Source organism: Sorghum bicolor, chromosome 5, assembly GCF_000003195.3.
Source record: "Sorghum bicolor cultivar BTx623 chromosome 5, Sorghum_bicolor_NCBIv3, whole genome shotgun sequence".
NCBI classification, from domain to species: Eukaryota; Viridiplantae; Streptophyta; class Magnoliopsida; order Poales; family Poaceae; genus Sorghum; species Sorghum bicolor.
The window spans coordinates 345951-406898 of record NC_012874.2 but is presented as its reverse complement, the minus strand read 5'-3'; the positions used below and the strand labels follow the sequence as shown (position 1 = coordinate 406898).

The window sequence follows — 60948 nt, the reverse complement described above, 5'->3', positions numbered from 1 at the left end:
GTACAATGGTACCTTACAGCTGTTAACCTCTTACCCAGTCTGGACTAATCTTCTTTTTAATATAATTGGCAGCTCTCGTGCACGGTTTGCTTCAAAAAATATAGCTGTTGACCTAATGCTTGCTGCTCCACATGGTTCCCTATTTCCTGGAAGTCCAAGAAGAGTCAGTACAACTGCTATTTTGCAATACTGCAGGTATGTTCTTGTGATCTTGTCTGAGATATATATAGAGCCATGTGCAAGAGAATAATAAAGTGTGCTTCAGGTAGCTCGTAGCTGCAAAGGCAAGTAGTGGTTGTACACTTCCCGGTAACGAAGAATGAACTCTGATGATATATATAGAGCCATGTGCAAGAGTCAGTAAAATCTGTTAATACTAACTTGCACCCACCTAGCCCAAATTTTGACTGAATTTTACAGATAAGTTCTTCACTTCATTTAATTACAAGTGCTTATACAGAACCTTAAGTATCAACATGCGGGCAACCGCGCAAGGCAATTGTTATCGTAGAACTAATACTGTTGCAGGTACATCAGTCACCACAGTGCAACCACACCTTTGTCAAATCTGTTCACCGCGGACCATCTTCATCAGAACCTTTTACCCATGTGATGGAAGTATGGCCTTGGAACTTCCAGGCAGATTGTTGTAATATCTGAAGGCATAATATGATCTATACATCCAACACTTCCGCATATTGAATGACCAAATTTGCTGCATTCATCTCCTTCCTTGCTTTAGTCTGCAAAATGACAATATTAATATGGCCCATCATAGCTAAATGCAAGGATTTTGCAGGTAACAATGTAACTCCAATGGGAATAATGTGAGATTTTGCATGGTCAAAGGCTAGAGCAGTGTTGTTTCCAAATAAAATCCATTTAGTTTGTAAATTGATTGGTTAAAAGAAAAGATCCTTACATTAGTTAAGAGTACCACAGACCAGTTTAAAACACTATGCAATAGTAGATGATAAAATTTGAACCTTTATGGTTGTATTTCTCAAGGCTTTGTCCATCTCCTCGAACACATCCTTTATGGTGGGGCGCCCTACACTTGAGCTCGCAACACAAAGGACTGCAATTTTCAGTATTAACACGAAATCTTCTATGACAACATCATCTCTAACACGTGGATCTATGAATTCCTCCAGTGGCTTTTTCCCACTCACGACATCCTTGGCCTTCAGATAAAAAAAATGAAAACTTAATATTGTCAAATATTTAATATAAATAGAAAATGTGAGCTGATAATGCAAGGGATCATAATACCGTAAATGAACATAACCGGGCCTTGCTCAGTAAACATGAAAAAAAATAGCTCATGCTTCTGAAGTTGTAGAATCATTGCCACATGCTTGGCGTATATATCATCTGAGAAATATAGGAGATCGTATATTTTTACCTTCTTTGTAAGTGAATCACGCGCAACAATGTCGAGTTCTATGACCTTCCTTCCTGACAGAAGCTGCAGAGCGACAACACCGAAGCTGTATATGTCACTGGCACAAGTGAGCTTGGAGTGTGTGATGTACTCGGGATCCATGTACCCAATGGTTCCCCTCACGTCTGTGAACACCTTGGTCTCCTCCATTTCTAGCATTTTTGCCAGCCCGAAATCGGCCAGCTTCGGCACCTTGTCCTCTGTCAGCAAGATGTTTGTGAGCTGCAACAATGAGATCATATTATTGTAAGATCGAGTTCCATTTCCAATAGCAAGAGATCATGTTGTTATATACACCTGCAAATTTTAACCAGCACTATTCTCACCTTGATGTCTCTATGGACAATGCATCCATCAGGGTGTGTGTGAAGAAACCTCAGGACAGATGCACAGTCCCTCAGGATCTTCACTCTTGTTTCCCATGGTAGCGCAGAGTCACTTCCTACCAATCAAGAACAGAATATTGTTGCATTAGTTTCAGAATCAACCGATCAAGAAGTGCTAGCTACTAGATGATGACCTCAAATAAAGCTGAATTATATCTATTTCCCTTACTCAGTAGGTTCTGGGCAAGGTTTCCATTGGCACAGTACTCATACACCAGGTACTGATCTCCCTCCTCGTCACAGTAGCCGAAGAGGCACACCAGGTTGGGGTGCCTTACCTTGGATAGCTGCTCCACCTCCCTCATAAAGGACCCCGACATCGCCGTCTTGTGGATGTGCTTGATTGCCACAAGCTGCCCACTGGGCAGCACCCCCTGGTACACCTGGCCTGCGCTACCGGAGCCGAGGTAGATCCTGCTGCTCGCATAGTTGATCGCCCTCTCGATCTCCTCCTTGGTGAATTTGTACAAGCCTGACCACTTGCTGCTCACCTCCCCTTTATGTACCCTGTAGTTGCCTTGCGATAATTTCAGTGATGATTCTGTAGTGGTTTTGTTTGCTTTCTTCTTGTTCCTCAGGTATCTGGTTATCCCGATGGCGACGCCGATTGCTAGGAACGCAAAAACTATCAGGACTGCAAATGTGCTACCTGAAATTTAATTTGTTAACACGTAATGTAGAGTTAAGACTTCTTAGTGTACATGAATGTTGATGAGGTACGCAGCGTAGATGCATAAGCATAAAACAAGGGCTTGGACTTACGTCTGACCATGATGTATTCACCATCTGCAAATTTAAGAGAGATTTCAACTCAATGTGCAAGTTTGGGACAGTTGATCACAACTACAAAACATCATTTATTTGATGCCTGAAAGAAGTATTCAAGAGTATTCGATAATTAAGTGAACCGTAGCGAACCTGCCACAAAATCACGATCAGCTTTGCAGCCAAGTACAGCCATAACCAAAACCAGAATCAACCGAGACAACCCTCTCTCCATGCTTCTATTTGAAGCTGCCAAATCGATTAAGCTAGAGAGGTTCAAAGAACTCTCTGCCATGGCCCCTATAGCCAACCTTTTATTTGCCCCTCTTCCTTAGCAAACTTCACCAGATATTCTCCTCAGTATATAGCATCTGACACATCATCACTAGTTTAATGGTGTCTTGTGTGTATCGATCTTGGTGTTTTTGTATTATATTTGATTGATAGTTTGTCGGAGAGAAGAGGAATATGCTAGTATAACAGCTATATATATGTCCCTTTCGGTCACATAGTTTTCATCACCTGTTTCGTCTGTTGTAAGAGGTGAAGAGGCTGTAAGCTTTGTGTTCTCTGTTGTTTAATTGGACTAACTTTTACAGGTTGCAGCAAAAGCTGCCAGATTAGAACATACAGGGAGTTTTGATTGGGTTCTGGCGTTGTCACGCATGCTCAGTTTTTACTGCCCAAGTGCCAGTGACATAGTGTTAACACAAAAAAAAAGAGTGAGCACCCCTAAAACTGATGGTAGATGATGCTGTCAAAGATTTAGACCGACTTCAATATTTTTTGGACAGGAGAGGGATTCTCTATTGTCACAAAGACGTTATGCAATTGATCTGCTCAAGAAAGCGAACATGGAAAAGTGCAAAGCAATTTCTACTCCCATGGTTCAACTGAAAATTATTCACAAAACAAGGAACAGCTCTGTGAGAACAGTTGGAGTAAAGAAGCATTGTCGGTGGCTTTGGAAAGGGAAACAAAAAATAATTAGTGAGAAGAGAGGAGAATGAACTTATGCACGTCTGTGTAAGCTGTTTTTGCATGTACGTGTATGCGCTCCTGGGCTGGCTGTGCCACCGGGGAGCTCTGCCCCAGAGCTGGCCGTGCCGCCAGGGAGCTCTGCCCATGAGCGCAACCTGGAGAGTGGAGATGGATTGGGGAGAGTGGGGGGAAGGAGATGGCAAATGAGGCCCACTTGTAGATGAGATGAAGAGGAGGAAACATTAAGGGCAGTTTTTTGTCCATATGATAGTACTAAGCTATCCATACACCTGCAGTGGGCCCAAAGATGCTACAGGCGTACACGATGGCACACTTAAAACTCTGGGAGAACTGTAATAGCACCAGCACTATCAGATGAGAAGCAGTGATGTTTCTCAAATTCATCGAATTTAGCTAGAAAATATGTTAACCGTGCCAGCCATATTAGTTAGATATATCTGCCATGATGCGTATCTTCACACTAAACATGTTCCAGCACATTGTCATTATTACCATAGCTGCAACAAGTTTTTTGCATGGGCAAGACTTCCATGCTTCTAGACCCTGATCTCTCAAAATCTCAACTAGAAGGTTTCCCAGGTGCCTCTGGAGGCTATCCAGGTTGTTGAAACGAGGTGAAGAGCCTTCTATAGATTCTATGATATCTGCTGTGATCCTTCTTGACATGAACCCAAGGCCTCAGCGGTGTGACTCGGAAGCTCGGAAGATGTCTCCCCCCTCCCACAGCCTGGCGGCCGCCACTCAGGCACCGCCAGCCATCTCCGCCGCCCAGGCACCGCCGGACGCCTCCTCACCAGCCGCCTCGTCGCCGCCGCCCGCAGGTAAGACCCGCGCCGCTTCTCCCCCTCTCTCGCCCGACGCCGAGCCGTTCTTCCCCGCGGAGAGATCCGTTGGTCGGGGAAAGGCGGAGCGCTGGGAGGTCGCCTCCTACGACTCCGACAGCGACTACCGCGAGACCTCGCCAGAGCCCCTCTCCTACTTGGAAGCAGCGACCTGCGGGATGCGCCGCACAGCGTCGGCTTCACCGCCGGCGGCGGCCTCGACGGACGGAGCGCCCCATGACAGCCAAGGCCCGGGAGAGTCCGCGGCCGAGGCGCGTCAGGACGCCCCCACCAAGACCCAGAGTCGGCGGCGGCGCCGTGCACGGGCAGCCGCGCGGCGGGAAGCGGGCAACACCGAGGCCGGACAGCGCGTCCTGGCAAAGCTGCGGATCGGGCAGCAGACGGGGAACCGAACCACCGATCACCAGCGGCTCGGCTCTCAGCGCCGGGCATCCGCGCCGGACAAGGATGGGTGGCAGCTCGTGCTGCACCGCGCCGAGGGCCGTTCGCCGCCGCGACGCCGCCCGCGCCTTGTGTCGCCATCCAGGGGAATCCCGCCGGAGTTCGATGGGCGCTGCCTCAACTGCCTCTCCACCAAGCACCGGATCGCCACCTGTACACGACCCCGTCGATGCGCCCGCTGCATGAGCCCTCGGCACCTCGCCAAGGATTGCAAGCGACCCAGGGAGCACGCCGTCGGAAGGGACCACGAGCCGGACCGCCGCTTCGTCCGGCCGCGGCGTGACGGCGCCGACACGCCGCAGGGGTCGGCTGCCGAGGGGGAAACGCCGCCGCCGCCAACGCGACACCAGCCGGCCCGCCAGCTCGACAACTGTGATGACCCGTGCGCTGAGTTCGCCGATGGAGTACCTCCTGGCCACCCGGCTTTCCGGCCGCGGGAGGCCGAGTGTTACATCCAGCGGGACGCGGCCATGGACGCCGCAGAGGCTGCTATGCAGCTGGCACTGGTGGCGCAGCCGAGTGGAGATCCGGACCACCACAACACGTCCGAGGTACTGATGGCGGTGACAGCCGCGACCGGAGTTGACGCAGATGACATACGTGTCAAGAAGTACTTCCCCGAAAGATTCATCATTTTTTGCAACAATGCGGCAACCAAGGAACGGGTACTAGCGGCCTCGCCGGTGCCGTTCGGAACAACACCGCTGGTCCTGCTGCCATGGTCGAGAGTGGCGCACGCTAACCTGTCCACGCTGCAGTACAAGCTCTCTATCGAGCTAGAGGGGGTGCCGCCGCACGTCTGGCGGGAGGACACGGCGGCCAAGCTCCTCGCCCCCTACTGCTGGATCCAGGAGGTCGAAGCGGTTTCGGCGGCGGCCGACGATCTCGGCGCCTACAAGCTAACGGCTTGGTCCAGGGACCCGAGCACCTTGCCGAAGATCATCTGGCTGAGTGTGGCGGAGCCGCCGCCCGGCGAGGCAGCCGGTGAGGGGGTCCGTTTCTGCGGCGCCCGGCCGTTCCTGACGAAGAAGGACATGCTCCGGTACAAGATCCTTGTCCATCTACGATGTGTCCGTGACTTCGCGCCGCCGCCCAGTGACAGTGACAGCTCCTCCTCCGACGACCCGGCGGACGACCGAAGGACCCGCACTCGCCACCACTCTGCCAAGGGCGGCGGTGTGGGATTCCATCCGTTCGCTTGTCGGCGCGGCGCCCCGAATGGCGCGACTCCGTCCCAGCACGACGGCCATGGCGGCGGCGGACGCCGGCACGCCCATGCCGAGGGACCACGTGCCAGGGTTCCAGCCACCCAAAGGGTGGGGCCCAACGGGAGGGCGAGAATCCCGGCCCAGCAGCGGCTGGGCCCCCGCGTCAGGGTGCCAGCCACGCTCAGAACAGGACCCAACGGTATGGAGAGGGTACCAGTTCACCAAAGGCTGGCCTTGCACAAGCCGGCACGTCACCATGGTCCAAGCAAGGAGGGGAAGCAGGTTTGGCTTCCAAAGCAAGCCTCGCGACAAGACGAACCAACCACCAACCCAGCGCGAGCAGCGCTGCAGCGCGGCAATGCCTACGCAGCGACACACCAGGCGAAGAGGGATGGGCCTGCGGTCTGTCCGGTTCAGGGGCAGCAGGGCAGACACCCCGAGGACCACTCACAGAAGGAGAAGATCGCCTCCGTGATCCGCAAGGACGAGGAAGCGGCACGAGCGCCTAGGGACCCGCCTGCAGCAGGCGCGCGGGCCTCCTCGGTGTTGGCGCTGGCCACGGCCCCCACTGCATGTCCCAATGAGCAGGGCGAAGTGGCCGCGCCGGAACTCACGCGCACGGCATGCCCGGTCTCGGAGGCGTCCTACCAAGATCAGCGTCAGACCGAGGCAGTTGACATGAGGGGCCCCCCAAGCATGGCATGCGAGCCTAGCCTAATATCCGATGGAGGCATTTCACCGCAAGGCCGTCAGGGGCATGAGCAAGGCACCAAAGCCCATCCAGCGGAAAGCGGCCTCCAGCCCAACCAGTCAACCACGCATAAGCAGGCTGGGACAGGCGACGTCCAAGAAGTGTTGACCCAACCAGACTTGGTCGTGTCGGATGGGGAACAGGGAACCCCCGTTAGCCAACGTCGACAGCCGCAAGCGCCACCGCCACCGCAAGACTCCGCATCAGCCCAGCGCCGATTCAAGGTATTCGCGCGAAGGGTCAAGAAACCTTTGGCCACACCATTGCTCAAGAAACCATCGCCGACGAAGACGCCGTCTCCAAGACGCCCGCCGCTGCGCAGCCGCAGGATCGCAGCACAGACCCTGTCCAGGATCCCTACTGCCAAGAGGGGGGAGTACCTCGTGCTAAAGCGACTGGGACACGCGTCGGCCATCACGGAGGCAACAGTCGATAGTAAGTTCGACGCGCTCTTCGGAGGCAAGCCCGAAGACGACGAAGCACTCAGAGAGCTGTTCCCAGAGGGCAGAACGCTGCAAGAGCGCCGGCGACGTAGACGCGCGCCGCGGCAGCAAGCGTGAACACCTCAGGCCTCGCGTCGGTAGCACATCTCCATGGATAATACGACAATAGTGTGCTGGAACGTGCGCGGATTGAACGCCGCAGCGCGTCGTGACAACGTGCGCACGATGATGAACGGCGCGCGCGCCCACATCGTTTGCCTCGTCGAAACCAAGCTTAATGATGTAACTCAGTGGACCGTAGCCTCCATGCTAGGCGCTAATTACAGGGACTTCGCTTATGTACCGTCTGTCAACACCCGTGGGGGAATTTTGGTCGCTGCCCAAGCTCCAGACGTTGAGCTGCAACAACCGTTCATCGGATGCTTCACTTGCACCGTGAAGGTCGTAACCCACACGCGCGAGCCCTGGTGGCTGACCACGGTTTACGGACCACAGGAAGAGGCGGAGAAGAGGCTGTTCCTAGAGGAACTGGAGGCCATCCGTGACCTTTGTGACGGAGCGTGGGCGGTGATCGGTGACTTCAATCTCATCCTGAACGAAGCCGACAAGAACAACACACGCATCAACCGCCGAACAATGAGAGCGTTTCGTGACACCGTAGCTGCGCTGCAGCTCCTAGACATCCATCTTCATGGCCGTCGTTACACATGGAGCAATGAAAGAGACCATCCCACACTGGTTCGGCTGGACCGAGTCCTGGCATCCATGGAATGGGAGGAGCAATTCCCAGCCTGCCACCTGCAAGCGCTAGCCTCGGACGCCTCCGATCACTGCCCCCTTCACCTGCAGACCAACCTTCTTCTATCCACAACGCCAAGATTTCACTTCGAGCTGCACTGGCCCAAGTTCCCTGACTACTAGGAGGTGCTCCAGCAGGGATGGGTGCAGCGGGAGGACATCCAGGATCCGATTGCGCGTCTTGACGCCTTGCTCAGGCATCTTGCAAACGAACTAAGGAGCTGGGCTGCCAGGAAGATTGGGTGCATCAGAGAGCAGCTGATCATGGCAAGGGCCATCATCCTCAAGTTGGATCGACTTGGCGACACCCGCACGTTATCCGACTCCGAACGGACACTACGGGCAGATCTCAAACGCAAATGCCTCGGGTTGTCTTCGCTGGACCGCACAATAGCAAGACAGCGGGCACGCGTGCGCTACCTGGCCGACGGCGATGCAAACACTCGCTATTTCCACCTACTTGCCGCAGGGAGGAAAAGAAAGAACACAATTACCAGGCTAAAGGTGAACGGCGACTTCACATCGAGCCATGACGCGATGGAGCAAGCAATCTTCGAACACTTCAGGGGAGTCTTTGGCACGGCAGGCCACGCGGAAGGGACAGTGGACTTCGCGGCACTGGGCATCGAACGGCAGGACCTCGCCTTGCTGGAGCAAGCGGTGTCCGAAGAGGAAGTCTGGAATGCAATCAAGGCATTGCCACCTGACAGAGCCCCTAGGCCGGATGGCTACACGGGCGCGTTTTACAAGCACTCCTGGTCGGTCATTAAGCATGATGTATTGGCTGCCATCAATGCCACGTTGTTCGGGGACTGCAAGGCCTTCGGCCGCCTCAACGGGGCACTCATCGTGCTGTTGCCGAAGACGGCGGACGCCTGCGAGCCGGCACACTACAGGCCTATTACTATGATCCACAGCGTGGCGAAGCTGATCTCCAAAATCCTAGCGTTAAGGTTAGCTCCAAGGATGCAATCACTGATCTCGCACGAGCAGAACGCATTTATCCGGGGCCGATCAATCCATGACAACTTCAAATACATCCAACGCGCTGCGGTGCTGCTGCGCAAGACCAGGACATCGAAGATTCTGCTGAAACTTGACATCGCAAAGGCGTTCGATACGGTGCAATGGTCGTTCCTCCTTGACGTGTTGCAAGCAATGGGGTTTGGGGTTCGCTGGAGGCGCTGGATAGCAACGCTGCTATCCACCGCGTCTTCGAGCATCTTGCTGAACGGACAAGTGGGAAGGAAAATTCGGCATCAGAGAGGGGTTCGCCAAGGCGATTCTCTGTCCCCAATGTTGTTCATCTGCGCCATGGAGGTGCTCGCCAGGCTATTCAACGCAGCGCGGGAGGCCGGGGTTCTCCGAAACCTTGCCGACGGCAGGATCAGATTCCAGTGCAGCCTGTATGCGGATGACGTCATTCTGTTCGCGTTCCCGAATGTCAGTGAGGCCACGGCGATCAAAGGGATTCTCCAGATCTTTGAGGAGGTCTCAGGTTTGGCTACTAACATGGCCAAATGCTCCATCACGAACATCTTCGGTGCCGAAGGAATATTGCCGGAACTACAGCAGATCCTCGGCTGCCGGATTGCGGCCTTCCCAATCAGATACCTGGGGTTGCCCCTCAGTACAACCAAACTGCCGAAGGAGCAAATCCGTCGCACTGTTGACGCTGTCGAGCGCAGGCTGCCTGCTTGCCACGGGCCGCTCATGGCGAAGAGCGGCCGATTGATTTGGGTGAAGTCAGTACTATCGGCCATCCCAATCTATTGCATGCTTGCAGATGGGCTGCCACCGTGGGCCAGAACGGAGATCGATAGGATTTGTCGCCGATTCCTTTGGAGTGGCAAGGACGGTGACGCCCGCGGGAAATGCATGGTGGCCTGGAAAACGTGCACCAGACCGAAGGAGCTAGGGGGGCTCAGAATTCCGGACCTGAAGCTCGTGAACACCGCGTTTCAAGCAAAATGGATCTGGCTGCAACACAATGACGCAGAGAGGGCGTGGGCAGCGCTGCCACTGAGGCAATCCAAGGAGGCGACAGACTTCTTCAGGGCCTCCACAAGGACGATCGTCGGGAACGGCCAACGAACCCTGTTCTGGCTAGATAGCTGGATTGGAGGGGTCTCTATCAGGGCCATGGCGCCGACGCTGATGAATTTCGTTTCCAAGCGCATCGCCAATCGACTGACAGTTGCGGAGGCCATGCCCGGACACCACTGGGTACAGACCATCTCTGGCGGGATCACCGTCCCAGCAGCAGCAGAATATCTGCGGGTCTGGCACGCCATCCGCGACGTCGAGCTCAACAATGACCCGGACCTCCTGGTATGGCGATGGAGTCCAGACGGGAGCTTCTCCGTCAGGTCGGCATATCAGGCGCTGCACATCGGCTCGCACCCCATCCCGGGCTGCGTGCGTGTCTGGGAAGTGTGGGCGCCGCTTCGCGTCAAGCTATTCCTCTGGCTGACCTTGCGCAGACGCCACTGGACAGCGGATAGACGCCGTCGCCACGGACTCGAAGCTCATGACGCCTGCTTCCTGTGTGACCAGCAGGCAGAAACGATTGATCACATCATCGTCCAATGTCCCTTCGCGCGACAGCTTTGGGTCGAAGCAGCGGCGGCTCTGGGAGGTCAAGTGCAGCAACAGCCAGATGGGACCATGGTCGAGTGGTGGGGAACTTGGCGGGTGCTATGGCCGACAGCCTACGCCAAGGGAGCGGACACCATGTTTGCGCTAATAGCATGGGAGCTCTGGAAGGAACGCAACGCGAGGTGTTTCCGCGGAGCAACGACTCAGCTAGACGCGCTCAAGGCACTGATTAAGCATCAAGCGGAGCTTTGGATCACGGCCGGCGCTAAGCATTTAGGGAGGTTCCTCCAGCGAGTAATAGCCTAACTCTTTGTAAGGGGGGGGGGGGGGACAGGGCGTGCTCCTTTTCAAACCGTCCACTTGTACTTCAACTTCTTTCTCCTTAATGAAAATACGCGCAAGCCTTTTGCGTGATTGAGAAAAAAAAAATCTCAACTGAGGTAACAGAGTATTCAGTCTTTTGCTGAGAAGGATTGCTAAAGAGAACAAATATTGTGTCACTAGCTAGTGGTAAGTGAATCACACCACTTTTATGAATTTGACTTGATGAATAACAACTATATAGCTTTGGGACTGTAAAACTGGTGAAAAATCATGCAGTTTGCAGCAAACACAACATTTTATATGTTACAAAAGTCATGCCAAGAGTACCTTGTGCATTCGATTATACCTGCAGCTGCAAGCCTGCACACTGTAACAAGGCCCCCATATTTAGCACCGAACAAAAGTACAGGGAGTACCTGAAATTCCAGCAAACAAAGGCTCCTAAAATTATTAAGGAAAACAATGTCGCTTGCCAGATCATGAACCAAATTTGAGGCTCACTTTGAGAGTCATTGAGGGTTCACCAGAGAAGATCACTTGTGCCGTCGTGCGTTCCTCGGGACGCCAGAGCGGGCGCCACGCACTGCTCTGCGCCCCCGCGCCGCCACCACCACCGCAACAATCTCGAGGCTCTCATCCACGCTCGTCCCGGCGGCCTCAGAAGCAGCAGCAGCAGCAGATCGTGCAGAGAGTACCCGGACACCTGAACCGACGGCGAGGGGGGTCCTCAGCCCCGGCCCCGCGGTTGATTTCTTCGGCTTCGGTTTGGGCGGCGGCGTTGCAACCTCATCAGCTGGAGCTGGGCAGTGGTGGTACGGCGGAGCAGGGAGATTGGCGGCGGCAGCCGGCGCCGTGGAGGACGGTTCGGCGGCCCTGGCTTCCATTTGTTCGACGATTTGCCTCGCTCATAGCTGACATCGTGTGCATGCAAGAGATGCAGTGGCCATATATGCGTTGGGGAAAGTCGACGCCGGGGCAGTGGACGCACAAGTGGAGTGGGAGAGACAAGTGGCGTGGCGGGCGGGCCGGCGGCGCGGAAGGCCACCGGATGCGCAAGCTTAGCTGGTGGTGGCGTTGACGAGGTTGGCGATGTAGCACCACCTGTCGAGGAGGACCAAGCCTGAGCCTGAGGCGTCAGCGGCGGCGTTACCGTCGTCGGACTCGGGAAGCGGCGGCGGAGACCAGGAGGGGATCGCAGGCCGCGACGGCTGGGCCGTTGTCGGGCCGCATGGTTTTGGGTTGGCCTTATATCCCTCCCGTAGCCTATAAATTTGGGCCGTTGTTGGGCTGGCCACCGGACACCCCCAGCCGCCGCAGGCCGCAGCGTTCCAGGGCGGCGGCGACGACGACGACGACGACGCGCCCTCCCCGCGGGTCGGCGGGTGTTGTATGCTGCGGTGTGCGGCGGACCGGCGACAACTGGAACGAACCTGTGTTCGGCTCAGCAGCGATAGCACCTTCAGGTTGCTCTTCTCTCCTCTCCTTGACCTACCCAGTACTGTACAGTACCCACCACTCAAATGTCAAGTGTGCTTTTGTTGCTTTGCCTGGTATGGCTGGATTGAATTGAACTGGATTTCAGGGACATGTACGAGTCTAGGACAGTTAATCATTCTTTGCCATGACAAATTTCTTACAAAACCATGTTGCTCGGTTATATGTGTATAAAGAAATAGTACACCAGTGATCCCATTAGGTGATGCGCAGACAGATCCTTGCTTTTCTCTGTCTGTACATGTACATGTAAATGTAATAGGTCCAACCATTCTCTGCGCAAGAGCATCCTAATCTAAATGGAGTATGCCATCTGTACATTATTATTATTATTATTATATATAAGGGGTAAAACAAACCTGACATTTTACAATTTACTCATCATTTGGTGCACGAGGTAGCCATATAAAAACTCGTTCCAGACATCAGGAACTCCAGGGAGGCACCAATGCGTGCAATCCGCATAGCTGGCTGGGTCCGCGATTTGCTCTTTCGTTAGAGGAGCAAACTGTTTCCTGAACACGGTCGGATGCCCGTCCTTCCGGTAGTCGGACAGCTCTGTGATGTTCAGTATCTGAACATGTATGCCTTTCGGCTCCAGTGTTCGGAAATAGGACTTGGCCGTGGCCATCAAGCTGTAGTCCGTAGTTGCAGCTTTGTATCCGGTTTTGTAGATCGGCTCTGTTTCATTCAGGCATTTGTTCTTGTCTTCTCCGCCCCAGTCGCTAGCCCTGAAAAAAAAGTAACATATGTGAGATATGTTGGTATTGTAGTATTCGTCTTGCAAATGATTCATGGGTATCTCTCTCACCAGGAATGTGCTGGTGATGATCCTGCAAAAAAGATCCTAGTCTTGTTCTTGTCAATATTTTCCCCAAGCCATTCGGTTAGTTTCTTGAGAGCTATCTCGAAACCATCAACCATTTCCATTTCGTCTAACTTTGCATCACCATCTTCAAATGAACCATACCTGCATATATATACAAGTTTTATTATTACCTATTCGCTGATTGCATTTGGTAGCTATTGTTGATGTAAATAGTTGTTTGTAAGAGGGCTTTATGTAAGAATGAGAAGATAAGAATAGAGTGAGTCTGTGCTGGGCGAATAGCCAGCCAGAAACTTTCCAAATCACATTAATTAGCTATGTTAGGGCATTTTAAATTACCAGTTCTGGTTTTTTTTTCTAATATGCGAAACTGACAGTGCAATACCTATGAGCTATGATTAGGAAGGTTAGAAATGTACTTACATGACCTTCATCCTCATGTCATCCTTCTGCTTCCTCCACCACAGGTAAGAATTGAAGACAATGATGTCAGCGTCCCTCCAGACACTGGCATGCTTCTCAATTCTATCTGCCCTTATGATCCGGTACTCCACCCGGTGGATAATGGGGTTGTCGCTGTTAGACTCCACCAGTAGTGGTGACCAGTAGAAATCTATTGTTGCATTGTATTCCTGAAAATGATTATATGTTCAAACAGGCTAACCAAATAAAATTGTTGGTTTCTGTAGCCTCTAGCCTGTAGATTTGTGAAGGGAAGCATACCAATGCCTTAAAGGAGATGAGTGAGCCATTGAAGATGCGTGTCTTGAGCCTGTCATCGGGTATTGAGGCCTCCACCATGCACACAAGAGAGACCCATTGATTCCTGTTGACTGAGTCACCCACAAACACCAATCTCTTATTCCTCAGCTTTTCAAGCAGCTTGATGGCATCAAATCTGTTTTGAAAAGGTAAAATTCAGACAGCATGTCAAATAATTCTATGCAAAGTTATGCTAAATATGATCTCCTTTCTACTCTTACATACAAGCTTTTGAAATGGTACAGATGGTAAAATAAAAGGTAGGACCTTTCACTGTCAGTTAGTTGCCGTGCATGTTTAATTAGTTTTTGTTGGCCTCCAGCTAACAACTCTAGTGAGATCAGCTTTGCAATCTCAGTACTAGTTGTTCCTTCCTTTCTGTTGTTCTATCCTACTGTAGGTTTTTATTCAGTTACAGATTATCTCAGTGTTTGGCTTGGGCTAAAAATAAGTGGGAAACCTGTAATTAATCATCATACCTTGGGAGGTCGCATCCGTGAGGCTGCCATCTCCAGTGCTGATACATGACATCCTTCCTTCCATACTTGTCACAGGCCACCTCGGGGAAGATGAAGGTGCACTTGAGCCCGTTGTACAATGGCCGGGAGACGTTGTCGTACACCCACCGCCCCCTCGACCAGTTGCACTCCTCATTGCTGGCGTCCCCCTCGTCAGTTGTCCCTCTGATCGCTGGTTCTTGGAGCCCAGCTTCCAGCTTCACCTGCACTTCTTGGCGTCCATGCTCGATTGCCATTTGCACTTGCTCTTCCTGGCCTCTGTCAAGGAGGAAGACGATGGAGCTGGCTAAGATGAAGAAAGCCACCATGGAGGTGACGATGCTCCTCACTCCAACCGGAGAGTGGAGCACCGTCATCTTGCCACCTGCTGCTATCGCCTTGTGAGTGGCCTCTGTCTTCATTCTTTCTTCAGGAGCCGAGTGCTTAGCTCTCCTCTTTTATGGTCACCTTTTGAGACTGTACAATGGCAATGCTGCTAGCAACACGCCAGCACATGGCTATATGGTCCAGCACTGGAAAAAGTAGTGATACTCAAGCGACCTGAGCTTTGACCTTTGGGCTCGCTAACCACCAAAAAGGGGGGCAGTGTCGGACTGTTTGGAATGTTGTTGTAGAGATGAATCTTTTTGCAGTTCAAAGTAGTTAGAATAGCCCTTGTACGGAAATCAGAAATAGAAAGTTATTGTGTATACATCGGTGTATTACGGTTATAATACTACTGTCTGAATTTGCAAAATCATCTACGGATGAGTATCGTGTGTGGTAAAGATATTATCTACCTGTCACTAGTACTATTTTTTCCCAAAAAAATAAAAAAATGAAACAAAAAGGTTAGAATATCAGAATGTAGAAGTGTTTATTTGTGTCACCGACGGCTGCACCAATCCACTCACACCAACCATTATAGATAGGACTAGCTAGTACTGTTAGCATGCCAATAAACAAAGGACTGAAACACTACTGAGTGTGTCACCTCCAAAAGACCAATGAGTGCATCTCAAGCAACAAAAAAGGCGATGAGCTAATGGCCAGCATGCATCCTTGCCTAGCATAAATAATGATTAATCTAAACCTATTAACCTCCTGAATGCAATGATCACTAATGTTTGAATTCAAATCGTCATAATCCTCTATTTCTGGTTATACTCTAGTAAACCAATATGTGCACTGTCTTTGTTTCCCTGAGAACTACTAACACTTTCATCTTTCCAGAATTCTTAAGAAGGAATTATCTATGCAAATTGCCCGTTCTGTCCAAAGCAGTACACTAGTGAATAATTTAAGTTCGTCATGGTCCCCTTGTCCCTACATAAATATGAAGCATTGCTGTGAGGCACGATACAGTTTGTGGTCCTTTTTATTGTGTGGCAGGATTCATATTAAAAAGGGGAATTGGTAATGATCAATTTGGCCTATCTATGCATAAACTTAAGAGTAAATTGAGCATTCTATTTTAAGCTACACAGTTACTCGCTCTTCTTCTTTTCTTAAGGATACACTGTAAAGCTACATGTTTTGCACAACACATGCGTGCATACTTCAGATTAATTTAGTAATTCTGAGTCAACCACTGCAGACTTTTGCCCAAATGTGTGCACATGGCATCAAAGGGGGCCATCATATTGGCCTATCAGTGTATCAACAAAAATAAGTGAGATACAAATGTGTTGCTTTTGAAGACAATGCGGTGTTTTAAAGAAAAACTGCTGAAAAACGTTTAGTTGTGCAAAGACAATCAATGATTAGCCTTGCCTTTTGTTTGCCTTCCTTTCCATACTTTCCACCCCAAAAAAAGTAGTAGGGTTGATCCTCATTATTGCAGTTGTTCGGGGGCACTATGATAATTTAATCTGATGCAAGTACCTAGAGGTAATATCACAAACGAACACATTCTATCTTTGGTTTGGTTTGGTATCTTAAAATAACCCTACTCGGTACGAATCACAGACCCTTTTTGCATGCCTTCTTTAAGCATAGCAAGAAATGAGTGGCTCCAAAGACCAAAAGAAAGGGTTAGGTAAAATTTGTCCATTCCAATTAGGTCTGAAAAAAAATTTGTGATTCAAATCTCTGAAAATTCATCGAATTGAGTCCAAAATATCCGAAATTCGTCCGACCAATTTTTTTCCAAAATAAATTCCAAAACCTTGGTCGTGCATCAATAGCGGGGGCGGGCACGACGTGGGCTGGACCTGTGTGTGCCCACAAGGAGGGGCAGGCACACCTCGTCGTCGGTTGTGAAGAAGGTTACAGGGGACTTAGCGACCATGGCCGGCTGGCAGGGCAGAAGTCGCTAGTGAACTCTTGGATTGGGATTAGGGAAGGGTGGGTTCATTCGACAAGGGAATGGTGGGTGGTGAGGTCGCCAGCGGGCTGGCCAACGGACAAGAGGAGGGAGATTAGCACAGAGGGAGAGAGGGGAGGAAGACGAGAGGAAGAAGATGCATGTGCCGCTCTCCATATTGGCGCACACGTGAAGGATGAGGGTCGAAATGTTTGTCATCTTGTTTTTGAAACAAAGAATGTTGTCAACCTAGATCATAATGTAACTCGGTTTAGACCTTACCACTTACCGCTAAATGTAAGTTGTTACCAGACTTGGGAATTTTAGTTACTCCTTTCCTTCTTCTTCTTCTTCTTTCGGGCCTATTTGGTTCCCCATAGAATGCAAAATACAAAATACCAACTACTTTGAAATGATAAAATTGAAAATGCCAAACTTTTAGCCAAAATACAGAATTTATTACCCTCATTATGGCCTGTTGAGGCTCTTTTGGATTTTTTTTCCTCTTGAGACCAAAATCCAAAATGGAGAATGATAACTATTTTGCCAAAAAATTTATATGATGTTTAGTTCTATTATGCAAAATGATGAACCAAACCCATAATTTTTTGGAATGAAAGGGGAACTAAACACGGTGATAACTCCCTCATTAATAATAAATAAATAAATAAGACATTTTCTATAGTTTACCGTTACATATGCACATTCTCGCAATATAGCTCTCTCTCTCTCTCTCTCGCAATCCATGTGAATGTACGGTACCCTCCCATATATGGGCTGCTCGTCTTGTAACTGCTGAGGCCCAATTAATTTGGGCTTCGTCTGTCAAATGTCACGGCATCCACCCGTAGCCCGTAAGCTTTGCCGAGTTGCGGCGGCCGCCGGCGGTGACCAGTGGCCATGGTGGCGCGTTTCGATGTGGGCCTGCGCGCGGCGATGGCGTCGTGCTCCCTCCACGGGTTCCGTATGCTGCTGCTGCTGCTGCTACTGCGCGCGGCGGGCCAGCGACAACGTGGAATAGCACTTTTTGCTCAGGTTGCTCCTCTCCTTACCCACCGGTCAAATGTCCTGCTTTTCTTCCTCGCCTGCCTGCCGGTCTGGATGAACTGAATCCATTTCAGAGACATCCAGGATTCCAGGACATTGGTGTTCTTTGCCATGCTACATTTCTTTGAGATTTGCAGAAATATGTTGCCCTGTCAGATGCCTACAAATAGTACATCGCTGCACATGTCATTCTCTGAATGTTTCCAATCTTTACAGATAGACTCTTGCTTTTCTCCTTTTGTCTCTACAATACATGTAATGTAAGTGTAATGGGGCAACAATTCTCTGCACAAATGAAAGCAGCCTAATCTAGATGGTGTATGTCATCTGTACATATATTTATATAAGGGGTAAAAGGAACCTGACATTTTGTACATCATTTGTGCACGAGGTAGCCATATAAAAACTCGTTCCACACATCAGGAACTCCGGGGAGGCACCAATGTGTGCAATCTGCATAACTGGCTGGGTCTGCAATTTGCTCCTTCGTTAGAGGAACAAATTGTTTCCTGTACACCGTAGGATGCCCGTCCTTGCGGTAGTCAGACAGTTCAGTGATGTTCAGTATCTGAACATGTATGCCTTTTGGCTCCAATGTTCGGAAATAGGACTTGGCCGTGGCCATCAAGCTGTAGTCCGTAGTTGCAGCTTTGTAACCTTTTTTGTAGATTGGCTCCGTTTCATTAAGACATTTGTTCTTGTCTTCTCCACCCCAGTTGCTAGCCCTGAAAGTAACACATGTAAACACTGGATGTCATGGAGATGTTGGTATTGTAGTATTGGTGTTGCAAATGATTCATGGGTATCTCTCTCACCAGGAATGTGTTGGTGACGATCCTGCAAAAAAGATCCTAGTCTTGTTCCTGTCAATATTCTCTCCAAGCCATTCGGTTAGTTTCTTGAGAGCTATCTCGAAACCATCGACCATTTCCATTTCATCTAATTTTGCATCACCATCTTCAAATGAGCCATACCTGCACATGCAAGTGTTAATAACCTATTCACTGATTGCAGTTGGTAACTACTATGTTATTAGTGCATTTTAAATTACCAGATCTGGTATCTTTTTTTTCTGGTATGTGAAACTGACAGTGCAATACCTATGAGCTATGATTAGGAAGGATAGAGATGCACTTACATGACCTTCATCCTCATGTCATCCTTCTGCTTCCTCCACCACAGGTAAGAATTGAAGACTATGATGTCAGCATCCCTCCAGACACTGGCATGCTTCTCAATTCTGTCTGCCCTTATAATTCGGTACTCCACCCGGTGGATAATGGGGTTGTCGCTATTAGACTCCACCAGTAGTGGCGACCAGTAGAAATCTATTGTTGCATTGTATTCCTGAAAAAAAATGATTATATGTTCAAACCGGCTAACAAAAAATGTTTGTTTTTGTAGGCTGTAGATTTGTGAAGGGAAGCATACCAATGCCTTGAAGGAGATGAGTGAGCCATTGAAGATGCGTATCTTGAGCCTGTCATCAGGTATTGAGGCCTCCACCATGCACACGAGAGACACCCATTGGTTCCTGTTGACTGAGTCACCCACAAACACCAATCTCTTGTTCCTCAGCTTTTCAAGCAGCTTGATGGCATCAAATCTGTTTTGAAAAAGTAAAATTCAGACAGCATGTCAAAACTACCATGCAAAGTTATGCTAAATTTGAATCTCCTACTCTTACATACAAGCTTTTGAAATGGTACAAATGGTAAATAAAAGGTAGGATCTTTCACTGTCAATTAGGTACCGTGCATGTTTAATTAGTTTCTTGTTGGCCTCCAGTCCCTCAAGCTAACAACTCTAATGAGATCAGTTTTGCAATGTCAGTACTATTTCTTCCTTTCTGCTGTAGTATCCTGTGTTTTTATCCAGTTACAGATTATCTCAGTGTTTTTACGCTTCTATAAAACAAAAACATTTACTACCCTTGGAAAATTCTTGACTTGTACTGACAGATCTTATCATTCAAAAACTGCACCTTCAGATATGCTGAACTTTTTGGGCTTGATCTAAAAATACTTGGGAAATCTGTAATAATCACCATACCTTGGGAGGTCGCATCCATGAGGCTGCCATCTCCAGTGCTGATACATGACATCCTTCCTGCCATACTTGTCACAGGCCACCTCGGGGAAGATGAAGGCGCACTTGAGCCCGTTGTACAATGGCCGGGACACGTTGTCGTACACCCACCGCCCCCTCGACCAGTTGCACTCCTCGTTGCTGGCGTCCCCCTGCACTTCTTGGCGTCCATGCTCGACTGCCATTTGCACTTGCTGTTCCTGGCCTCTGTCAAGGAGGAAGACGATGGAGCTAGCCAAGATGAAGAAAGCCACCAAGGAGGTCACGATGCTCCTCACTCCAACTGGAGAATGGAGCACCGTCATCTTGCCACCTGTTGCTATTGCCTTGTGAGTGGCCTCTGTCTTCATTCTTTCTTCAGGAACCATGGTACTTAGCTCTCCTCTTTTATGGTCACCTATCGAGCCTCTACGTTGGCAATGGGAGCAGCACACACCTGCACATGGCTATATGGTCCAGCTATAGAAAAAGTAGTGATACTCAAGAAACCTGAACACTGACCCTTGGGCTAACCACAAAAAAGGGGGGCAGTGTCGGACTATTTGGAAGTTGTTGTAGAGATGAAATTTTTTTGCAGGTCAAAGTAGTTAGGATAGCCCTTGTACGGAAATCAGAAATAGAAAGTTTTTGTGTATACATCGGTGTACTACAGTTGTCGTGTCTGAATTTGCAAAATGGTCTGTAAATGAGTATCATGTGTGTTCCAGATATTATCTACATGTCACTAGTATTATTTTCCACAAAAAACAAAAAATAAATAAATAAAAAACGTTAGAATATCAGAATGTAGAAGTGGGCTGTACCAATCCACCCACACCAACCATTATAGATAGGACTGTAGCATGCGAATAAACAAAGGACTGAAACACTACTGAGTGCATCTCAAGCAACAAAAGGGTGATAGGCTGATGGCCAGCAGCATCCTTGCCTAGCATGAATGATGATTAATCTAAAGCTTTTAGTTAAGCGCCTGAATGCAAAGATCACTATTGTTCGAATTCAAATCATCATAATCCTCTATTTCTGGTTAAGTGGTTATACTCTAGTAAACCAATATGTGCACTGTCGTTGTTTCCCTGAGAACTAACACTTTCAGCTTTCCAGAATTCTTAAGAAGGAATTATCTCTGCAAATTGCCCGTTCTGTCCAACACAGTACATTAGTGAATAATTTATGTTTGACGCGGTCCCCTTCTCCCTACCTAAATATGAAGCATTGCTGTGAGGGACACGATACGGTTTGTGGTCCTTTTTTATTGTGTGGCAGGATTCATATTAAAAGGGGGAATTTATCATGATCAATTTGGCCTATCTATATAAACCTAGAGTAAATTGAGCATTCTATTTTGAGCTACACAGTTACTCGCTCTTCTTTTTTTTAAGAATACACTGGAAAGCTACATATTTTGCACAAGTCACATGTGTGCATACTTCAGATTAATTCAGTAATTCAGAGCCAACCACTGCAGACTTTTGCCCAAATGTGTGAACATGACATCAAAGGGGCCATCATATTGGCCTATCAGTGCATCAACAAAAATAACTAAATAAGTGAGATACGAATGTGTCTCTTTTGAAGACAGTGCGGTGTGAATTCCTTTAAAAAAATCTGCTGAAAAACGTTGAGTTGTGCAAACACCATCTATGATTAGCCTTGCCTTTTGTTTGCCTTTCTTTCCATACTTTCCACCCAAAAAAGAGTAGGGCAGATCCTCACTATAGCAATTGTTTGGGGGGCACTATGATTATTTAATTTTATGCAGGTGCCTAGAGGCAATATCATAAATCAACACATTCTATCTTTACGCCTTGTTTAAATACACCCAAAAACCCAAAACTTTACAAGATTCTCCGTCACATCGAATCTTACGGCACATGCATGAAGTATTAAATATAGATAAAAAGAATAACTAATTGCACAGTTTATCTGTAAATCACGAGACGAATCTTTTAAGCCTAGTTACTCCATAATTAAACAATATTTGTCAAATAAAAACGAAAATGCTACAGTATCAAAATTCAAAAACTTTTTGCATCTAAACAAGGCCTAATTTGGTTAGTATCTTAAAATGAACCTACTCGGTGCTAAATCATAGGCCCTTTCTGCATTCCTTCTTTAAGCATAGCAACAAATGAGTGGCTCCAAAGACCAAAAGAAAGGGTAGGTTAGGTGAAATCACACTTGCTTTATGCAGTATCTTGTCCTATCCCCTGTGGGGTCTAAATGAGAAAGCTTGGCTGTCAAGTGGTATAATATATGTGGCTTGAATCTGATTTGCTTTTGCATTTTCAGAAAACTATTCTGCCTGGTACATTCAGTCTGAAAAGCATGAATAGTGAGCAGCAGAGAAGAAAAGAGGCCGGGGGAACATGCTTGCTGGCTGGACAATGGGTACCATTATTACTGCATTGTACACCAGCTGATTGGTAAGATCTGTATCAGTAGTTGCAACCGAATGGTGGTCCACATGATTCCCTGCAGGATCAGGCACGGGCTGGCTTCCTGCACACAAGTCCAAGAAGAAGCCGTGCAACCAGTAGTATTTGTTCCTGAATAGCAGTCCATGTAAGAGTGCAAGGCACGTATTAGTTGGAAGGTTTGCGTTGTAATTGCCATGTTAACGATAAATGCACTGAATGTTCACATAACCACAAGGAAGCTCTGATTTTGATCTGCCACCAAATACTAGTAATTAGGCTATTCTTTCTACAGTCGTTCCTAGATACAAGTTTGTTTCAGTCTGTTACAGACTAAAATGACTGCAGTCATGGTACCGAATGTTCCAGAATCTCGTTGCTTGCATGGTTCTTGAAATGAAATAAAGCTGTCGTTTGGTGGTTGAAATGATGATGCAGTTTATGGTGCTTGACTTTGTATGGTACTTGGCACCCTGCATCTCTATCACCGGCTAGCTCAGGATCTATGGTAAATTATTCAGATGAGGCTCTCACCCCACCTGTGCTTTCACAAAAAAAAAGAATGATATAAACAGAAAGGTAAGCTGTACTTGTTCAGTTTGAATGTTTGATCAACACTCACTGCAACTGACGTGGCGCGAATATATCTTTCAGGGACAGGTTAACCTGTCTGGAACTCTGCATGAAGATGCACATGCATCTTGGGCAGCCTACAGTTTACAAGGACCCGACAGCAGTTTGGGGCTTGTTCAGTTCGCAAAAAATTTTGGATTTCGATACTGTAGCACTTCCGTTTTTATTTAACAAACATTGTCACACTTAAAAGATTCGTCTCGCAATTTACAGATGAACTGTACAATTAGTTTTTGATTATATATATATTTAATATATCATGTATATGTCGTAAGATTTGATGTGACGAGGAATCTTGAAAATTTTTAGGAACTAAACAAGGCCTCGGTGGCTCTGCATGCAATTCATCAGCAAGGAAGGTGAAACAGCAACATCTAGCTACAGTAAATATGCCAAATAGTAACGCTTTACTGTTTCTGTCGGCTGCCTACATTGCTGCGGTGCAGTGACACTGACACTCGAGGCCACCACCAGCACCAGGGGCCTACCCTACCTACATACTACTCCATATACATGCATCTAGGTCAAACAAAAAAGGTACCATATATGCTGCTAGACACAACCACCGCACCAACCATGCTGTTTAGTCCTAATGACAAATCAAACTGTGGGACTCAGAGACATTATGCAGCATCGAATCTTTTTTTAATCCCACCGACGATTTGTACGTGGACAATGTGCTTCAAACACTTTCAAAGAAAAAAAGTACTTTAAGCACTGATTAATGGAATGCTTTCCCACTCTAACATTATTCTTGGCATTTAATCACTGCTTGAGATGGCATATACTGCTATGCTGTCTTCAATTCATCCTCATCCTTATCACATGAGTCCTTTTCTTTGTTAGCTTCAAAGTGCTATCTTGTTATGATTAGGTTGGCCTATCGGTGCATAAGTCAAAGTAACCATATGCTACTGAGAGCTTTAGTTGTCAGCCGACGACAGTTACAAGTTTCTGTCTCCTAAATCAGAGAAGGGACCATGCATCAAATTGGCCTAAGGCCTATGATATCAGTTCAGAGATTTCAATAGCTGTTTTTTGCCAGGAATGCATCTCTTCCCCATTATGGTTGATCTTAGAATGCATCACTTTCCCATTATACGGTTGGTCCCTTGTGACACACTCAACCTCTGAATTATAGATGGTGCGTTCCCAGTGATGCCGATTTACAGTTTTTTTTTTGACGGTCGACGGGGGGGGGAGGCGTTCCCCACCTGAAAATGTTTTATTGTAGCCCAAAACGGCTCGTCGGTTGTAGCTTACAAGGCAGCATACTTATGCTGAGAAACGGTTACAAAGAGCAAGGAAAAAGGAAAAGGGCGGAAAACTTAGCCTAGCCTTGACCCTGCCTAGCCATCTGTAGGATGGTGCACCGTGTGTTGCTGTTTGTCTCTTCGCTCTTGGGATCCGGTACTGCCATAGTTCGGCGGCCGCTTTGCAGTCCATTAGGACACAATCAGCAGAGTGGTCTTCGTTCCTGAAGACCTTCGCGTTTCAGGCCTTCCAAACCTGCCAGCAGACCAACGCAATGAAAGAGGGGAGTTCGGGGATCACGTCGGATGTGGATGTGGAGCTTGCGACTGTGTGCAGTTGACCCATGTCCATTGAGATCATGGACTGTAGGTTGAGTCTCCTCCAGACTTCCCTTCAGTTATCTTGGCTAGCTCACGTTTACGAGTACTAGTCCTCTTTAACTCTGATAAAGCTTCTTCATAGCCTACTACTCACATTCAACAGTGTTTTTCTCTCACAACAAATCAGCCAACAGTACTTTTTGTCATGTCTTATCAACCAAACGAACAACTATGCAGATAAAATGAACTGAAGACAAAGATTCTGCCTGCCATTTGGTACCGTCTATTCCTAAATGTAAGGCACAAAGTGTAATCTGTGCAAGAGATACCTATGTTGTTAGAATACAATATGTATTAGATACGATATGAGTATGACTCGGTGTTGTAACATGGTGAAACTCTCCCATGATAGATAGAGTCCAACTCTAGTTGTAATATTCTGTACCTTGTACTCCCATATATATATGAATATAGAGGAGGCCCTAGAGGTCATCCCGATTCACCATAATCTTATATGGTATCACGCCTCCTACCCCTCACGGCATAAACTTTTCTCCGATCCAATCTACGCTTCGCGTGCGCCGACTTCTTCGCCAGCTCACCGATTGCCATGGGTGATTCGTCTTCCTCCTCCACCAACGCGCCGCTGGCTTTTGGCCTGCTTCCTCCAGTCTCGGAGAAGCTTTCTCGTGGGAACTACAATATGTGGTTCGCCACCGTCTCGTCTGCGATCAAGGGTGCCCGTCTTGGAGGGTACATCCTGAGCTCTGCCGCGCCACCAGCTGCGGTGATTCCTGGCGCTACTACGGATGATGGCAAGAAGGGCGAGCCCGTCCCCAATCCTGCCTACGAGAAGTGGATCGCCGAAGATCAGATAGTCTTGAGCTATCTTTTTTCGTCTCTAACCAAGGAGATCTTCGGCCAAGTTGCTCGTGCAACATCTGCGAAAGAACTTTGGGGCGCAATTCAAGAGTTGCATGCATCCCAATCCAGGGCGCGCATCATGGCCACGCGCATGGCCCTAGCCTCGGCAACCAAGGGAACTTCAACCGTTGCAGAATTCTTTGTCAAGATGAAGGCACTTGGTGATGATATGGCATCGGCTGGTCGACGTCTTGAAGATGAGGAGCTTGTCACGTTCATCCTTACCGGTCTCGGCGAGGAGTTTGAACCAATTGTGTCTGCTGTCTCCTCTCGGGTTGAGCCGATTACTGTCAATGAGCTTTACGCTCAACTCGCTGCGTTTGAACAGCGAAAGGAGATTCATGGCGGTGGTTCTCAGTCTTCCGTCAATAGTGCCACCAAGGGTGGCCGAGGAGGTGGCTCCTTCTCCAATCAACAGCGCCAAGGGAACCAGAACCGTGGTGATGGAGGCCGCGGTGGGTTTCGTCGTGGTGGTGGCGGTCGTGGCAATGGAGGCCGCGGCAATGGCAACAATGGTGGCAACGGGGGTGGTCGCTCCTCGTTCCAATATGGCATCTTCTGTCAACTGTGTGGCAAGGAGGGGCACACGGTGGTTCGTTGTTTTAAGCGCTTTGACACGAACTTCACCGGCCCGCCACAAAAGAGTGCATCATCAGCTTCTACAGGATCCTATGGGGTGGATACTAACTGGTATGTTGATTCCGGTGCCACGGATCACATAACTGGTGAACTTGAGAAGCTCTCTTTCCGTGACAAGTACCGTGGTGGAGAACAAGTTCTTTCGGCCAATGGAGCAGGTATGAGAATTAATCATGTTGGTCATAGTACTTTGTGTTCCCCTGTCCGTGACATTCATCTTCATAATATTCTCCATGTTCCTAGTGCTAGTAAAAGTCTTGTTTCTCCTCATCGTCTTGTCAAAGATAACAATGCCTTTCTTGAACTTCATCCCAACCACTTTTCTCTTAAGGAGCAGGTGACGAAGAAGACACTCCTCGAAGGCCCATGTGAAGGGGGTCTATATCCATTGAAGCCGTCACACAAACAAGTCCTTGGAGCCTTCAAGCCTTCTACCTCTATATGGCACAGTCGTTTAGGACATGCTTCGTCGCCTGTCATTCAAAGAGTTCTTAGTCGTCATAATTTAGCATTTTCTAGTGAGTCGACTAGTGGTGTCGTTTGTGATGCATGTCAGATGGGAAAAAGCCATCAATTACCCTATCCTAAGTCTACTAGTGTTTCGTCCAAACCTTTCGAGCTTGTGTTTTCAGATGTGTGGGGACCGGCACCAACTTCTGTGGGTCGGCACACCTATTATGTCAGTTTCATTGATGATTTTAGTAAGTTCACCTGGATTTACTTGTTACGCTACAAATCTGAAGTTTTTCAGTGTTTTCGAGATTTCCAATCCTTGGTTGAACGCCAATTTAATCTGAAAATTCTTGCAGTCCAATCTGATTGGGGGGGTGAGTATCAGTCCCTAAACTCTTTTTTCCAGCGCCTTGGCATTACTCACCAAGTCTCATGCCCCCATGCTCATCAACAGAATGGTTCTGCAGAGCGCAAGCATCGCCACATAGTAGAAGTAGGATTGTCTCTTCTTGCACATGCATCTATGCCACTTAAATACTGGGATGAAGCTTTTCTCACTGCCGTATTTATTATAAATCGGTTGCCATCCAAAGTCATATCTAATGACACTCCACATGATCGTTTGTTTGGTTCTTCTCCAGATTACTCCTTCTTTCGCACATTTGGTTGTGCGGTTTGGCCCAACTTGCGACCCTATAATGCTAAGAAACTTCAGTTTCGATCCATCAAATGTGTTTTCCTAGGATATAGCAATCTCCATAAGGGTTTCAAGTGTCTTGAGCCTTCAACCGGTCGGATCTATGTTTCTCGCGATGTTGTCTTTGACGAATCCATCTATCCCTTTGCTCAATTACATGCCAATGCTGGAGCTCTCCTTCGCAAAGAACTTGAGATTCTTCCTGATCATCTTAAAAACCCATCACCGGATTTTGGGAACGCACGTGTACTTGATCAATGCTTGGTTAATTCTAACCTGTCTAATGCCAAAACTAGTTCTTCTCCAAGTGTGGATGCAGGTACCTTGGATTCGGCATCGCAATCGGTTTCAAAATCGGATGAAAATAGGCCTTTTGGGCGTTATTTCATGCAGTCCGCTTCTCCAGCGCAACACGACAACGGTGGCACGGTGTCCCAGGATGATTCGCCTGAACCGCGTACGCCTGCGCCGACAGCAGCATCTTCGGGATCGGCGACGGATCTTCTGCCACCACCGGCCGGTTCCCTGATTCCTCCTGGCGGATCCTCTGCGGCGCCAACTCAGCCACCTGTATCTCCACCTGTGTCGCCTTGTGTCATGCTGGATCCGGTTCCCTCTGCGGCGGGACCGACTGGTGCTGGATCTTCTGCGCCGACTGCTCCGGTGTCCACCTCTGCTGACTTGTCGTCTCGTGGCACATCTGATCCAGGAGCTGGTGCACCTGTGTTGACTGCATCGTCCTCGGATCCCGTGGAGGTCGCTGCTGGATCCTATGCTCCGTCTGCTCCTGTGACCGAATCGGTGCAGCCTCCTGTTGCTCCACCTACACATACATATGGTACTCGGCTTCGCCATGGAATTGTCAAACCAAAGCAGCGCACAGATGGTACTGTTCGTTGGGGACTTCAGTCTGTTAGTGATGCTGCTGAGCCTCTCTCTGTTAAACAAGCATTGAGTGATCCTCGTTGGGTGTCCGCTATGAATACAGAGTATGATGCATTACTTAAAAATAAGACATGGCACTTGGTTCCTGCACCACGTGGCAAGAATGTGATTGGGAGCAAATGGGTTTTCAAGGTCAAAAGGAAGGCTGATGGTTCTATTGATCGTTACAAGGCTCGACTTGTTGCTCTGGGCTACAGGCAGCAGTACGGTATTGATTATGAAGATACATTTAGTCCTGTTGTAAAAGCAGCCACTGTTCGACTTGTGCTTTCTCTAGCAGTATCCAGAGGTTGGTCTTTGCGTCAACTGGATGTTCAGAATGCGTTTCTTCATGGTGTGCTTGAAGAAGAAGTATATATGCGGCAACCTTCGGGATATGCAGATTCACGGTTTCCAAATCATGTTTGTCGTCTTGATAAGGCACTCTATGGTCTTAAACAGGCACCACGTGCCTGGTATGCTCGGTTATGTGGCAAACTTCTTCGGTTGGGTTTCAAATCGTCCAAAGGTGATACCTCACTGTTTTATTATCGGCAAGGCTCCCTGGTCATATTTGTGCTTGTGTATGTTGATGACATCATTGTGGCCAGTTCTTCATCTGATGCAACTACAGCCTTGCTTAAAGATCTTGAAGCTGACTTTGCTCTCAAAGATCTTGGTGATCTTCATTTTTTCCTTGGTATTGAGGTATGGCGCAATGCTACTGGTCTTGTTATGTCGCAATGTCGCTATGCTACTGATGTTCTTAAGCGAGCAAATATGTGGAATTGCAATCCGGTGGACACTCCAATTGCTGTCAATGAGAAGTTAAGTATTACTTCTGGCACTCGGCTCAGTGATGAGGATTCTACCAAGTATCGCAGTGTAGTTGGCGCCTTACAATACTTGACCTTGACTAGACCCGATTTGTCCTTTGCTGTTAATAAGGTTTGCCAATTCTTGCATGCACCTACTTCTGTTCATTGGAGTGCTGTTAAGAGGATTCTTCGCTATGTCAAGGGGTCACTGACAACGGGGTTGAAATTGAGGAAGTCACCCTCTACTCTTGTCAGTGCTTTCTCTGATGCTGATTGGGCCGGTTGTGTCGATGATCGTCGATCCACTGGAGGTTTTGCAGTGTTTATTGGTCCTAATCTGATTTCTTGGTGTGCTCGCAAACAACCAACTGTTTCTCGATCTAGTACAGAAGCTGAATACAAGGCATTAGCGAACGCAACAGCAGAGATGATGTGGATTCAGCGTTTACTTACAGAATTGGGAATAGCACATCCATCTGCTGCTCGGTTGTGGTGTGACAATATTGGTGCCAAATATTTGTCTGCCAATCCTATTTTTCATGCAAGAACAAAGCACATAGAGATCGATTTTCACTTTGTGCGTGAAAGAGTGGCGCAGAAGCTGCTGGATATTCGTTTCATCCATACTGGTGATCAGGTGGCTGATGGCTTTACTAAGCCTATCACAGCAGCAAAGATGCGAGAGTTTAAGTTCAATCTCAACCTTGTTAGTGGCTGAGATTGTGGGAGGATGTTAGAATACAATATGTATTAGATACGATATGAGTATGACTCGGTGTTGTAACATGGTGAAACTCTCCCATGATAGATAGAGTCCAACTCTAGTTGTAATATTCTGTACCTTGTACTCCCATATATATATGAATATAGAGGAGGCCCTAGAGGTCATCCCGATTCACCATAATCTTATATATGTAAGTAAGAGTGATAGACGAACAGAAATTGCTGATAACAGACACAACAGGCAAAGGACAGGCACAACCTGTGAAGAAAATTTTCTGTCTCGGCAACAGACAGGATCACAGGAATAACAAATGGTCAACAAAAAACCTGGAAAAATAGCGGGAAGTCCTTGCCAAGATCTAGTAAAGTCATGCGTTATCATCAGCATGTTGTTAATTTAACACGGAACGAGGACGCAGTGTTGCTAACCATCTCCTCTGATAAAATTAAACTAACTCATCAGCTAGTGGCCTAGCTAGGCTGCCTGCCTTCAAATAGTTAACCAGTATGAAATAACACATACTATGCACTAGTCCATTAAAGAAGAGGCTTCAGGTTCAGGCATGCATGCAGATGCGGTACGAGTAGGACCGTTACAATCAATCACATGATGATGTCGTTGGCCTTGAAGGTACGTTAATTCGTTCTTGTCCTGGAGGATAGGATGGATGGAGCTGAGGCATGTAAATAAAGAATAAAGATTCATTCATGAGGATAGGAACTAGGATTGCATTGGCTGAGATGCTGGATTTATTCATGACAGCTATATATAGCTAGCTCGGCTGGGAGGAATTGAAGGGTGCATCATCCACCCACACTCCCACAACCACACACACATACTCTCAAGTCAAAAGATGGACGACAAGACGAGAGGCCGGGGACCGAGACCGACTACCTGCAAGGCTACAATACAAGGAGTACGTCAAGCCTCAAGGACAAGCAAAAAAATAAAGGATTGATCGAGTAGTTGTCGTCTCTGATTGTCAATGCCTCCCTCAACAAAACCCTTCACCAAACCATATGCAGTTGCAGTGTTGTTAGTACGACCGACAATCATTCATTTAATTACATCTCTCTCTCTCTCTCTCTCTCTCTCTCTCTCTCTCTCTCCTAATCCAAGCTAGGATGGGAGCCTGCACTACTTTATTTTTCTGGCCATAGAAAAGGAGGAGAGCAGCCCCGGCCCAGAGCTTGAAGAGACAACCAAACCAGTGCTTTGCTGGGCTACATGCCTTTCTCGGACCTACGGCCCGTTTCTTTTCTCATTTTTCCACAAAAAAATGAGGCCCACGAGGACGCTTCCTTCACTGGGCTTTTTCTATTTTATCTATTAGAACTCAAAGTCAAAAGTACGTGTTTTTTTTTCTCGAAGTGAGCATAGTTTAGAAAATAAACTAATTTCATATTTTTTTTGAACTAAACTAGATTTTATGATTTTTATTTTTCCATGTGGCTTTGTTTGATAAAGTTTTGTAAAATATTTTTATGAACTTTTGTATATTTTTTATAAAAATATTTCTAGTTTAATTTATCTCCTTAAACTTTCAACTTAGTACGATTTACGTCCTTAGACGACTTTGAACTTAGTACGATGTACCCCTTTGACATAGCACCGCATAAAAAACGAATGGTCTTCAAAAGTTGAGGGGAGTAAAAAAATGGTTTTGTAGATTAGGGAGAAAATAGGACAAACGGAGAAAGGTAGACTGGACTTTTTCCCTAAATAAAATGATACCAATGATGCATATATTCTCACTTCTCAGCCCACTTCTTTCTGAGCAAGCCATTGTGTGATTTGTAAAACAAGGCCCTCTCTAATATATGCCAGTATTGCGACTGTAAACAATGAACAATGTACTCCCTCCGTCCCCAAATACTGCTATTTCTAGCAGATTTCAGACAGATTAGTGTGGCAAACAAAAGACTATTCTACCCTCAATTAATTTGGATTCCACCATTTAATCATGCACGTTAAGCCATGGTCTCTAGTTCCAACGAGCTGCATTTAATACCAACTAAACAGACTCAACCAATTACCATGCGCCAAAGTACTACTCCCTAGAAGAAATTAAATGGGTTGTTAGACTATGGAAGTTTCGAGGAGAATTAAATGGGCTGGTGGACTGAGTATGTTACTAGTAGAAATAGCAGTATTTGTGGACAAAATTTTCTCCTAAAAATAGCAGTATTTAGGGATGGAGGGAGTAACAACACATTAAAAAGGGTCGATGCCATGTGCACCATCAAGATACAGCAGCAAGGACAAGGGTTGAGTTTAGGACTCGAGTGAAGGTTTGTTCCATCTATTTTTAACCCGTCGTCAATCATTGGTCTTGGTAAAGATTAACTAGATCATTAAATTGGACGGTTTGCACTTGATCCAATGTTAACTGACACAGTTACATACTGATTGTTAGTGCAGAACGTGACACGTCCTCACACAACACAACTGCCGCCGTTCCATGAGAGGGTCAATATATGCAAATGCTGTGAGCTGAAATGCGACGGCCGACGGCTTGTTTATTATTACCGTGAAGAGGAAGAACTAACAGATTACGAAATGCAAGCTTCTTCCCTTGTATATATCTGCCTTCCTGCTTCTTGTTAATCTTAATAACAAGTGCTTTGTGCTAGACATGCTTTGTGATCAACACTAGTACAATTCTGTATGAAACACAAAACAACAGTTCACAAAGTTTTGGTGAAGCAAAAAAAAAAAGCAAAGTACTCAACCCAAGGTGTGTATCCATATACAAGCAAGACGGTGGGGCCGGGCTACAAGCGTATACAATTAATACTTTTTTTGTTTGTCCTAGATTCACCTCCTCATGCGTCCATGCATGCACCTTGTCATCACTTTTACAATAATATCAAAACCTAGCCAATCATTGCCCCAAAAAAATGTATAAATAGTGAAACCACTTATTAGCCTCCATGCACGAATCATTCCCAGTAGATCCACCAAAGCCATGTTTGGAACTCAATTCTTTTATGAACAAAAAGAAACGAATTAGGTTTTGCTTTGTCGGTTGCTTGATGACACGGGGCGCACAAGTAACATCTTAGCATCAGGGCACTCACAATGCAAGACTCTATCACAAAGTCTAAGACACTTGATTACATATTATTTATGGTATTTTGCTGATGTGGCAACATATTTATTGAAGAAAGATGTACAAAAAAGTCTTATTTAGACTCCAAATCCACATTGTTCGAGGTAATAAATAACTTTAGACTCTATGATAGAGTCTGCATTGTGAGTGCCCTCATCCAGTTATTCTAATGCCTTGGCATTTATCAAGTACCAATGTACAGTTGCACAGATAGAATATCAGTGAAGCCAGGTAATTAAGCCCTTGTGCAGCCCAGCAGATGAAGACACACGTCCTATGCAGAAAGTTCAGGAATCTGTTAGGTCAGGTCTTCCAATTGGATGTAGCAGCAGTCAAATATACAACTCCGATCCAGCACGGTGGGGGAAGAAAAAGGTTTTTGTGATGCTTAATGTCCAGTTGTCCACGAGCAATCCTACTGTGCACACCATGTGAATCCAAACGCATCCAAATAGCTTAGCTGACTCTCAACTCCAAGTCTAACAAAGGGTGAACCTCTGAAACTTCACTCGATCTGGCTCGTGCAGCCTTTGTGCAAAAACTCTATTTCACACAATATCCTTCAGATATATAGCTTAACTTCGTCTTGATTCTTAGTTTTAATTTTTTTTTTCTGAAAGATCTTATTGTTAGTTTTTAGGTAGGAATAATGCTGAGATTGTGATGCTCATGTGACCCAATTAACTCATCTCTTAGTAATTTCCCATCTTTCCAGAAAATTACAGTGGCAGACAGCGATAGAGACAAGAAGGGTTGTTTTTTTTTCTTATCGACAAATGGAAGGAGTACATAATTCATTCATTCATGCCCAAAGGGACTCTTTCTTGAGGCACGCCTCCTGGAGCATCATTGCAGTGTTCCCTGCAGAGCCGAAGCCACCCAGCATCTGCTTCTGCTGCTGATGAACTGCACCAGTACCGTTCAACGTGTTCATCATCAGGCCATTCTGCACGAGCAGGTTGCCATAAGCCTCGCATTCCATCTCCTCCTGCTGCTGCTGCTGGAGTTGTTGTTGCTTTGCCGGAGCTGGCGCGGCAGCAGCAGCAGCTGAAGCTGACTCGTAGTCGTGGTGCATCTGGACGCAGAGGATCTCGGCCTTGGCGAGGGCGAGCTGCACCTGGAGCTGGGAGACCTGCTGCTGGAGGTAGGAGATGGCGCCGACGCAGCCGTACACGGGGTCCCTCATGCGCGCGTTCGCCTCGTACACCAGGCTGCTCACCGCGTCTGCTCTCTGCTGAGCAGGCAGCTCCTGGAATCAAACAGTTGGTGCAGTGAACGCTGTTAGACTACTGATGAGCAAGCTAATATATAGCTGAATCTGAATTATCACACTTCAAAAAAGAAAGAAAATCTGAATGGTCCATGGATGACAGTAATTAACGAATAGGAGATAGAACTGAATGCACGAGGTCAGCAAGGAGGAGAATTGAACGGACCTGCAGCATCTTGCTGACATTGCTGGCGCCAAAGACCTTGTGGACGATGGCGAACTTGTGAGGGTCCTCGGGTGGGAAGTATGGCGCGAACACGCACTCCTGTGTGCACCGCCGCCGCAGCAGCTTGCACGATGCGCATGGCGGGCTGCTGCTGCTGCTGCTGCTGCTTCGGCTCCCATTTCCACTGTCGGCCATGTTCTGGCTCCTCGGTCACAGCTCACAGGGGTTAGAGCGAGCAGTGAAGAGAGGATGGTTGCAAAGGGAAGAGGGGAGACTGCTGGGTGCAGAGCCTCCTCTTTTATAGAGCCAGGCTAGCTAGGGGAAGGAACAAAGTATATAGGTTAGAAGAGGCCTTGTTTAGTTTGCAAAAAAAAATTGTTTTTGGTTACTGTAGCATTTCGTTTTTATTTGACAAACATTGTTCAATCACGGAGTAACTAGGCTCAAAAGATTCATCGCAGTTAGTTTTTATTTTCGTCTATATTTAATGCTCCATGCATGCGACCAAAGATTTGATGTGATGGGGAATCTTGAAAATTTTTGCAAACTAAACAATAACTGATGGTAGGTTGGAACTGATATAGGTCAGGAGATGGGAGATATCAGGATAGTTTTTAGCATCAGGTCAGGACAAACATAGTTTTCTATTGTCATGCTGATGTATCAGCTAATGACCTTCCTTCCAGCTGGATCAGAGGCACAGCAAAGCATGTTATGGCTGTGTAGTGCTGTACCGAACAGTGTGTATGGTTTCTTTGTCTGCATTTAGCGGCTCATTAGTGCCCACGATCAACAAGGTTTGTTGGTCACAGCAGAATGAAGCAGATACAGGCATGCATACAGCTGAGAAAGTCTTCATCTCCTTATAATTAACTAGAAACAATTTATCAAAAGAAAAACTAGAAACAAGAAAGAAAGCTAAATATAGTCTACGCGTTCATGGTTCAGGGGGCTATTCTACACGTCTCTACCAATCAGTACAGTTGTGCACTACTGCAGAGAGGATTTTTGCCGAGGGCAAAGAGCCGTCGGGAAATTTTCCGTCGGCAAAGGAGTCTTTGCCGAGGGCCGTTTGTCGGGCACTCGGCAAAGATTTTGCCGAGGGCTGAGGCCGGCCTTCGGCGAAAAAAAGATGCCGTTAGGGCACTAGCTGCAACTGACGGCGTCTTTGCCGAGGGCCCAACGTTGGGCCCTCGGCAAAGAATTATTTTAAATTTTTATTTTGTAAATTCTTTGCCGAGAGTTCCCATACAGGCTCTCGGCAAAGAATTTTTAAATTTTTATTTGGGTAATATGTTTGCCGAGGGCTACCATGCAGGCCCTCGGCAAAGTATCTTTTTTATTTTTTCTGGAGAATTCTTTGCCGAGGGCATTGACCATAGCCCTCGGCAAAGACCTGTTTTCTATTTTTTCTGAGAAATTCTTTGCCGAGGGCTATGGTCAAGGCCCTCGGCAAACACCAGAGAAATTTTAAAATTTTTTTGTTTGTTTATTTGCTTCCAGACAATAGACAGATACATATATATACCATCACACACAGAGATTCCACAACGAGCACATACATCTCACGAACATCACATATATATATCACGAACATCATGTATACACGAACATCACATATATATATCACGACCATCCAGTAGTCCACAAGTTCATCAAATCGAACCAAAGTTCTAAACCGCCGACACGTACGCACCGTAGGACTGCGAGAACTCACCATCGTCCCCAACCGTCCTGCCTCTACGTCGAGGGTGGTGTGTCGAAGGCTCCAGGATCCGGTGACATACGAGGCGGGTTATTGGATCCCGCTGTCGACTGAGGCTGCACAAACAGTTAGATATTTATGTGAGATTGTAGTAATTATTTCTGCACTACAGTTACAAAGAAGAAGTTAACTTTGACACTTACAGTAGAACTAAACGGCGTCGGAAGCTGAGGCGCTGGAGCTCCTCTCACGTCCTCTGTTGTGTAAAATAAAAAAACATTAGTTAAAAATTTCGGCAGAACCTCCCCTGTACGGGGAGGTTCCCAAAACCTGCATAACAAAATCGACTCGATGGCCGACACACAGAAACACGGCACGACGGCCGATATATTATCAATAGGAGGCACGAAGGCCATCCGCATCAAAAAAAAACGGCGCGATGGCCGAGAACCCATTAGTTTTACCTGAAACTCGGCCGAGGGACAGGACGGGACGGCAAAGTAGTCGAAACTAAACCACCTGCATTCAACAACATGTATAAGACAATATTTGGATTTTTCAGGACTAAACACTACTACTACTACTACTAATCTACTACTACTCTTCTCCTCGTACTACTCCTCTATTTATACTACTCCTCCTCCTCTACTACTCCTATTACTACTACTCTACTAATCTTACAACTACTCCTTGTCTACTCCTACTACTACTCCTACTTACTCCTCCTACTTCTCTTCTACTCCTACAACTACTCTTACTACTCCTCCTCTACTAACTAAAATTTCTAACTAACTAAACTATCCTAACTAAACTATCCTAACTAAACTATCCTAACTAAACTATCCTAACTAACTAACTAACTAACTATACTAACTAAACTATCCTAACTAACTAACTAACTATACTAACTACTACTACTAAAAATCCTAACTAACTAAACTATCCTAACTAAAACAGAGAAGGGGGTGGAGATTGCTTACCGGTGGTGGGCGGCGAGGTGGTGAGGAGGAGGCCAGGGCGGGCGCGGGTGCTGCTTGCCGGCGGCGGCGGGGCTCGGAGGGGCGGCGAGCTCGAGCGGCGGGCCTGCGCGGGGCGGGCGCGAGCGCCGGGCGACGAGGCAGCGTCCGGCGAGCGGCGGCGGCGGGGCTCGGAGGGGTGGGCGCGGCGGCGGAGCTCGGAGGGCGGGCGAGGCGGCGGGGCTCCGAGGGGCGGCGAGCGCGAGCGGCGGGGCGGCAAGGCTGCAGCGGCGAGCGGCGGCGCTGGGCGAGCGGGCGCTGGGGAGTGAAATGACCCCCAGCGCCCGCTCGGGCGTTTTAATACGTCTGACCTCTTTGCCGAGGGCCTAGATCCAGGGCCCTCGGCAAAGAATTTTTTATTTTTTTTTATTAATTTCTTTGCCGAGGGCATGACCTAGGGCCCTCGGCAAAGATTATTTTGAAATTTTTTCGACAACCGGCTAGTCTTTGCTGAGGGCCTTGAATACGAGCCCTCGGCAAAAAAACTATCTGGTGCCACGTGGAAACTCTTTGCCGAGGGTCTTACCATAGCCCTCGGCAAAGAATTTAAATTTTTAATTTCTAAATTCTTTGCCGAGGGCTATAGTAAGGCCCTCGACAAAGAATTTATTTTTTTCAGTTTTTTTATCTAGTTTTTTTCTTTGTCACACCTACACTATTTTAAACTACATGGCAAAGTTTGGTTCATTTTGAAATAACTTGGTATATTTTTTGGATTTTTTTGAATTTGTTGAATTTTTCGACAAATTTCAAATTCAAACTACAGGTGTATTAAATAATAGTATTTAATTATTTCAATCATGACATTCATGATTGATAGTGCATTTCCAGGCCGTATGCAGAAAGCCACATGAAATATCGAACGTTTACCCCCCGAAACATGTGGACCAAGTTGCGTGAAATCATTTTTTTGAATATATAAAATGAAAACAAACTCAGAAAATCACGAAACTTGGTGACATAACATGTTATCACATGTGGATGCTATGATAAAAATTTCAAAAAAATCTGAGTCTGTGGTAACGTCTGGTGCACAAAACCCAAACATCCATGTGATCACATGTGAGATGTTTGGTGACATAACATGTGATCACATGTGAGATGTTTGGGTTTTGTGCACCAGACGTTACCACAGACTCAGATTTTTTTGAAATTTTTATCATAGCATCCACATGTGATAACATGTTATGTCACCAAGTTTCGTGATTTTCTGAGTTTGTTTTCATTTTATATATTCAAAAAACGATTTCACGCAACTTGGTCCACATGTTTCGGGGGGTAAACGTTCGATATTTCATGTGGCTTTCTGCATACGGCCTGGAAATGCACTAACAATCATGAATGTCATGATTGAAATAATTAAATACTATTATTTAATGCACCTGTAGTTTGAATTTGAAATTTGTCGAAAAATTCAATAAATTCAAAAAATCCAAAAAATATACCAAAGTAATTTCAAAATGAACCAAACTTTAGCATGTACTTAAAAATAGTGTAGGTGTGCCACAGAAAGAAAAAAAACATGGATCCAAAAAAACAAAAAAAAATTGTCGAGAGCCCACTCCAGACCCTCGGCAAAGAGGGGATTTGCCGAGGGCAGGCTGGAGGGCCCTCGGCAAAGCCTGACCTCCGGCAGAGCTTTGCCGAGGGCTTAACTACGGGCACTCGGCAAAGCCTAACGCCCAGAGCCGCTGTTACTCTGGGCCCACACCGCCGAGCGCCCCTTCTTTGCCGAGGGCCCGGCCCTCGGCAAAGATGGGCCTTGACCGAGGGCGTTTCTCTGCCGAGGGCCCGGCCCTCGGCGAAGAAGCCTTTGGCGAAGGTCACTCGTTGCCGAGGGTTGGCCCTCGGCAAAGATGTCCTTTGCCGAGTGCCCGAAATCCGGCCCTCGGCAAAACAAAAAACCCTCGGCAGCGTTGCTGTTTCCAGTAGTGGTGGCATGGAAATTGTACATACCTCCGTTTTCACTTGCTGCAGCAGTCGGCAATAGACATCCTAGGGCTTGTTCGGTTGATCCGGTTTGGGTCCCTGGAATGATTCCAGATGGATTTGCTTCATTAATTTACATAGTTTTGATAAGCTGGAATGGTTCCTCGATCAAAACGATGGCAACCGAACGCAGCCTTAGCTGGCCAGAGCCAGACAGAAATGTGAAGTGCATGTATGCATCACTTGAGACCTCAGACTCGATTGCATTATCTATTTATTGTCAGTGATGACAGAATAAACCATGTTCCATGTTAATGGCTCACATAGTCACATGCATTACGATAGGTAAATATCTTGAGAAATGAGTTGACTACTATATATTGCAGCGGACCAAGGGCAGTTGTGGTCGGCTGCTGTGTGTTGATTATCGGTGACGGTGGAGATTAGCGCTGCCACATGCACGTTCGGTCTGTTGACCTTAGCTAGCTAGCTTAGGGAAGAAAGAGTACAGCTAGTTGCAACACCTTACGTAGAGACGCGCCAAAGCCGTCTAGAACTAATTGACTCGATCTTAATGCTAGTAGTTTTGTAGGAATGCATGTATATAGGGGTTACAGTGCAGGCTTACAGCTTATAAAACGAACGATTCATGCACTAGCTAGGTAGGATTATTATTCATATTTTTTTGTATTATTATTATTATTATTATTATTATTATTATTATTATTATTATTATTATTATTATTATTATTATTATTATTATTATTATTATTATTATTATTATTATTATTCATCTAGATCCTAGGCCTGTGGGATGAAATTAAAACAGGGCAGGGAACTGGCGGGGTTTCAGTTCAACATGGATGCCTCTGTATTTGTTTTCTTGGCATTCATGTGGTCAGCTGTCTCCATATGTGGATCACTGCTCCTACTTCAATTCATTTTTAATATTGGACACGGCCACATCATGATAAGTTCAGTCCAATCCATATAAATTAAATTAAGAATAATAATCACTAATCATTACATTGCAAGCAAGAGAAAAGACAGAGTATTAGCATATAAAGATGAGGGAGAAAGCTGACACGTATGTAAGCAGTAGGTCAGGAGTGGCTAGCTAGTGGCTACCCGTGCATGCAGGAGACAACAGCGAGATCAGGGATTTGTCCTGCATTACAACAGTGGGGAAATGGGAGTTGGGATATGTTGTACACCATCCAGCAGCTCCAAGTATTCCTGTCTTAACTAGTCTTGACTAGGACTAAAGTTGTAGGAGGATCCTATACCTACATCGACCATGTATATAGGAGTATGCATGCATGTAGTAGCAGTGGGTCTCCACCAGTAGTGGCATGCATATGTGTACAAGTTAGAGTGTGACACATGTATTGTGGTCTGGAGCGCACCGGCAGTCAGATGCGGACTCCACAACGACTCACTATATTTTACCCACATTTGTTTCCAATCTGCGTGACAGAACAAATTCGTGTTGCAGCAGCAACTATCACAAAACCATGCTACCATGACGTCTCTACTCGTGCATTATTAATCTTAAACTAATTTCCTGCTAGTATGAAAATGGGAAATCAATCGAAACAGAACAAGGTCTCTGCGCGCGCCTGTGTTTGGTTGCGAGATTGCAAGCATGATGGATGATTGGTCTTCCGATAATGCACGACTGTCTTATTAATTGTCTCCCTGTCTCTTACAGAGGATCGGCTTTCTGATTTTCTCACTGAACGCATGGATCCGTATGGAAAGGCATACTACACGAGTGAATGTCGAGAGTCCAAACCAGGAGGAGGAGGAGGCAGGACTTCTAAAAAAAGTTTGCTGCCATGCGTGTGTGCACATGCGATTGCTACCAAAAGCTAACCATCCCAAGCTTTGATTGGTCCCTAGATGGCATTGCCAATCAAGTACAACCGCGGCTGCCCAGGCCCCTACCACTACAACATTATTAAGCTCTGCCGACAGTGTTAGTTTCACAGCCTAGTCTTCAGATTTTTTCCAAGTCAAATTCGATCCGCTCACCCACATGGCACAGGATGGACGACTCACCCACATCTAACCTCTTGTACTCCACATGACCCTTTTACTTAGCATCCCAAGTTTCCTTGCTGGAATAAGCAGCAGACGTCTTTTTTCTTGAAACACGACAACGTGTTCCCCATCTGAGCACTTCAGACTCGATGGGATTAAACTCTACCAGGATGGACCTGGGCAAGTAACAAATTTAGGTTTCATTTCACGTAGCATGTGCTCTGGATCATAGTCAGAATCAGAATATTCCACTGCCACATGGTAAGTAGCTGACGTTCAAAAGTATAAAACCCATGCTTATCGCTTCCAGCTACAAACCTTCTAGATTTCCAGGTGTTTCCAAGAGCGTATATCAAGAACAAAATGTCCAAATGTTTGCTTAACAAAAACATGGTGAATGCGTTGTGTTATGACAATTTTTTTTCTATTGTGCATTTGTGCCTAATAGCACATTTCCACAGGAAAAACATAAACCCCGCCCCTTTTTTCTTTTTTTTTTGAAAAAATAAATAAATAAAATAAAGACAGTGCTTCACACGACAGATTCCAGTTTCATATTATTTATTTAAGGCAATATGTCAATCTTGGTGGGCAGGCGGAGGTAATTTATTATTGTTCTGCACATGAAAAACAGTCTGCACCATATTGAAGATAGCAACTTACTTGCAGAGCGAGTATGCTAAGTACCAAAGTATGCAAGTACTCTTCGACGCCTTAGGTCTTGTTTGGATGTTGTCGGATTTAACCTCAATCCACATGTGTTGGAGTGGATTGGGTGGAATTTAGTTCAAGTTCCACTCCAATCCACTCCAACACATGTGAATTGAGGTAAATCCGACAACATCCAAACAATGCCTTAATGTTTTTTCTTTCAAGACGATCAACGTCTTAATGTTGAATCGAAGACTCATCAACTCCACTTCATGTCTCCACTGCAAAAATTCTCACCTAATTGGACTGCATGGAAATAAAGCAAATCAATGTTTTCCAGATATACTAAGCGCAACTGTGCATAGCTAGCAATACTTCCTGTAATCAGATTGAGCAGAGTAGTCAACGAGGCTGCAGTATGTGGTTAAGGATTGTAGTAATGTAATCAGCAAACCTTTTATAGTAAATATGCCAATGACAAATGACATGATTCCATGTAAGCATCTTATTTCAATGCAATTGACATAATTAAACTTTTTGTGCTGAAACAAGACATGATGATCTAGTCACAGTTTTCTTATTTATTTGAGGGACCCAATGCTAAAAACTATGCTGAAAAAATACTGTGGTTCTGTTTTGGAGAACTCATGAACTGAGGTTGTGGACAACTTAAGAAAATGAGGACGGCTGCCATGCACATGCTGCCAATGCCACTCCCACATACCCAGTTTCAATAATCAGATGAATGTAATTGACACTGCAGATATTAATTTGAGCTGGTCCTTTAGATATTGAACTAGTCATTTAAGAGATTGAACTGCATATGCAATGGTGGTGACTTAGAAAGAAATAAGTAAATTAAGGCATAAAACTCACCTTTTTACAACATTCCTCTCGGTCTTTTGGAAGATGCCATGCTAAGATTGCTTCAGATCTCCCAAGTTCCTTTCCTGGCTGCGAAGCAATTTCTTTATGTTCCTTGTTTTAATCCCTAGCCTAAACATTGAACTTCCTGTTAACTTTGGTTTTCCCGATTGCAAATTATACTTCTCGTGAACACCTGAAGCTCTCCTTTTCATGTATTCAGCAGACTGTGTCTGAACTGTCACAGCAGAAGTAAATGGCATTAGAAAGCTACATCGAAAATATGTTCAAACAGTTGAAAGATACAAGAGAAGATTTGGTGTCAAATAGGTCCCGAAGTCTCCCAGTTAATAGATGTCACTTTTGATTAAAAAGAAAGCACTAGATACTTCAAACATAAAGGAAGACATAGATTCAGTCAGGTTGGATCTCTGTTGATTAAATATATGTATCACTGTTTTATTTACTCAACTTCAGAAAATGAAGGCAATTTTAGTTCCTGTGCACTTATTTTTCTTGAAAAGTTAAAGCAACCTCAGCTTCTCTGCATGTAATTTAAGCAATCCATGGCACTGAAAACTCACCAGAATGCCGTGCAGATAATGACTTGGCCAAGTTCTGGAGTCCTGTTATATCATTGATCTTGTCCTTCTCCTCAATGGAATTAGCAGCGTCCAAGTGCCCTGAGTGACTTGGATGAATGTGCGCAAGAGCGTTTGCAAAAGCCTGAATTAATTATAATATAATGTAAGCCGATGCCATTCTCCAATCTATTTATTTATGCCCAGATGTGCAACTTATAAACATTAGTGTATTAGTAGCAATATACAGTACAGTCATCAAGCGACCTTCATCGCTTACCTCCGACAGAGCAAAAGAGGATACTTGTCCATTAAAATGACAAGAGTCCTTCACCCATTAGAGAAAATATGAATTGGAAGTAGTATTTCCTGATAGAGTTCTTTGAACAATTATTTCTGAAATGATTGAGACTTCTTTTTTACCATTAGTACTTAACTATGTCATACCAGCAGTTTGATAATCAGACTCAGAGTGGCATACAAAACTTAGACAAGAGCATTAAACTTTCCAGCATATGGAATCACCTAAAACTAGTAATTAAAGGGAGATAACAATGTAAACAGGCAAGCAGGTTAAATCTTCAGGTTAAACAAACTACATTTGTTAGATCTTCAGGTTAGTAAGCCTCTCCTTCAAAGTTGCAGAGTACTATTGGATTGTTTTTTTTTTTTTTTTTGAAAGGAAGTACTATTGGTTGTGTTCCTCACGCCATTGAAACTAATATCTTAAGTGCCAACATGCCAGTCAACAAGAACAGTAATGGGGCATTACCTACAACAAAGGTTACAGCTAAGAACTACCTTGGAGGCAATGGTGTAGAAGCCATTATCAAGAGAGTCCTTTGCGAAAGTTAGCCACTCCTGACGGGACACTTGCAAGTGAAGGTCGTTGCAGTATTTAGCGTCTCGAAGCAACAGGGCCTCGTATCTCATGGCAAGGCAGCTCTGTCAGTGTACATGGAGGAAAACAGTATTAGCAGAGAAGAACGCAGCGCATGCTCTGCATTTCTGATGCAAACAGAAGTAAAAACTTTTAAAAGGACGCATTCAAGTCTGAGTAAAACAGATGATGAACGCACGTCGGTTGATGAATGATGAGTGTTTGCTTGCTACTGTGTATGAACTATGAAACATGCTGCAATCATGTAAAATAAGATGCTGCGAGACTGCAATTAGGAATGTATGCTGACTAGTGACTGAACTGAAGCACGACAACTGCGGGCGCCCAAATCAGAGTAAAACCCCAGGTACAGGCAGGGCGCAAGGACTAGCAATAGCAGTGCATAATCTGCAAACCGCATGCGCCAACCACTAATTTTGTTGGGTGCTGTGCTGACCTCGACATCGGCTACGAGCGCGAAGGCGCGTGCGAAGAAGTCGGCGACGTCGAGGCTGCTCCCACCATCCAGCAGCACTGAACCCGTCGCGGTGGATGCGAATGCCTCCGCCGCGCTTGCTCGCAGCAGGCTCCGGGCCGCCGATCGCGTGGCGAGCAGCGCGGGGACGTCGGCGCCGGCGGACAGCGCCGCCTCCAGCACCCGGAGATCCTCGTCCTCGAACCTGCAGCGTGGAGGCGGGAGAGAGGGAGAAGCTGTAGGATGAGATGTTGCGGAAGGTGATTTGTACTGTACTGTATCGAGCTTGGTACCTGCGACGGGAGAGGCGGGAGGCGAAGAGGGAGAGGGCGTCGGGCGTAGGCGTTGCACCGCCGACGCCATCCCGGTCCGCCATCGCCGGAGGCATCGTCCCTATCTCTGGCTCCTGTTTTGATTCTGTTGGATTTCAAATCATGGCTCGCGTCGTGTCGCCGGAGACGAGGTGTAGTGTAGGAAATTTGAGATGAATTCAACTGGATGGGCTGGGCCCGTCTCATGGACTGGGTTGTCCAGGAAATTTGTGGGCCTTAAGCCAGGGGAGGCTGTACTATCACTTTCATTTCTCTCTTCCCCCCACTCCCATGGAAAATAAAAATACTAATGCGGCAAAAAAAAAATACTAGTTTTTTGTCCCAAATATTAAAGCGCCAAAAAAAGTTAGTTTTTTGTCCATCTATCCTGACTTCCTGAGTAATCTAAATAGGAATACTGTACTTTTTTTTTCTAAAATATTGTATAGAAAGTTGAGAAAATATAATTAAAGGGGATAGGGGTGTGGTGTAGGAGATGTTGAGAAAAATATAATTAAGGGGGCAGGGGAGTTGAGGCGTAGTATACTGAGGAAAATCTATACCCCTTTACAATATTATGAGGCATACGTTTTAACGAGGATAAGAAGAAAACTCTATTTCAGACCCTATTTAGCATACCTTAATTTCACTAGTAAAGCTATTTAAAAAAACAACTTTATGAGCAACTTTCTAGATAAAGCTGAGTTATTTTAAAAAAAATATTTGATAAATAGCTTCACCAACAACAATAATTTTAAGACTTTATGACTGGAAAAGGAGGTGGGTGGTTTCCACAAAGCGACGATGATCCATAAAAATAAAAATGGAAATGGTGTGCAGCACAGCAGGGCGGATGTACCATATATCATTAGGGTCCGCTGACCCCATAACTTATAGCTAATCCTATATAAATTAGGTTTTTGTTCAGTCAAAATTCTTAATAAAACATATGTCGCGGTAACTTCTTTCATATTGACCTCAATGAGTAATCGCCATGGGCGAAGCTACGTAGAAGATTGTGGGTGCCCAGGCACCCATAATTTTTTGAAAAAAAACCACTGTTAAAAGTAAATTTTCACTATGGTTATTAATCAAATTTTCAAATTTATAAGAGAAAGGCACCCCTTTAGCTTCGCCAGGTAATCGCCTAAGCAGGAGACGAGGAAACAATGCAAGAAAGGAACTTTAATTTGGCCTCCACCGACGTCAGTAATAATCATCAATAATAGTAATAACCAAAGCAATAGTCATCAGTGCTGTGGGAATGCATGCATGGAAATGGAATCATGCATCCTATCATGACCGCCCGTGTTGCTAGCAACGTCCGGAAAGGATCAGATCGGACATCGGAGGCGCGTGCGTGCGTGCGTGGTGTTCCAGAAAGCGCTGGGACGAGGGACAGAAGCGTGTCAAAGGTAACTAGGCCCTTGTTTAGTTCTTTATAATTTTTTTAAAATATTTTCAGATTTTCGATCACATCAAATCTTGTAGTATATACATAAAAACATTAAATATAAATTAAAAAATAACTAACTATACAGTTTATCTGAAATTTTTGAGACGAATCTTTTGAACATAGTTAGTCTATGATTATACGATATTTATCAAATACAAACGAAATTACTACAATATCGATTTTGCAAAAAAAATTTATACTCCTAGCTAAACAAGGCCTAGCTAGTACGTAACGAACATTCAGAGAACTATATGCAGGATCCATCCTGTACTTTTATTTCATTTCACCTGGGAAAGAAAACAATATGTTACCACGTGAAGTAAGAAGAACAAATATTACTTTGGCCTCCAGTTAGCTAATATTTTTTTTTCCCGTTGGTACCAGACAGTTAAACAGTGAGCTTTTGTGCTACCAGTGACACAAGCATACACATATTTTCTGGAATCTGTCAGTCATTTAATAGTGTTTTTTTTCTCGCATCAAATCAACGAACGAACGGCAAGCATCCATCACAGTGTGAATAGAATCATCCTGTGGCCCGTGCTTGATAGGAACCGCTGAAAGGAGGTGAGGTATATAGTTCCAGTCTTCCAGAAGATAGGTGATCGTGATCCGTATATATAGAACGAAAACGATTCACTGCTGATTATTCAGGCCGACGATGAACAGAGACAAGGCGTGTGTCCACATGCAGACGTGGATGATGAGGACGGGTGTGGTGGCAGGCGCCGGGACACAATCTGGTCCAGAGCGTGCGTGAGGCTTCCACACGCACTGACGACGCATCCTAGGCCTTGTTTAGTTCCGAAAAGTGAAAAGTTTTCGGTACTGTAGCACTTTCGTTTGTTTGTGACAAATATTATCCAATCATGGATTAACTAGGATCAAAAGATTCGTCTCGTGATTTCCAGCTAAACTGTGTAATTAGTTTTTGTTTTCGTCTATATTTAATGTTTCATGCATGTGCCACAAGATTCGATGTGACGGGGAATCTTGAAAACTTTTTGGTTTTCAGGGTAAACTAAACAAGGCCCTAGCTAGTCAGCTTTAATTTGTGGGACCTGCTGGTGCGCCCGGCCAGGTCGCATGCATGCACGATTTCCCTTGGAATTTTATGTGTGTGCTAGCTGTCCCGACCACGAATCTCTCCCCCCATCTATCTCCTTTGTCCTTGGTCACTCTTTTCATTCATGCATTGCATGCAATCTCTTGCTAGCTACCTCATACAGTAGATGGAGGATATACGCATGCTGTTTACTTGGGTCATTATGAGGCGTGTGCCTACCACACGGCTATATGTTTGTAACTAAACAATGAATTAATAGCTAGTATACATCAATCATGTTTGTGTGAAACAATGTGTGCTACAAGTCTCATGGCACGTTTCATTTCTAGCACCATCATATCCTTTGGTGCTACATACTACATCGATGACATTTGGATCAAATGTAGCTTATAGAAATATGTATATGTATATATAAAAAGAAAAACTCCTTGGGTCTCTGGCCTAGTGGTTATAAAAACTGGTTATACTCTCTCCGTCCATTGGTCTTCCTCATCTAAACCCTTAGACAAGAGACTAAGGAGCAACGGAGACCCATGACCTTTTTCGTTAAATCGTTGTTCCAAGAGTAATGAGCTGGTGTCTCTTTGTTTCTCCGATAAACCTCTAACTGAAGCCACTAAATCAACAACGTTAGGTACCTCCGAAGCCAGCTCCATTAGGGTAGCAACGACTTCTGCTTCGTCTCCTTCGGCCATGGTGAAGACTGGATTGGAGTCTGGACTGGACACGAGCATTTGTGGTGTTGCCCCGTTCGTAGTCGTCGTATGCATCGTAAGAATCTGGTGCTCAGTTCACTCCACGCACCAACGTCTCCTGAACGGTGATGCTTCGGTGATCCATACGAGTGCACGATGGAGATTAGAAGCTAGAGCGATGGAGCGCACGGTGGAGATTGGACTAGAACACAGATAGTGGATTTAACAGAGTCATAAGGAAAAGCAATGGGAGGACGGCGTCATAATGGCTCGCGATTCAGCCGAGGCGCCGTGCGCATGGGAGACGAAGCAGTTATACGTAAAATGACAAAGACTATTGGAAATTTTTTTTTTTGCTTAGATGAGGAAGACTAATGGACTAAGGGAGTACAAGCTTAAGTATTGTGGGGTTAACTGCTCAGTATCGTGGGGTTAACTCCTCGTTATGAGCGAATTAAAATGCATATGCTTGTGTGTATGTGTTGATAGCTTGCGATACGTTGTTAGAAAAATCTCGTCGCTTCTCAGCCAGCATGGCAAAAAACTTTAAAATACGCCTTAAGATTGTCATGTACCAAACTGTTGTATGATGACTTTTCAAGACGCAACAAACTTTTTGTGCTTTTGATGAGGTGAAGGGTCTGAAGAATTCTATATATACTCCCTCCATCCCACAAATAATTATATTTTTATAACTTCTATGATTCATATTTGACCGTTCGTCTTATTCAAAAAATTTTAAATAAATATTATATTTTTATAATGATTTATTTATTTTATTATTTACACAAAAAAATTAAAATAAGATGAATGGTCAAACATAAATTGTAGGAGTCAAAAAAATGCATTTATTTGTGGGATGGAGGGAGTATATTTGTAGGAAACTAAAGAACAAGATGAAACGTGCAACAATACTTTGAAAAAAAAAATCTGATCAAATATTTTCTTGCATCACCCCTTTTTCTCAAAACCAGTGGACAACCTTTGTAGCTTACTAGCTTGTGTATTGAAAAAAAAGATTTGCAATGACATGACATGACATGTACATACTCTATACATAGTATTTCTTAATAACAAGATTTATTTTGAAACAAATAATAAGATTTAGATTTTACTATACCAAAGAAAAACTAAAATTAAAGACCGCCAAAATAGGACGCCTCCCCCACTCGACCATCCAAAAATATCCCCCTCGCCTCCCCGCCACGAGCCCTCCACGCGCTCCCTCCGCCTCCTCGAAATCTCGGCCGTCCACGTGTCCCCAATCTGCGACCCCCACGCGCCTATATCTATCCCTTTTCCTCTCCAAAGCCGCAGCCGCACAAATCCATCTCCGCCACCGCCGCCCAGAACTCACGCGAACGCGCCCGCGCACCTCCCCTCCTCCAATCCTCTACCTCCTTCCAGATGCTGAGGGTTTCCCCGTCCCCGGCCGCCGCCGCCGCGGGCAACCAGTTCGCTGGTGCGGCCGTAGCCCCCGCTCCCGTTCCCGTCAGGGTCGCCGCGCCGCGCGGCGGCGTCTCGCCGTCCGCTGCAGCTGCGTGCAGGGCCTCCGGGAAGGGGAAGGAGGTGCTCAGCGGGGTCGTGTTCCAGCCGTTCGAGGAGATCAAGGGGGAGCTCGCCCTCGTGCCGCAGACGCCTGACAAGTCACTCGCCCGACACAAGTTCGTGGACGAGTGCGAGGCCGCCCTCAACGAACAGATCAAGTAAGTACTGTTACCTCATTGCTCTTCTCGTCCTGATATGATGTTGGTGCTTGTGGATTGATGTTTATCTCGCCACTAATTTGTACTAGTATGTATTTTGTTGCTCCATTAGTTAAGTTGTGCGATTTATTTTCCCTTTTTCTTTTCAAATTATTGCTTATTCTTAATCGAGTGGCTCAATTGATATCTAAGGCTTAACGTATTAGGCTAGTTTTGGTGTTAGTTATCAGAAATTCCAGCCATCTGGGCGATTTGATTTTGATTCAGAAATGTCCATATGACGTCAACCTGACTCTGCAATCTCTGGCCGTGCAGTGTGGAGTACAACGCCTCGTATGCGTACCACTCCCTCTTCGCTTACTTCGACCGTGACAACGTTGCTCTCAAAGGATTTGCCAAGTGAGTCGTCGCCTCTTACCAAATTCAGTTACACATCTGTAAATAAATCACAGCATTACTATCTTACTGTTTCCTCTATAATGACGGTGGTGTTCTGCACATTTGTTCCTCCAGGTTCTTTAAGGAATCGAGCGACGAGGAGAGGGAGCATGCTGAGAAGCTCATGGAGTACCAGGTAGCAGTTGATCCCAATTTCTTTGATTGTTAGGTCCATTCCATTGCACTATGCTACAGATTGGGGGTACTAACACAAGACTTGATGCGTTTTTTTGTGCCGTCAGAACAAACGTGGAGGCAGGGTGAGGCTCCAATCCATTGTGACGCCCTTGACTGAATTTGACCACCCTGAGAAAGGCGATGCTTTGTACGGTGAGTTCTCGTGCATTTCCTTCTTGTTTGCCAATCTGCATTAGGATAGGATCTGAGTGTCAAGTGCCTTAGAGGAGCCTGCATGTGTGGCACAGCAGAGGAAGTGTGAAAATCTATCTGTTGTCAAAAGGTGTGCTTTATTCTGCGATTGAACCTAGTTGTATGAGTTGCAGCTTTCAGTATATGAAAGACTAGTAGTGATTGCTAATTTAGCACGACTTATATATAGAAATAGAAGGCTGGCTATAGTTAGTAAATGTGTGGTTGTCTATCAGCTAGGTTTGTCTTTTGTAGTTCTGCTCATGTTTGACACATTTGGAAGCTAATCTGATAGCTATGTCTCTCATAATTTTTTTTGATAGCTATGTTTTAATCTGTGCCTTTTATTGGTTTCAGCTATGGAGCTTGCTCTGGCTCTGGAAAAGCTGGTTAATGAGAAGCTGCACAACCTGCATGGTGTAAGTTGCTTTCACTCACATGCTTAACATCTATGAGCAAATTTAAATTTATTAACTTGAGTCACTACATGTATGAGCAAATTTAAATTTATTAACTTGAGTCACTACATGTTGTTTGTACAATTGTGCCACGTACAATTTGTAATGAGTTTTCACCTGTAATTAACAGGTAGCAACAAGGTGCAATGATCCGCACCTGACAGACTTCATCGAGAGCGAGTTCCTTGAGGAGCAGGTAAATGCAACCAAGCATATGTTCCATATTATATTGAACAAAACTGTGCAGGGCTATATTTTGTTCTATATATTTTTGCTCTACTTACGACACAATTCTTAGCTGAACGAAAATCTTGTATTTTCTTTTGAAAGGTGGAGGCCATAAATAAGATCTCGAAGTATGTTGCCCAGCTGAGGAGAGTGGGCAAGGGGCACGGTTAGTCTGTTGCTGAACTTGGTTTCATCTGCTATATCTCGTGCCTAAAGTTACACCTAGTTGATATTGTTGAGATGTTATTTGCATGCAGGGGTGTGGCACTTTGATCAGATGCTGCTTGAGGAAGAGGCCTAAAGGAAGTATGTACTGTGGGCTGCTCAAGGACTAAGGGTCCTGAAGGAAGGAAAGAAGTGTGAAATGATAAGGTTGAGGAATAATTGGCGGCATGGACCAACTGACCAAGCCCTTGGGTGTAGGTGGGCTTGTAGAGGGTTTTGCAGTTGGGTAGGATTTGTAGTTGTCGGGTGGTGTTGCCCTCCTACAGGGAACATGGTGCACTGAAATGCAGTAGAACATGTGGTATTATTGCTACCTTCAGTTTGAAGTCTTTCTTGTTAGAAACAAAATCCTTTGGGATTTTGCTTATTCAAAATAAAACATGGCGATGAACGTGTTTGTCTCATTGGCGAGATGATCATTGTTAATACTTGCTGTGTAAAGGGATGTGGAGGATTGTTTCTTATTTGTAAATCTAAAAGGTGTGGTAAACATCTTCAGCATGTTCCCCATATAGCTGACGGACAGGGATTCAGTAACTTACCCAAGGCAAGTCACAACACAACTTGCGCATTCTCATCCACCATCCATCTAGATCCAAAGGTCCACAGAAACTAAAAAATCTCCGTCCTATTTTTTCCCGGACACAGCAACGAGGGCAAGGTTTCCGCGTTGGACGGGTCGCTCGGCGCCGCCTCCCGCGCTGCGGATCCGCCGCCCCGAGCTGCAGAACCGCTGGCCTCGCCCACCGTGGCGCGCCGCTGGCCGTGCCCGGGCAGCGCCCCCACAGAGCTTGCCGCACAGCTGCGACGTCCGGCTTGGTCGCGCCATATCCTCCATGGCGGCCTCGTGTGCTGCTGCACCACCATCCCGTGGTGCTTGGTCGCGCTTCCGTGGCAGAGGAAGCCCCTGCCGACTGCTATCAAAATGTGAACTGCCTTTTGCTGCTATCTAGGGTTAGATCTATTCTGAGCCATTGGATCTGATTTGGAGGGATGGATGGAGGAGGTAAGTTACACTGTAACTTGCCATGGAAATAAGGTTTTTGTCTTGCGATATCTTGTTTAGGAGACATTGGATTCTACCTTAATAGGCTTCTGATGGACACGTGTGATGCTTGTTGTTGGGTTTCCGGTCATGGGCATGTATGATGGCAAGAAGGTTAGCTATGCATGGGGCAAGAGACCTTTGGTTCTGATCCTAGGAAACACATGAGGCCTTGTTTGGATGTTATCAGATTCATTTCAATCCATGTGTGTTGGTGTTGATTGAGGTAGAATTTAGTTCAAGTTACACTCCAATCCACCTCAACACATGTGGATTGATGTGAATCCGACTACATCCAAACAAGGCCTGAGTGGTCGCGTGTAGATCACTAGATGCCTCGGTTCTTTATTCAGCAAACGGATAAAGGGCAAGATAGATTTTGATAGGGCTACCATAAGAAATCCTCCGTGGGCTGCAGTGGACGAATGATAACATTATTAGGCCTCGCCTAAGGGCATGCACAACGGAGCCGTCTATATAACTTAATTTTTACATAAAACACCCTCACAAGCGTGGAGACGGGCGAGGCCGTCGTCTCGCGAGACGACGATGCCGGCTCGTGCTCCCAGGCTCAGTCGTCATTGGAGGACGCGTTGTACAACATCGTCGCCTCCGAGCGATGAGGGGCGAATCAGCCTATGCGCGCGCCAAAAATCTCCCACCCACCCATTCCTATTTCCTCCATCATCGTGCAACAACAGCGCTAGAGATTAGGTGCGCTGCACATTGGGGCCTAGGTGCGCGGTGGAGACGGCGCCGAAGCCCAACTTCACGATGGCAACGACGCTAGAGCGTAGGTGCACGCCGACAACGGTGGCGGCTGCAGCTCCCGTCTCCTGCGGTCGTACCTCGTCATGAGCAAGGCAGAACAAGACTGCACCGACGCCCGACGATTCCGTGGTCGCGGTGGCTAGGCAAGAGCTGCAACGGGTGTATGCGCCAGCTTGATCGACCCAGCTGCCCAAGTCACCTTTGTTTCTTGTTGCTATGAGACTGCATCATGTAGCAGTATTTGATCTGCTCATGCTTTCTGGATGTATTTACTCCATGATTTTGTTTGCATACTAATGCTTCAACTATTCAAAAATGTACGCTCGATAGTTGTTCGATGCAATGCCTCAGTCGATAGCTCATCTTGCAGCATCCTTGTGTTTCTTCTTTCGACATCAAATTTCTTCTTTCAGCGTTTTTAAGTTGTTGGTGCTTGTACTAATTGGATAATGGTGTAAGCAATAATATTCCATCTCTGAGCTTAATTTAGATGTGGATGATGCTTTTTGATGTTATATGATGCCTGATAGCTGGTTGTTGTTAATTGGCTAAGATATCATATGATCTTGTTTCTTCTGGTTATGACTACGTGAAGAAGTAGAAGATCAATAGGAGGAATTTTGAATGTTAGTCTGAATTGTAGTTGTGATCTATTATCTATCGAATAGCAACATCGTGGTACATAAAATGGTATTCACGATTGATCTTGACTACATGCATAGTATTAAATAGCTTACAGACAACTTTCTGTATATGGGTTATATGACTTGTTTAATTCGAGGCTTTTGAAGACGATTTCTGTCTGCGAGTTGTACATACCCTAATAGGGTGTCGATGTCACCAACAAATATTGAGGGGGGAGAGAGAGAGTAGGCATGTGTTTTGGGAAACATGCGTAAGACAAAAGGACACCTTCAAAACAAACCAGGAGATAATAAATGGTTTTGTAAAGTCTCCGTCTCGGAAGTAAGGCCAGTCTCAATGCATAGTTTCATGACACAGTTACCAAGACTATAAACTAGGTAACCGAGCCAGAGGAGTTTTATGGGGATGAAACTCCTCTCTCATCTGATGAAACTCTTTCATTTAATGACCTTGCCAAGTCAGCAATTTTACTTATGTGGCAACCTATTTAATGTGCATGACACTCTCATGAAACATGCATTGAGACTGGCCTAAGATGTTGGTTTTAAAGTTGCGAAAGAAAAATCAGAGTACGATGCTAGTTTAGGAAGGTAAAATAGACTTTTATATATAAGCTTTTATCTCCAACACAGACAAAAACTTTTGAGAAGTAAATAAAATTCGATCTCAAGTTTCTCGTCTATCCATTATGCAGCCCTAGTAAAAAATTTGCGTAATCCATTCCATTATACATAGTTGGCTTTCTCTTTACATCTCTATGGAACCGTGACCTATTAGTGCCACGTGTGATCATCAACGTAAATATTTGATTTTTCAACAAAAAGAAAATCGATTTTCACCAATTTTTATTAAAATATTATGATTTAGTTACAAATAATATAAAAATATTTTAAAAGTTGTTAAAATATATTTAAAATTTTAATCATATTTGTTTGGCTCCTTAATCAAAATCGCTAATTCCACACCGGTGATCATACAGCTGGCCCACTTTGCGGTCTCTCTCTTTGGCCTTGTTTAGTTTTATTTTATTTTTTTTTTTTTGCAAAATGAACATTGTAACACTTTCGTTTGTATTTGACAAATATTGTTCAATCATGAACTAATTAGACTTAAAAAATTCGACTCGTAAATTATAGGTAAATTATACAATTAGTTATTTTTTATCTATATTTAATACTTTATGCATGTGTTGCAAGATTCGATGCGATAAGTTTTTGTAAATTTTGTTAGGAACCTTTGTTTCCCCTACCAAAGGCCACGAAATTGGACACCTTTTTTTTTTTTTTTTGATTCTGAAATTGGACACCTTGGCGGGTAGGGCGGCGAACCAGATTCTCGTTTCAGCGCGTTGCAAGGAAAGCACAAGTTTTTGAAGACACTGTCAAGTGGTCCCATGGCCTACCTGTCAACTCCACGAGAAGCTTCGTCTCTCCCCTTCCAACTTCCATCCTCCACGCCAACACAACACCCGCCATCTTTTACAATTTAGCCCTCCGTCTCTTTTCTCTCTCGCGCACTCCTCCTCCGTCGTCAAACAAAACCCTAGGCCAGACCAGAGCTCCTGCAGCAGAGCGGAGGTCAGCTCGCCGGGCATCGAGTCCATCTCCTCCAAGGTGAGATCTCCTCGCCCCCTCCTGAATCCGCCCGACGCCATCTCTCCCTCGCGCTTCCCGCCTCACCTTGGCCTGACCCGATCCGCGCAGGCAACCGCCGCTGCCCCGGCCTCCGCACGACCTGGATCTGACGCGCCTGCCCCTGTCCCTGCCGCCCTCCTCCGCCTCGTACCTCCTCGCGGCGGCCGCCGTGCTCGCGATCCTCGGCGGCCTCCTACTCTATATGCTTCCCCGGAAGCGGGGGGTCGACGCCGGCGAGGTCCAGGACTTGCACAACAAGGCCCCCCGCGCCGCCGTCCCAGCTCAGGACAAGGACAAGGAGGTGGTTGCGGAGATGGCTGCCAGGGCGCCCGAGATCGATGAGGACCTCCACAGCCGCCAGCTCGCCGTCTATGGGCGCGAGACTATGAAGCGCCTCTTCGGCTCCAACGTCCTTGTCTCTGGACTCCAGGGACTAGGCGCTGAGATCGGTATGTCTGTCGCTCATCACAAACTTCGAGCTTATGTAGGACAGTAATACGTTGCAACTGGTTTACCTTAATCGTGCTGTGCGCTTTTAATTCCTTGGCCGATCTGATGTCGCAATAAATTGATGCTTTCCTTTGCTTGTGTAAAAGTAAGAGTAAGATGCTGCCACCAGCTGGTGTGCTGTAGGATTTCATATGTAGCTACTGCCTCAATTAGTTAATTCTCACCACACCTCCCTTAACTCATTATCACCAGATAGGACATACTTCTCATTGATTTGTTTCCATGTTGTTTGTATAAACACTTCAATAGCATTTGAACTTGTACAACAGAGAGCTTATCTTAAACTCTTCAATTTTCCTACAAGCACTCCTATTCATATGGATGCATTAAATATTCAAACCACCAAGTATAGTGCCTTTTGTGATCACACATGAATACTTGTTCTGAGACTAGCTACATTTTTTATTCTTGTGAACTGAATCTGTCTCAACGCAGCGGTGCCCCTAAGTAACATTCAGAATGTTAGTCTACACATCTTATGATGTCAAAGCTTTCTGCACTGCACATGCACATTAAGCTCACCCTGTTTTGATCCTCGGTACCAGTTGCTATCCTGAAGCGGCAACCGGTTGGTGGTCAGTTAGATCTCCTGTGTCACTTGGCCAAAGGATTGAACAAGTTTTACTGGGCATGGTAGCTAGCCTTGTTGCTTTTCTAAAATTGGATTGCTTTTAGTCACCGGCGCAACATGTGAGCTTCAGATCTAAAAGCAAAACTTGTTTGCCCTAGTGTGTCAGTTCTTTTCATTGTATCGATGTTTCGCGTTCAGTATATCATGTTTAACTTGTCCCTTTTAAATTGCTTATGAGAATTCAGATTATATCTTTTGCTCTTTCTATTTGTAATACATGATTTTCTTACGACCACTTAATTTCTGCAGCAAAAAACCTTGTCCTTGCTGGTGTCAAGTCTGTAACCTTGCATGATGATGGCAAAGTCGAGCTATGGGACTTGTCAAGCAACTTCTTCCTCTCAGAGAAGGATGTTGGGCAAAACCGTGCTCAAGCTTGTGTTCCAAAGCTACAAGAGCTTAACAATGCTGTCATTATCTCTACCATAACTGGTGATTTGTCCAAGGAGCAGCTTTCTAACTTTCAGGTACATGAGCATGAAATGACCTGTGGTTTGCTTAGGTGTTTTATTGTAAAAAATGTTTTTAGACTCTGCAAATTGACCAACAAACAGGTTAATATGTATCAGTTCAGTGACAAAAAAGTCATACGAATTCCAATTAACAATGTATTGAAAGAGAATTTTATGTTCAAATATACGTCCTAAAAAACAAACGGTGCCATGCGAAATACGCCTATAAAAAATGTGCAGAGGGAGTACTCAAAAGTTTCTGTTAATGTGTAAACTGCTTAGTAGAAATGACTAAATGGTTTATTAGCAGTTCAGCATCTGTTCTGCCGACACACATATTAGTTCAATGCATTTTCTTATTGCATATATTCTGTAACGCTAGCATTGTGCGCAAAGGGTTTTATCTGTTTGTCTAGTTTTATTGAAGTTTCAAGCCTTGCTCCTGTCTCAAGTGGTGTAAATTATTTTGTATGATACACTTATGTTATGTTTGGGTGAGCTCCATTGGATCTGTGCCTCTTTCTCCATTTTTTCTTGGACCTTGAGCTTTGGGGGGGGGGGGGGGTGGTTACATTGGGGGGTATTTGGGTGAGTTATCTGCTTCCTATTTTAGGTCAGGTTGTTGTTAAATTTGAAAATGCTGGAGCTGGAGCTCTCCCAAAGACATCACTTGAAAAATATTTTGCTTGTGAAACGGGATTAGTTGACTTAATGTATTGCATTTAATGAAACATTTTAATATATGCCTCTTTGATTTAGCCTGTTTAAAAATTTGGTTGCTCTATATTCTGAAGCTGATAACTTCCTGGTCAACTTACAGGCTGTGGTCTTTACTGATATCAGCATAGAAAAAGCAGTTGAGTTTGATGATTACTGTCATAGCCATCAGCCACCAATTGCTTTCATTAAGTCAGAAGTTCGTGGTCTTTTTGGCAGTGTTTTCTGTGATTTTGGTCCTGAGTTTACTGTTTTGGATGTTGATGGTGAGGAACCACATACAGGAATTGTGGCATCAATCAGCAATGACAACCCAGCACTTGTTTCTTGTGTGGATGATGAGCGCTTGGAGTTCCAAGATGGCGATCTAGTTGTTTTCTCTGAAGTGCATGGAATGACTGAGCTCAATGATGGAAAACCAAGAAAGATCAAGAGTGCAAGGCCTTATTCTTTCACTCTAGAAGAAGACACCACCTCATATGGCACCTACATTAGAGGTGGTATTGTCACACAGGTGAAGCCACCAAAGGTTCTGAAATTCAAAACCCTGAAGGAGGCAATCAAGGAGCCAGGAGAATTTCTCATGAGTGATTTCTCCAAGTTTGACCGCCCACCTCTTTTGCATTTGGCCTTCCAAGCTTTGGACAAGTTTAGGACTGAGTTGGCACGGTTCCCTATTGCTGGGTCAGCTGATGATGCACAAAAGCTGATTGATCTTGCTATTAGTATTAATGAAACTCTTGGTGATAGTAAGCTTGAAGAAATTGATAAGAAGCTCCTGCAGCATTTCGCAAGTGGTTCCAGGGCTGTTTTGAATCCCATGGCTGCAATGTTTGGTGGTATTGTGGGTCAGGAGGTTGTTAAAGCATGCTCAGGGAAATTCCATCCACTTTACCAGGTATGACTGTTTCTTCTTTCTTGAATTATATATAATATGGTATTCTATATTTCTATTTTCCCTTGTCACAAATGATAGATGTTTTAGAAAAGATCCGATCAAACTTCTGAACTTTGATAGTCTAAACTTATAAAATATATTAAGTTTGGAAACATAAAAGGTCGTATGTGTAGATTTTCCTTGCAAAGAACTTCCATAATATTCTAAGTTCATTACAATATATCCTAATAGAAAATTGTAGCCAAATTTGCACCTTGGGGACTGTTATAAGTTAAAAATTGTTTGAGAATATTAGTCTGGAGAGTATGTTTGCAGAAAATTTGTAATATTAATGTGCGGTCTTGATTTTACAGTTCTTCTACTTTGATTCTGTCGAATCTCTGCCAGTTGAACCATTGGAGCCTAGTGATTTGAAGCCAGAGAACAGTAGATATGATGCACAAATTAGTGTCTTGGGGGCTAAGCTTCAAAAGAAACTGGAGCAGTCAAAAATATTCATGGTTGGTTCTGGGGCTCTTGGATGTGAATTCTTGAAGAACCTTGCATTAATGGGTATTTCTTGCAGTCAAAATGGGAAGCTGACTGTTACAGATGACGATGTTATAGAGAAAAGCAATCTCAGTCGCCAGTTTCTCTTCCGTGACTGGAACATTGGGCAGCCCAAGTCCACAGTTGCTGCAACTGCTGCTATGGCAATTAATCCTAAGCTTCATGTGGAGGCCCTTCAGAACAGAGCAAGTCCTGAGACTGAAAATGTGTTTAATGATGCCTTTTGGGAGAGCTTGGATGCTGTTGTTAATGCACTGGACAATGTAACCGCAAGAATGTATATTGACTCCAGATGTGTATATTTCCAGAAACCACTTCTTGAATCAGGCACTCTGGGTGCTAAGTGCAACACACAGATGGTCATTCCTCACCTAACAGAAAACTATGGGGCATCCAGAGATCCACCAGAAAAGCAGGCACCTATGTGCACTGTACATTCATTTCCTCACAATATTGATCACTGCCTGACGTGGGCTAGGTCTGAGTTTGAGGGTCTACTTGAGAAGACTCCCACCGAAGTAAATGCTTTCCTGTCGAACCCTGGTGGGTATGCAACTGCAGCAAGAACTGCTGGTGATGCACAGGCTAGGGACCAACTTGAGCGAGTTATTGAATGCCTTGAGACAGACAAGTGTGAGACATTCCAAGATTGTATTACCTGGGCCCGGCTTAAGTAAGTTGTGCAACCCTTCTCTAGCCTGTGCACCATTGTTACTTAATTTGCATAGTTGATCTTGGAGCTGGAATGTTGGATGCGCCAGCTTAGTTTCACATTTATTTCACTGCACTCCCATTGAACTAGTATAAGTCTAATGATTCTTGCTCTTTTTTTTTGTTGATGGTATATATTAGGTTTGAGGATTATTTCTCCAACCGTGTAAAGCAGCTGACATTCACTTTCCCTGAAGATGCAATGACTAGCTCTGGTGCTCCTTTCTGGTCTGCTCCTAAGCGGTTCCCGCGACCTCTGGAGTTCTCATCTTCCGACTCAAGTCACCTGAACTTTTTGTTGGCTGCTTCTATATTAAGGGCAGAGACATTTGGAATACCCATACCTGATTGGGCGAAAAACCCAACGAAACTGGCTGAAGCTGTGGACAAGGTCATCGTTCCGGATTTCCAACCAAAACAGGGTGTTAAGATAGAGACAGATGAGAAGGCTACTAGCCTTTCCTCTGCATCTGTTGATGATGCTGCTGTTATTGAAGAGCTTATTGCGAAGCTGGAAACAATTTCTAAAACATTGCCACCAGGATTCCATATGAACCCTATACAGTTTGAGAAGGTCAGTAGGTCCAGCTAATCACTTCTTAAACCTTAATTTTAAATATTCTACATGTATGCACTGTAGCTTGTGTTAGATGCCTAATTTCTTTTAGCTGTTTCTTGGTGGGTATGCATGTGCCTAGAATGAACACTATCATGCATCCATAAGTTCAATGCTGAGTTATTTTCTTATATATATGCAGGATGATGATACCAATTTCCATATGGACTTGATCGCTGGCTTTGCCAACATGCGGGCTAGGAATTACAGCATCCCTGAAGTTGACAAGTTGAAGGCAAAGTTCATAGCTGGAAGAATCATTCCAGCCATCGCCACCTCAACTGCAATGGCCACTGGC

The 60948-nt window shown here is 45.6% G+C and overlaps 7 protein-coding genes and 2 long non-coding RNA genes across 16 annotated transcripts in view; 3 read left to right on the top strand and 6 right to left on the bottom strand.

Annotated features, from left to right (window-relative positions):
- Nucleotides 362–12114, bottom strand: LOC8079973 (putative serine/threonine-protein kinase). Of its 8 annotated transcripts, none has more exons than XM_021461896.1 (8): nt 11504–12114; nt 11330–11418; nt 2532–2698; nt 2000–2440; nt 1771–1886; nt 1406–1666; nt 987–1184; nt 362–743 (listed from the first exon to the last, which is right to left on the bottom strand). In XM_021461896.1, the coding sequence occupies exons 3-8, from the start codon at nt 2614–2616 to the stop codon at nt 675–677; spliced, it is 1170 nt and encodes a 389-aa protein (XP_021317571.1). In that variant the 5' UTR covers nt 2617–2698; nt 11330–11418; nt 11504–12114; the 3' UTR covers nt 362–674. The 8 variants fall into 8 exon arrangements, with proteins under 8 accessions (XP_021317571.1, XP_021317575.1, XP_021317574.1 ...); XM_021461900.1 differs by having other exon boundaries at nt 2000–2479; nt 2593–2698; nt 11504–12112; XM_021461899.1 differs by having other exon boundaries at nt 2000–2479; nt 2593–2616; nt 11504–12112.
- LOC110435840 lies at nt 12325–14777 on the top strand. The gene is made up of 3 exons (XR_002453698.1): nt 12325–12465; nt 14015–14236; nt 14642–14777. It is a non-coding gene; the product is annotated as an uncharacterized LOC110435840 (long non-coding RNA).
- On the bottom strand, nt 12632–15364 carry LOC8067580 (protein trichome birefringence-like 34). Its single transcript, XM_002448821.2, has 5 exons — nt 14567–15364; nt 14049–14223; nt 13749–13957; nt 13308–13466; nt 12632–13227 (listed from the first exon to the last, which is right to left on the bottom strand). Exons 1-5 carry the CDS (start codon nt 15004–15006, stop codon nt 12864–12866), a joined length of 1347 nt encoding a protein of 448 aa, XP_002448866.1. The 5' UTR covers nt 15007–15364; the 3' UTR covers nt 12632–12863.
- On the bottom strand, nt 17514–20436 carry LOC8067579 (protein trichome birefringence-like 34). The gene is made up of 6 exons (XM_021461895.1): nt 19989–20436; nt 19368–19542; nt 19075–19283; nt 18752–18910; nt 18303–18661; nt 17514–18096 (listed from the first exon to the last, which is right to left on the bottom strand). The coding sequence occupies exons 1-5, from the start codon at nt 20390–20392 to the stop codon at nt 18313–18315; spliced, it is 1296 nt and encodes a 431-aa protein (XP_021317570.1). The 5' UTR covers nt 20393–20436; the 3' UTR covers nt 17514–18096; nt 18303–18312.
- On the bottom strand, nt 33680–34645 carry LOC8067578 (LOB domain-containing protein 12). The gene is made up of 2 exons (XM_002448819.2): nt 34376–34645; nt 33680–34188 (listed from the first exon to the last, which is right to left on the bottom strand). Exons 1-2 carry the CDS (start codon nt 34568–34570, stop codon nt 33742–33744), a joined length of 642 nt encoding a protein of 213 aa, XP_002448864.2. The 5' UTR covers nt 34571–34645; the 3' UTR covers nt 33680–33741.
- LOC110435548 lies at nt 35994–36666 on the bottom strand. The gene is made up of 3 exons (XR_002453284.1): nt 36545–36666; nt 36284–36336; nt 35994–36196 (listed from the first exon to the last, which is right to left on the bottom strand). It is a non-coding gene; the product is annotated as an uncharacterized LOC110435548 (long non-coding RNA).
- LOC8079970 lies at nt 41909–44963 on the bottom strand. The gene is made up of 6 exons (XM_002448818.2): nt 44813–44963; nt 44502–44724; nt 43966–44109; nt 43168–43309; nt 42596–42821; nt 41909–42025 (listed from the first exon to the last, which is right to left on the bottom strand). The coding sequence occupies exons 1-5, from the start codon at nt 44905–44907 to the stop codon at nt 42637–42639; spliced, it is 789 nt and encodes a 262-aa protein (XP_002448863.2). The 5' UTR covers nt 44908–44963; the 3' UTR covers nt 41909–42025; nt 42596–42636.
- On the top strand, nt 49361–51965 carry LOC110435665 (ferritin-1, chloroplastic-like). The gene is made up of 8 exons (XM_021461505.1): nt 49361–49753; nt 50069–50152; nt 50267–50327; nt 50434–50521; nt 50918–50979; nt 51149–51214; nt 51349–51412; nt 51504–51965. Exons 1-8 carry the CDS (start codon nt 49455–49457, stop codon nt 51545–51547), a joined length of 768 nt encoding a protein of 255 aa, XP_021317180.1. The 5' UTR covers nt 49361–49454; the 3' UTR covers nt 51548–51965.
- LOC8079969 (ubiquitin-activating enzyme E1 1) overlaps nt 55389–60948 on the top strand; it is a 6287-nt gene continuing 727 nt past the window's right edge. Inside the window, exons 1-7 of the mRNA XM_002450057.2 lie at nt 55389–55545; nt 55636–56015; nt 56957–57174; nt 57980–58774; nt 59128–59996; nt 60176–60608; nt 60793–60948. The exon at nt 60793–60948 is cut by the window's right edge and continues 727 nt beyond it. Coding sequence (XP_002450102.1) covers nt 55769–56015; nt 56957–57174; nt 57980–58774; nt 59128–59996; nt 60176–60608; nt 60793–60948 — 2718 coding nt within the window. The 5' untranslated portion in view covers nt 55389–55545; nt 55636–55768. The remainder of the gene's footprint in view (nt 55546–55635; nt 56016–56956; nt 57175–57979; nt 58775–59127; nt 59997–60175; nt 60609–60792) is intronic.

What these genes read in the sequence shown, in the direction of transcription:
- LOC8079970 (XM_002448818.2), bottom strand. Translation starts at nt 44,907, where the DNA reads ATGCCTCCGGCGATGGCGGACCGGGATGGCGTCGGCGGTGCAACGCCT. An exon ending in TCCCGCCTCTCCCGTCGCAG is followed by an intron (nt 44,725 to 44,812) that starts GTACCAAGCTCG and finishes TCCACGCTGCAG; the next exon opens with GTTCGAGGACGAGGATCTCC. An exon ending in ATTATCTGCACGGCATTCTG is followed by an intron (nt 42,822 to 43,167) that starts GTGAGTTTTCAG and finishes CTGCTGTGACAG; the next exon opens with TTCAGACACAGTCTGCTGAA.
- LOC110435665 (XM_021461505.1), top strand. Translation starts at nt 49,455, where the DNA reads ATGCTGAGGGTTTCCCCGTCCCCGGCCGCCGCCGCCGCGGGCAACCAG. An exon ending in GCCCTCAACGAACAGATCAA is followed by an intron (nt 49,754 to 50,068) that starts GTAAGTACTGTT and finishes CTGGCCGTGCAG; the next exon opens with TGTGGAGTACAACGCCTCGT. An exon ending in GAAAGGCGATGCTTTGTACG is followed by an intron (nt 50,522 to 50,917) that starts GTGAGTTCTCGT and finishes TATTGGTTTCAG; the next exon opens with CTATGGAGCTTGCTCTGGCT.
- LOC8067580 (XM_002448821.2), bottom strand. Translation starts at nt 15,006, where the DNA reads ATGAAGACAGAGGCCACTCACAAGGCGATAGCAGCAGGTGGCAAGATG. An exon ending in TCATCTCCTTTAAGGCATTG is followed by an intron (nt 13,958 to 14,048) that starts GTATGCTTCCCT and finishes AATCATTTTCAG; the next exon opens with GAATACAATGCAACAATAGA. An exon ending in TCATCACCAGCACATTCCTG is followed by an intron (nt 13,228 to 13,307) that starts GTGAGAGAGATA and finishes CTTTTTTTTCAG; the next exon opens with GGCTAGCGACTGGGGCGGAG.
- LOC8079973 (XM_002448822.2), bottom strand. Translation starts at nt 2,890, where the DNA reads ATGGCAGAGAGTTCTTTGAACCTCTCTAGCTTAATCGATTTGGCAGCT. An exon ending in TTGTCCATAGAGACATCAAG is followed by an intron (nt 1,667 to 1,770) that starts GTGAGAATAGTG and finishes TCATTGTTGCAG; the next exon opens with CTCACAAACATCTTGCTGAC. An exon ending in GTGATTCACTTACAAAGAAG is followed by an intron (nt 1,185 to 1,405) that starts GTAAAAATATAC and finishes TTTTATCTGAAG; the next exon opens with GCCAAGGATGTCGTGAGTGG.
- LOC8067579 (XM_021461895.1), bottom strand. Translation starts at nt 20,392, where the DNA reads ATGGTTCCTGAAGAAAGAATGAAGACAGAGGCCACTCACAAGGCAATA. An exon ending in CATGGATGCGACCTCCCAAG is followed by an intron (nt 19,543 to 19,988) that starts GTATGGTGATTA and finishes TTTTCAAAACAG; the next exon opens with ATTTGATGCCATCAAGCTGC. An exon ending in TCATCTCCTTCAAGGCATTG is followed by an intron (nt 19,284 to 19,367) that starts GTATGCTTCCCT and finishes ATTTTTTTTCAG; the next exon opens with GAATACAATGCAACAATAGA.
- LOC8067578 (XM_002448819.2), bottom strand. Translation starts at nt 34,570, where the DNA reads ATGGCCGACAGTGGAAATGGGAGCCGAAGCAGCAGCAGCAGCAGCAGC. An exon ending in ATGTCAGCAAGATGCTGCAG is followed by an intron (nt 34,189 to 34,375) that starts GTCCGTTCAATT and finishes GTTTGATTCCAG; the next exon opens with GAGCTGCCTGCTCAGCAGAG.